Below are 72089 nucleotides of genomic sequence, written 5' to 3' on the forward strand. Positions count from 1 at the left end.
ATCTTTCTATTTTTAAAAAAATTTGGTAGTAGCAAAAGAAACTGAAATTGTCACATTTACATTTTATGGTTCGTAAATACCTTTAGAATAGCAGGAATACAGGGCATGCAATCAATAACTGCAGCAGTAGATACAACTTTCTCAGAATTTCTTTCTGAGCATTTGTTCTTCCAGAGATTCAGTGCAGACATCTGAACTTTTATTTCATAGTTCATTTTATCTGAGCTAATGATTCTTTTATTATATTAGTCAAACAGTGAAGCCATTCTAATTTAGCCTGTAGTGATTTAAAATTCCCAACAGTAGTCTGCACCATTAGTGTTGGGCTCATAGACTGAAGTTCAACCAAGTAGCAACTAACAGCATCCAAGCAAACATTTGTGAAGTATTGCCTATAAAGTAAACAGAATAATAACAAGCTTTTTGTTTCTGTATATTGGAATTCATCTGAAATATAAAGTGTGCATTCTTTGAGTTTTAATAGAATAACATATCAGGAAGACGTCAGCTACTTTTAAGTGTTTAACTGTTTATTAGAAAAATTTATTTTTTTGATAGCTAATGCTTGTGACTGAGACATAATGGGAAAATAAATAAATCATTACTATTTACCTGATATTAAATATAAAAACTAAAACATGATACAGTTAATAGCAAGGTGAAATATTTAGTTAATATTTAGATATTAATTTAGATATGAATATAATGAGTTATTAATTTAGATAGCAATTTAAATATCTAACATGAACATCAAATTACAACAATTTAGATATTAATATCTAAGTAGATATTAAAATTAGACAATATTCACTTAAGTTCTATATAAGTTAAGAGTATTTAAATCAGCTAACCATAAAAGACCAAAAGTGAGAAAAAAAGAGATGTAAACTCTATATACTCTGTATATTTTCAACAGAATCAGAAAAATGTATAGTTAGAAAAGGTCATAGAATCATAGAATGGTTTCAATTGGAAGGGACTTTAACGATCATCTAGCTCCAACCCCCCTGCCACAGGCAGAGACACCTTTCCACTAGACAAGGTTGCTCAAAGCCCCATCCAACCTGGCCTTAAACGCTGCCAGGGAGGGGGCATCCGCAACATTTCTGGGCAACCTGTTGCAGTGTCTCACCACCCTCACAGGAAAGAATTTCTTCCTAATATCTAATCTAAATCTACCCTCTTTCAGTTTAAAACCGTTACTTCTCGTCATATCACTACATGCCCTTGTAAAAAGTCCCTCTCCAGCTTTCCTGTAGGCCCCCTTCAGGTACTGGAAGGCTGCTATAAGGTCTCCCCAGAGTCTTCTCTTCTCCAGGCTGAACAACCCCAACTCTCTAGAGTATCAACCACACCACTCAGCTTGGTGTCATCCACAAACTTGCTGAGGGTGCACTCAATCCCACTGTCCATGTTGCCGACAAAGATGTTAAATAATACTGGTCCCAATACTGACCCCTGTGGAACGCCACTTGTCACTGGTCTCCACTTGGACATCGAGCCCTTGACCACAACTCTTTGAGTGCGACCATCCAGCCAATTCCTTATCCACCGAGTGGTCCATCTGTCAATTCCACGTCTCTCCAATTTAGAGACAAGGGTGTTGTGCAGGACAGTATCAAATGCTTTGCACAAGTCCAGGTACATGACATCAGTTGCTCTTCCCCTATCCACCAACACTGTAACCCCTTCATAGCAGGACACCAAATTTGTCAGGCATGATTTGCCCTTTGTGAAGCCATGTTGGCTGTCACCACGAATCACCTCCTTGATTTCCATGTGCCTTAGTATAGTTTCCAGGAGGAGCTCCTCCATGATCTTGCCAGGCACAGAGGTGAGACTGACTGGCCTGTAGGCAATCAAGAAATTGCCTAGTTCTGCTTGTTGTTTCTGAGACAAGGTAGTTCTGACTGAAGTTTGTATAGTCTATTCACAAATGTTGCCAATGCTAGAGGTTCCATAATATGCAGGCAACTTCTTCAAGTACATAGCTATTCTTTTAGCAAGAAACTTTTTCTAATGTTAAGCCTAAATTCTTTCCTGCTGCAGATTAAGCTGTATTTTAGTCTTGGAGAGTGATACATCACCAACCTCTTAAAAACAATTTGGGAAGATCTACGCCTGTTTAGTCTTCTCTTTTCCAGAACACAAGAACTCAGTGCTTCTAGCCTTTTTTTCATGAAACGTTTCACTGTTTCATTCATAAAACACCTGATTCTCATTTTTCCCCACTTTTCCCAGATTCCCTCAAATTTGTCTATACTGCTCCTTAAAGTACGTTGCCAAAATTTACAAAATAATCCTCTCAGTTCCTCGATAATCTTCAGTGAAGTGGAGAAAATTATCTTTATTGAAGCAGTTTATAGGGAGGACCCTGCAAGTTTCTACCAACTGGTTTATAATGAGGAGTCTCAGTCACCAGTACTTGGAAAGAAATAATAAGTTCACCCAAAAGAAAAGAAGAAAAGCTTTGGGGATTGCGCAAGTGCACTGCTTTAGGATAGTTCATATATTTTACTATTTGTTAGGATATAGTTGCCTCTCTTACCTCAGAAGTACTATCATCTCCTGATAATAATACATGAACACACTTTAAAAGGTGTAAAGGCTTTTTCATTCTATTCCAATATGGGTCCTAAAAAAAGATTCCAAAATATTAAGGAGACAAGAAATACATATATGTATAAAAATGGTATCAATATACCATACCATTTGTATGAGTATACAAATTGCCAGCTGTGGTATTTATTTATTAATTGTAACAAAAATTAAGATAGAATTCCCTTTTCTCTTACATCTATATTAAGTCTATGTTTTGAGTACTATTTTGACTTTTGAATACTAAAACATACTCAGTTTTCCATTGCCTAATAGTCTGTAAAGTAATAGATTTTAGGAAGTTCTGAATTCCTTACACTGTAAGGGATCTGAGTAAGAAGAACCAAGTCAATTCTCTTTGTTTTAATTCAGAAATCCTGTTCTACAAACCAAAAGTTAAAAATATGAATTCTTATTCTTTTTGCCCATTGCATCTAATCTATTATTAGAGAAGATGCAGTAATATAGCAAATTTTAATCATGAATAGGAAACAAATACAATTAATATATTCAAGATATGCTGTTCCTTCTGCAGTGTAACAATTCTAATCCTTCTTAATCCTAAATCAACCTTAGGTGATGTAAAAGGATTAACAAAATCAAAACAGTTTTCCTCATACTTTAGGACTGAAGTTAATAAAATCAACAGTGGAAAAAAAAGCAACATTAAGAACCTTTGAATAAAAAGGAACAAAAACTATGAAGTTGATATTTTGATATATCACATCGTACATTATTTTACATTTCCCGACAAAGTAAGACCTTGATAGTAGTTGAAAATAAAATTATTTTGCGGCTATTTTCCTTACCCGTGCTTTAAACAGCTGGTCATATACTTCAAGCAGCCTTGGCAACGGCACTCCAATTTCTTGCATGGTATATGTTACAAAACCTACATCCCAGTTCAAAGTGCAGACCTGTTGCTCTAGAAACTGCACTAAAAATCTGGAGGAAAAATATAACGGGATGTTTAGATTCCAACTTATTAATGGTAGTCTAGCAAACAAAGGCATTTGAAAGTGATTTACTAGCTCCAAGTTTGATTTTCTGTCTTCCATACAGTTGGTAACTTTCACCTGTGAAGCAGATGTAAGTTTCCCCCAATCTGCTCAGAGGAAAGGATATGCAAAATGTAACTACCTCCAAAGATGGTATTAAGCTATCAGCAATGCATGACAGGGATTACTTACACTAAGCACTTTACTACAGTTCTGCCACGGAACGATGCAGTTAAGAAAACTTCATTAACTTTTGTTTCATCACAAAAGAACATACTATCATTTCATTTGCCAGAACAGCCAGCTCTATCTGAAACACTACTGCATCTTTATCATGTTTAAGTATCAGTAACAATATTTTAGTATTGTAAAAGAACATTTAGTGCTGTAACAAGATATTTTCCAGGTTTTTATATAATACCAAGTCATCAGAACATTTGAGCATCTCAGAAGCAGAAAGAAGCTCCAAAAGGATCCAGAAATCTCCTGAATTGTTTTTAGAATCTGCCCCTGCAGATAGCAGTAGATATTTCAAAAGACAACAAACAAATGTGGTTGCCTAAAATCTTATTATATGTATAAATACACATTTTTACTTTGTACTTTGATTAAAAAAAACCACTTTACTGCTTTCTAGAATGCGATCTGCACAGCCATCCAAAAGTAACTGTTGCTGCCTTCTAAGCTTCATTCAGGGTGAAAACCTGTAAATTCTGGTTAAATCCCTAGATAAATTCTAGGAAAAACTGCACCTGTAAAAACCATAATGGTTTTGTAAACATGCAATTATACTGCATTCACAAGATTAGAGGCAATAGGAATTCTATTTCTATTTTTTGTCTAACCTCCCTCTCCTCAGTCCCTTGTCAAAGTCACTGTAATAATGAGCAAGTATCACAATGCTTTTATTCTTAATTTTGTGGACAAAACTGAAAAGCACCACCCAGCTACCCTCAAGATCAACTCCATCACTACTGATGGTTGAAATAATTTGTTGCTTCAGCTACAGTGAAAAATTTCACAAATAACTACAGTAATTATGTATCACAAGCATCGGAGGAAATAAAATTATCAATATTATTTCCTTTTAGATTTTAAAGAGAGACATTTCCTAGGTTAGAATCTTTTTTTAAGAGGCTAAAAAGAAAGCTGAGACCCATTAATGTAATGCATATATTTATTCACTATGCAGGCTAAACCACTTGCCTAAAGGAAAGTAATGAGGTGTGCCAGCATATATCTTTCCAAGCAATACCATCTTCAGATTAAGTGCTTGCATTCCGTCAGTGGGGCTCAGACACACTATCGCTCAACTCTGAAAGAGAAAAGAAATAATTTAGAGAGAACTTCGGGGGGGGGAGGGGGGGAAGTTCCACATTTATTCACAACTACACTGAAGTACTTAAATTTACTACTAACACATTAAAATCTTATGCTATTGTCAGTGCAAAGTCAGCACATGGGAGTGAAAATACAGCTCCTTCTGGTGTGTATGCACATATATTCAGATTTTTGTTTCCTTGAAGTTCCATGCAAATCTACCAAAAAAAAAAAGCAACCACCAAAACCAACACAAAAACCACTACCACATAGCTTTTTTCCCCAGATCACTGTCAATGCTGTTTGCACAATGGCAACCTCAAGCACAAAATCCATGGGAAAAAAAACCCAAACAGGAAGAGAGAGTGAATTACCCACTTATGGTAAAGGTTGAGGCAGATTATCACAGCTGAGTGGCTAGGCTTGCAGAGCTGTGCCCACTACTCTGCTTCTCTATAAATGGACAAAAACCTTAAGCTTACACTCCTGTCAACATTATAAAAATGCTGAACTCCCTGAGGATTCTTTAATCTTTGTCACAATAGATTTAACATTTTTATTAGAATTTCCTAATACTGAAACCTTCAGACAAAATTTCACAAGCATTCTGAAGTCCATATATAATGGCATCTAAGAACGAGAAGGGATGAAAATGACTTCTTAAATGTTATCTGAAACATGATTATTCAAGCCATACATGCAATATGCTCCAACATATATGTAAAAATATTACTTTTCTGTCCTTTAGGCACACAGACCAAAGGAAATAACATTAATGAATTACTAGTAAACTACGCTTACCAAATATATTACAGAATATTCCAGAAAAGATGCATCTCACCTAGACAGCATATCAGTTGCAGCACATAATCAGTCTTAAAAGCTTTAATCGTACCATTTTCCCATAGTTCTAGATTGTACCATTTCTAGTCCATTAAGAGCTACCTTTCTCAATGACTTCTTGCCAGAGAGTTTGCACCAAGATAGGATCAGAATGACTTGCACAATGTATAATTGCAAGCTTACACTCTGAGAGCTTAAAAGGGTCAGCAAATTCTCCATACAGCTGAAAGAAAAATGATCAGGTTTTACATTTCAAGTAGGATAAAAAGGAAATTTTTAAAATCAGCTTTTCTTTATTTTGTATGGTAGACATTAGACTAGTAAAGGTACAACTTAAGTAACTGTTGTCAAACACTAAATGAAAATTATTTTTATTAACTACATTTAGTTTTACCTCTTAAATACAATCCCCAATTTTATATGAAGTTATAATTAATACCATTAATTTTCTAACATGACACTCCCAATAAATCAAGAAATCTAAGAGGGTTAATAAAGAAGATAGACACATGAAAGAAATTAAAGTACTAAAAATTGAAGGAATATCAAAGTACAGAAAAAGACAGTCTAGGGTAACACAGACATTTTGAGACCAGGAATGTCAAACTGTAGATATATTACTTTTCCTAGTCAACATAAGATCATTCTTTGCAAAGCATTCCCCCCTCTTCCCCCTGCCAATGTGATAAATTGACATTTAATACAGAGAAATTTCTAACCACCTTGGTTATATCCATCAGCTCAGCATCAAGCTGGGAGACTGTCTTGCACTGAAGACTGATGGGAATACTGCCACTGTAATGTCTCTTGTATTTGAAGCTGGATCCTTGCAACCTTGTTAAAAAAAAAAAAATCAAGATTGGATTAATTTAATCAAAGCTTAAGAATACACCCAGAATTAACTTTAACTTATTTAAATGTAGAAATGTTACTGTCTTACACCTCAGTCTCCTATCAACTGAATAACTTCGTCATGTTGTGAAGGAAGTACAGAAAACTGTTTCTACAGAATTGTTAATAAAAATATCATGTGCCAATGAGATAAAGTGAAATAATACATTTACAATGTAGCTTAGATTAATATTTTTTTCTTACTTCCATTTTCTCTTCTAGTTCATGTAGGAATTCACCATCTGCAGCTATAGAGGATATGGCAGTGGAACTTTTGGCACTCAAAACGGCACGTGCAATGTATTCAAGACGCTGCTGAAGAGAAATTTCTGTGCTGCAAAACAACTATTCAGTGTGTAAAAACGGGTATGTAGTTTAATAATTTGAGGGTTAGTTATATTCTTACTAGACCCTGGGTATTAGCATGTGACTTCTCCTGATTTTACTAAGTCATGTAGGAGATTACCCAACCATGTAAACCCCTTCTTTTGTGCAGGCTTGGTTTTAGTGTACTTCTCAATCCACTACTTCACAGTTACACTATCACATTATAAATTTCTGTGTAAGAAATGACCACTTAATATATGGCACTTAAAAGAGGAAATACATTGCAAGCTAATGAATAATACATAAAATAAATATTTATTTTTTCCCAATAATGCCCTGGATTAAAAGCTAACATATTCCATTCATTTAAAAATTTTTTAGCAAATGTCCTTGGGCACTGGCGTTTTCTTGTCCTGGGCCTTTTCATAAAATACCTAAATTAAGTACTTTGAGAAAACCTATTAGGTTTTGATTTTATTTTTCAATTACCTCAATATATACAATAGATCACTGTCCTGGTTTGGCCTAAACCAGACCAATTTTACTTTCAGTGATTTTTACTTCCAGCTAAGTCTCTTCTAAGTAACTGCACTTTCTGAAACTAACTGCACGTTTTGCAGGCAGTGTCTGCTTCTAGGACTGATAACACTCAAAGTTTATAGTTATCACTGAGGCATCGGTAGGGATGTTATGCAGAAAGGCTCTTGCTGTACTTATTCTTAGAGAAACCAAGGTCACTGCTAAATTCCTCACTGATTACGAGTGAAGAGCCGAAGGGGGGTCGCACCTGCAGGGAGGAGTGGACAGGACAGGTGACCCAAAATTGACCAACGAAGGTATTCCATCCCATACACGTCATTCTCAGTATAAAGCAGGGGGATCACGAGGGTCTCGCTCTCTCTTTCCTTCCCCTTCTGGTATGGCCGGTGTCCGAAGAGGACTCTGTCCGTTTTTCTTCTGCCCCTGATCCCGATCCGTGCATCCCTGAATTCAGTTCCTGTCCATCGCTGGGCCCAGCCTGGGCATTCCCAGAGCCTGCCCTGCAGTGCTGGTGGTGATGTGACCAACATTGGGGGAGCTCGATCTTGGTTTTGTATATATATTTGTATATATTTAATTATTTCCATTATTATTATTATTCTCTTTTTCATTATCATAGTTTATTAAAACTGTTTTAACTTTCCAACCCATAAGTCTCTCTCCCTTTTCTCTTTTCCTTCCCCTTCTCAGGGGGGAGGAGGGTTAATAGAGAGTGTCTGCCACCGGTTTAATAGCCGGCCCAGCTTTAAACCATGACAATCACACGTAATCCATACCTATGCAGGTCAGCCAACTTAGCCAAGATTCTGTCTGCATTACTAAAATTTCTGTTCTTTTCAAAGTATCTCCAAAATAAATCCATATAATGGACTTTGTTTTGGTCAATCTTGGTCATCCGCACAAGGTAGGGTTCCAAAAAGGGGGCAGTCACCTGTAAAGCTCATAAAGATAACATTTATATTCTTGCTCTCCCCTCTTTTTTAAAGCATCAGCATTATTACTGATAATACTGATACTTCCAGCCCAGTGGAACCATGCAACAAATTATTTCCTTGAATAGAGATGAGCTCACCTGTAACAGTTTGTCAGCCAAGTCAACTTGTATCAACCAGTTATAAAGTGCAATACTAAAGAGTTCATATGTTGAATGCTGAGCCAGCTTTAGCATTTGTTCAAACTAAGGGAATCACACAGAATCACACAGAATGTTAGGGATTGGAAGGGACCTCGAAAGATCATCTAGTCCAATCCCCCTGCCGGAGCAAGATTGCCTAGACCATATCACACAGGAATGCGTCCAGGCGGGTTTTGAATGTCTCCAGAGAAGGAGACTCCACAACCTCTCTGGGCAGCCTGTTCCAGTGTTCAGTTACCCTCACCGTAAAGAAGTTTTTCCTCATATTTATGTGGAACCTCCTGTGTTCCAGCTTGCACCCATTGCCCCTTGTCCTGTCAAGGGATGTCACTGAGAAGAGCCTGGCTCCATCCTCATGACACTTGCCCTTTACATATTTATAAACATTAATGAGGTCCCCCCTCAGTCTCCTCTTCTCCAAGCTAAAGAGACCCAGCTCCCTCAGCCTCTCCTCATAAGGGAGATGTTCCACTCCCTTAATCATCTTTGTGGCTCTGCGCTGGACTCTCTCTAGCAGTTCCCTGTCCTTCTTGAACTGAGGGGCCCAGAACTGGACACAATATTCCAGATGCGGCCTCACCAGGGCAGAGTAGAGGGGGAGGAGAACCTCTCTCGACCTGCTGACCACACCCCTTCTAATACACCCCAGGATGCCATTGGCCTTCTTGGCCACAAGGGCACACTGCTGGCTCATGGTCATCCTGCTGTCCACTAGGACCCCCAGGTCCCTTTCCCCTACGCTGGTCTCCAACAGCTCTGCCCCCAACTTGTACTGGTACATGGGGTTGTTCTTGCCCAGATGCAGGACTCTACACTTGCCCTTGTTATATTTCATTAAATTTCTCCCTGCCCAACTCTCCAGCCTGTCCAGGTCTCTCTGAATGGCTGCGCAGCCTTCCGGTGTGTCAGCCACTCCTCCCAGTTTTGTGTCATCAGCGAACTTGCTGACAGTGCACTCTATTCCCTCATCCAAGTCATTAATGAATATATTGAATAGTACTGGTCCCAGTACCGACCCTTGAGGGACTCCGCTAGACACAGGGCTCCAACTGGACTCTGTCCCATTGACCACCACTCTCTGGCTTCTTTCCTTCAGCCAGTTCACAATCCACCTCACTACCCGATCATCCAGACCACACTTCCTCAGTTTAGCTGCGAGGATGCTGTGGAAGACCGTGTCAAACGCTTTACTGAAATCGAGATAGACCACATCCACAGCTTTACCATCATCTATCCACCGGGTAACATCCTCATAAAAGGCTATCAAGTTGGTTGAGCATGACTTCCCATTGGTGAAGCCATGTTGAGTGCCCCTAATGATCCCCCTATCCTTGATGTGCCTAGAGACAGCATCAAGAACAAGTTGTTCCATCACCTTTCTGGGGATGGAGGTGAGGCTGAAGAAAGGCCAAAGCTGCTGTTCCAGAAGTGGTTACATTAACATCAAGCACTATGTATGCATGCAACAATATTTAGGTTCATATGTTATTTGCATATCATCATTTTTTATGAACCCTCTGTACATAAAGAAGCCAATTCATGAAAAATCTTGATGTAGATAATTATACTAAACTATTCCATGTTTTTTAAAATAATAAATTCTACAGCCCTTTAAATCATACTATTTCTGGAGTACAGTCATGAGAGGTTTTTTTGCAAGTTTCTTACATGGTGTCCTGCTGCTTTATTGCTTTGTATGTTGGGGTCAGATGGCAGCACTGGAGGACCTGGCTTTTTGGGTACACTGGGAGACTGAGGAGCAGCTTTACTTTGATTCACTAACTTGAAGGGTGTCAGTGATACACTTGTAGCTGTTCAGTCTGTAAGTAGAGCAAAAGAAAAAAGCCTCACAATTTTCATTGCAACTATCATCTATGAAATGCTCTTCTCAAATGTTATTATTGTATGCCTTTGTAAACATAATTACTAAAATGAAAAAAGGTCATAGATTATTGTCAGCTAGTTGCCACAATCTAGTTTGTTCTCAATTATCTAACAAATATTTCTGTAATGTTCAGATCACAATATTTTCTGCATATATCAGTTTACCCTCTGTTCCAAATTAAGTTGGTGCCGTATTAATGATAATCAAGGAAATCATGTTGGGCAAAAACATCTAGATTTTGCCCCTTATTCTAAAATGCTTGTTTGTCATTACCCTCCATACCTTCCCCAAAAGAGCTACTTTTCCAGTCACTTGAAATAAAGCACCCCATATAATGGTAACAAGGTATCCTGAAAACTTGCCTCTCTTGAAAAGCTTGGAGTCCAACATCATCCTCTTCTGGTTCTCCATTTTTATAGAAATGAAGGCCAAGACCTTGGGGATCTTTACAGCAGCTGTAAGAGAGAGTTCTACTACTCCCTCATAGAAATGCACTAGGAAAAAAAAGCCCAAATAGCACCATTCGTTATTGTATTAAATCTATGACAAAATGGTAAGTGACATAAAACACTTCCCATTTTAGCAAGCAAGAAAAAATAAACCTTATTCACTCTGGTCTGTACCTTATAAAGGTTTATGTCTGTAGTTAACCTGTGGGATTACATGCAAATTTGAAGTTACATATTTGTAGAACAGAGGCTGAAGTCTTGACCGTTACAACAGTTATATCTACATTTAAATTACGTACTAGCTTCCACTGCACAAAACAGGTTTCAGAACCATCTTTCAAACAACGTCTGGCATAAAACCTCACCTGCAGAAGTACAGTCATTTACCCTCTGCTTACATACAGCCCAAAAGTTTTGCTAAAAACATTTTTACCACATATATGAATAAAATGGACAGTGCAATGTGAAATAAGTGCATGGGAATATTTTTATACAGAAGTAGTGGGGTTTTTTTTCATTTGTTGGTGAAATCTAGAAAGGCTTTAAACAAGAACAGGTTGACGTATATTAATTCTAAGAGTTATTAAGAAACTGTTTATGGCAAAACATCACTATAAAATGAGTTGGAAGTTAGTAAACAAAAAAAAAAAGATGGCACGAAAGAAACTATTTAGCAGAACATGATCAGTGATTGCCTCTTACCTTGCCTATATTGCTCACAAACATTAGCAAGGTCTACTTGATTGTTGATCTTTTGGTACTCTTTCAGTGAGTCTCTTAGCATCTTCTCTTTTTCCAGTTTGCTTTGAGCTTGTTGAGACAACTAAAGCAGTTCATTTGCCTACAGACAAATGATGGGAAAATGGAAATTATTCATGTGAACACATAATGAGCAGATCATAGATGTTGTTGTGAGTTAATGAGTTATTATGCCAAACTTCAAAGCTGAAACAGTAGAAACATCATCATCATCTCAAAAACACCTTCTCGTCACTCGATAACAGTAAGTTTCCAGCAGAAAGACTGTACAACTGCAGTAGAAAGAAGGGCTTAAGGCTTAACCAATTGGTTCCCCATTCTCCCCTCACCAGTTACTTTTGTCAAATTTATTTGAAGAGCTTCAAAGAGAGAAGTTTTTGAACATAATTATCTTCCTACAAATTCCATGGCAACAGGCAGAAAACAAGAGACTACAGTGAGGAAAGACTGGAGTAAGAACACATTTTATCAACATCAGGAAGAAAGACTTTTATTAGACATCACATTGGAGGTAGAGCCCTTATGAACACTACAAATAACTGCAAATGCTTCAAACCAGGGCTCACATAATTTTCAGCATTAATCAACTACAAGACACAAATATGCAGATGACCTGCCTTCATTAGTTGTTGTGCTCCTGAAACTACTTAAGCATAATGATTTACAAGCTGTCCAAGTTATCTCATTTGAACATGTTGTAAAGTTGTGTTTTGGTGCTGTAAAAATCTGGAAGTGCCCTTACCTTGGAACACACAGCATCATCAGTGCTATAAAGAGGAGGACAGATATCTTGCAAATGGGCACTGATGCCATCCACAGCAGTGTTATCTCTGATATAACAGTTTATGAGAGAAGCAATGAGTGCTCCAGTCAACTCTCTGTCTCTAATTACCAAGTCTTTGAAAGCAGTAATCTTTAGATGTTCTTGAAGTTCCTGAAGATAGACAGAATTTCATTAGTTTACCAAAGTTTTTACTTTATTCTGCTTAGAAATATCAAAATGTTACATCAGCAAAATTAACTGTTTCTAGTAAATAAAAACATACAAAACTCCAATGACTGAAGTGCACAGCATAGAAATACATTGTTTTAAATACATGTTATATAGCAAAATGGAAAATACTAGAGAAGAAAGCCCTGTCAATGAAGATACTAGACCCTTGGATGCCAAAGGACAGTGAGAATCTATACAACTTCCTCTGCTATCTTCACTATGTGTCACTTTTGTTTCAGTTCTCTGTAAGAATGGAATTAGCAGTTCCTCCTTACTTCACAGGGCACTGTCAGAATGCACGCACTATAAAATGAGTATATCACAGTTTTTAATAATGGGAACCATCTGAGTACCGTCATAGATGAAAACAATGATGGACGCAGAAAAAGGGGGAATTTAAAAAGTTTGAGGTCTGTACTCTTTCTGCTTTTTTATATTATGTTGAAAGTTATTAATTTTATTAATTATTAGGAACATTTGCTCACATAGAGTTGCCAGTAGTGTCTATGTAGTGTTTATGGATGACCACTAACAGCATGAAAATACTGTTACAAAAAACTCTAAAACTACCGAAGACAGAGAAAAAGGCTCTATTTGTTAAGCAATTAGTTAACTCCTTGTCCAGCACAAGAGAAAAGCTGCCTGTGTTAGAAATAGTGCTAACTCCCCAAAGCAACGGCGTGAAGAGCTCCAACTTCTGTGCATTTGTAAAGTTTAAAAACTGTTCTTTTTAATGACAAAGAATACAAATTCTCAAATAATCTATTCTCCTATCAAGTGCTAGGACAAAATGCCTAATATTCATATTAATAGCTTCTTCAAGGGCTGGATGCAAATTCAACATTAGAAAATGGTACACATCAGTAGCACCCATAGATCTGTAAGTTTTGTTCCTTACAAACAAGGAGAGGCTGAAAGAACTGGGATTGTTTAGCCTGGAGAAGAGAAGGCTTGGGGGGGCATTGTGTGTGGATCTTACTAATATTCATGGAAGGGTGTAAAGAAGACAGAGCCAGACTTTTCTCAGTAGTACCCAGTGCCAGGACACGACACAACAGCCAAAAGCTGAAACACGGGGAATTACGTTTGAACATAAGAAAAATCCTTTTTACTGTAAAGGTGGTTGAACACTGGAACAGATTGCCCAGAGAAGTTGTGGAGTCTCCATCCCTGGAGATATTAAAAACCTTACTGTACATGGTCCTGGGCAACCTGCTCTAGCTGACCCTGCTTTGAGCAGGTGGACAGATAATCTCCAGAAGTCTCTTCCAACTTCAGTTGTTCTGTGATTATACAATACATTCTAGACCCCTACTTATTCAAAAGTGAAGTTTGAAGTCTCTACAACCCTATTGCTCTCCACTGTTAAACCTTTACCAACAGTAAGACAAAGAGTGAATTCCTCTAGGCTGGACAACATTGGTCCATTCTTTTCAGAATACATTTTGCAGAATGTGATTAAGGTGAAAACATAGTAGTTTATAAAACCAGGCTCATTATTAACTGTCAGTAAAATTAAAATTAAATCTATTGTTAGTGACACTTCCAATTTGCTAAAATTGGGAGATGAGATCAATACTACACATTAGTCAATTAAAAATAAACACTTGCAACCTGAATAAAAAAAATTAAAAATCTATATGGTTTAAAATTCACAATATGCTTCTCAATGAATTAAATATCCATTTGGGAATATCTAAGTAGCAAAAGAAGTTCAGATGTTAAATATGAACAAATTAGAATCATATGATTCTATACGATCGTACCTTCTGAAGCTCACCTACGACAACATTGAATTGGTGCTCACACAGCAATTTCCATAAAACCAATGCCTGGCAGGTTTTGCGAACAAGCTGCTGGATGCCTTGAAGTGAGGTCGTCTCAGTTAGCTGTGCCTCAGATGAAAAAGCAAAGAGATTGTCAATAAGTAACTATGTTCTACATGTTTCGAATTAGTATGTCAATTTTTAAGGTTTTACAATAACAATTTCCTTAAATTTCTTTTTTTTTTTCTCCTCCATTCTTCATTAATGCTGTCTACCTGCCATGTTAACATTTCCCTCAAACAAATACCATCTGTTAACATTTATTTCAAACTATGCAACACAGGAGGAGTCCTTTCTGAAAAAGAAGTATGACTTCATGTGAGTGCACAGAATTTACATAATCAGTCTTAAATTTTAACTTTATTTTTTTCCCCAGAAATAGTTATTATAAATATATTTATCTTTAATATAAAATAAATAAAAATAAATACATACACAATCCCTTCTTGTTTGATTGCCTGTATTTGCTTTTAGAAAGGACAATTATAATTACATCTTTGGTCAACACTGTCTACAATGTCTTTAAAGCTCAGGCTTCAAAGGAACAACAACTACACCGAAAACTTGCAACATTTAAATCTGGTAAGATGTAATATATTCATCGAAAATATAATGGACATACTTATTACCTGGGTGGAACATAATTGCAACAATTTATGTCTTTACTTCTGAGTGCTTACATTTCAGAAATAAAGGCAGCAATAACTACATTGTGTGATTTAGCAATCCAAAAGGATTTATTGGCTTTGGAATGCATGAAAATTAAAAATAAAAGGAATAAATGTCTACCAAATTAAATGTCTACATAACTGAGGAGAAGAAACACGCCTCCACACAATCCAATGTGAATCAAAGTGAAGACGCTTTATTAAGCATAAGCTGTCCCTTTTATACCTTTTGTACTTTCCCTGGCTGTAAGCATGTGCATTGCTATTCGTTAATATTACTAAACATACTCTTCTTTGATGTGTTGATTGGTCACTGCTCTGCCACTGGTCCTTTCTTAATTGGCTCCATCAGTTCTTGTTTCTTCTCCTCCGTGTTTGGCTCCCACCAGCTACTCCCTCAATTCTTGTTTGCTCAGCTGCTGTTTTTCCTCATCTCTTCTCTCCAAGGTCGGCTTGTTGACACTAGCTACATGAATCTTGTCACGCAGCTAGGCCCTCACTCCATGCTCTCATACTTCTGGCTCATTACATGACCATTCTCCTCCAAAAACCCCTCTACAAATAATGACTTTTTTTTTTTTTTTCTTAAATTTACATTCACACTATTGGAAGTGAGCAGTACAGAAAAAGAAGTAGAAATGAAAAAACAGGATTATACCCACATGGACCAAAACCATCTTTAATTCTGTATGCACATCAGCAACACTTCCCAACTTGCCTGCAAGTGCTGGGCAAAAGCTACGCTAAAGGAGGACATGAGTTCAAATGGGCTGTGTGACAGGACTCTAATTTCTAAACAAAGTTTTGTAGGCATTTCAGTGAATGGAACTTTGGCAACTTGCATTACAGTATTTGGACAACATACTAGCTTGTCTCACAAACAAATTGCTTAACAATTGCTATCCTGAAAATATAAATGGGTATGCAGCTACTAAGTATTGTAATGAAGACATAAAACAATCTTCTGAAATATGGAGAACATTAGGATCAAAAAAAGAACTCTAGTTTTGTATTTCAAAATTATTTGAATGTGGAAAATAGGATAAAGAGGACACGTATCTACACAGAATTGTAACTTAATTCTTTGTATGAGAGAGAAGTTTAAAAGTTTTAAAGTTTAAGCACTTATATTTTACCTTAGTAAATTGAGAGAACTTGTGTTTTGCAGCGGCTCAAGACCACTAGATGTTATTGTGCTGAAATCCAGATTCTTTTCTGTCAAGAACCGATAAGGTTCCACCGGAGGGGGGGTTCACCAGCTACAATTGATCAGATCGCAGCCCTCCTCGGTCAGCCCTGCCAGCCGGCACGGGTCAGAGCCCCCTAAAAACTCCACGGTCAGCCCCCACCCGCCCACGGGTCGGAGCCCCCTAAAAACTCCACAGTCGGCCCCACCCGTATGGGTTAGAGCCCCCTAAAAATAATTTTCCGCCCCCTTTCCCTCACGGTGCACTCGGGAGCAGCAAAGGATTCCCCTCCCCTATGAAAGGGTTCTTAGTTGATCCTTGAGACGAAGATAAAGCACAAACGAGGCACGGTATTGATTCACAGTGGGCTATGTTTACTTGGAGAATAAGTAGATAACGATATTTTGTGAAAGAGAAGGAAAGACATGGAAAAGAAACCAAGAGACAGAAGGAAAAATAGGCTGAGATTACAGACAGTATAGCAAGGATAGGATAGTCACCACCAAGGATCCAGCAGCATCCCGCAGGTCCTCTATTTGTCTTCGGTGTTCAGTCTTCTGGTGGTGGTCCGGCACCGTGTGTCGCGGGTGGTCTTCCTTTATACCATGTAGGTAAGGGAGTGGGTTTCGTCATCTTGACAATGGTGTCTTGGCAACGGTGTGGCTACAGTTTTGCATATGCACATACATCTCATGCGCTGTTTACACACCTTAGGCCTCGCTTATCACTCGGAGTAAACAGGATGTTCTTGGCGGGCTGCTTGCTCAGCCCGGACAAAGCAGAAGAGTGGTGTGCTGCATCAACAAGCTTGTGGATTTCACAGTTCCTCGGTCTTATCAGCCCGGCGCACACAAGCAAACTTTGAGACAATCGCTTTGCATTCCAGTCTCTCACATTTTCACAGAGGTGTATTCTCCTTTGTGGACTGCTTTAATTAGTTGCAATATTAAAGCTTACGGTATCAAACTGAAAGGTAACATCAGCAGTGCGTAACAAATGAAGTCTCTTGCCACGGTCAACCTAAAGACTGGAATGTTCCTCTATTTAGATTTGAGTTTTCATTCTGGGTATATACTTCATCTCTAGTATAGTCATATGTAAATGACTTCACATCAATGTCACTGCAGAAGCACTACTCCTGATGTAATGTTATGATATGGTATGAAAGCTAAAGCAAGGTGCTAGCAAAGTTACTTTCCAGACTACAGTGCTCTTTCTGAAAAACTTATTACTGGGTATGGCATATTGATAAATGTCAAATTTGTATGGAAAAAAAGGCATTTTTATTCAAGGTTTTTAACAGGAAAAGTGAGAAATTCAACATCCAGATGCACCATTCCCTGATACTTCCTGTTCAAAAGTAATTGCATACCATGATATTTCCTTTGGAGTTCTTGTTGGACTTGCTGAGAACTTCCACCATCAGTTCACATGAAACCCAGGAGCCTCTGTTGCAGATTAGCTGGTGTGCTGAAACTGCAAATCCAAAATAAAAAGAGATGCTAATATGATTACAAATACCGAACCTTTTAAAGATTAAATTTAACAACTCATTTTTGGCATCTGAATAGTTGAAGTTGGAGACCATACATACACTTCAACTCAATGAACACAGATATGCACCAGATAGTTTTTCAAGAGCTGGACATTAAACACCACTAGTAAATTTAACACAATGAATAATACCATGGGTATCATGGGACTCCTACTGTAGCAAACTGTGCATTTCTATCCAGAAATTCTTGTAAAACTTTTAGTTCTTGTAGTACACATTCCAGCATGTGGGATGGCATGCTGCTTTTGACCTGCAACAGAAAGCAACTTCTTTACAGAAAGCTTAGAGTTTCCAAACATTTTTCCAGAAGTTTACAATTTTAAGCTAAAGCCACTAAAAAGAAAAATGCAAAGAGGGTACAACAAATAAATACCACGGGAGATTTAAACGCGGTGAAACCATAACAAACAGTCAGTCGGCAGCAGTGGCGGCAGCAGCAGCGACAGCGACTGAGGTGAGTGCAGGTGAGGGTGAGATCGGGCTGTACTGGGCGGGTTCCGTACTCAGGGCCACCCGAGCAGCAGCCCCGAGTCCCGTCTGGACCCGGAAGTTCCCGGCAACGAATCAGGAGAGGAGGGGGCGGAGCCGGAGGCACCGCGGGAGATTTGAAGGGCCCCTGGGGAGCTCGAGCGGCCTGGAATGCGCAAACAGGGGCGTGGCAGTTCGCACGGCAGTTCGCGCAGGCAGGGCAAGCAGGGTAGGCGGGCAGGAAGGTATGGTTTCCACTCGGCGGGGCCCTAAGTCCTCTGCGGATGCCAGAAAGGACATGGCAACCCAAACGGACCTGCCGCGGAAGCATGTGGAGGTCCAGGTGGCAGGCTGCAGGGAGTGCCAGAGCCTGGCCCTGGCACTCGAGGGTAACGGAGACCTCGCCTGTGTGAGGTGTGAGCAGGTCAATGACCTGATCTCCTTGGTGGCCCAACTCAAGGAGGAGGTGGAAAGGTTAAGGAGTACAAGAGCATCCCAGGAAGAGGATGGCGGGCAGTGCTGTTCCCTGCCTGTCCTGGGGAAAACGGATGGGCCTAATGCTCCCCGGGTAGTGGAGGATCCTCTTCCTCCTCCACATGGAGCAGGAGGAGACCTAGGGGATGGGGGGGAATGGAGGCAGGTCCCTGCTCGGGGTGGCAGGCGAATCCCATCCTGACCTTCCTCCCCTCCCCACGTCCCCCTGAAAAATAGGTATGAGGTGCTGGAGCCTGAGCGTCTTCCTGAGTGTCAGGAAGACACAAATCTAGGTGAAAGACCCTCTACGGGGCTACGTAAACGGAAGCAACCAACTAGGAGGGTTGCAACCAGCTCCAAAAAGGAGAAAAGAGAAGTAATTGTTATAGGTGACTCCCTGCTAAGGGGAACGGAGGGCCCCATATGCAGGCCAGACCCAACTCACAGGGAAGTCTGCTGTCTACCTGGGGCTCGGGTAAGGGATGTTGCCAGGAGGCTTCCTGAACTGGTGAGGCCCTCTGACTACTACCCTCCATTAGTATTCCAGGTGGGTAGGGATGAGATTGAAGGGAGAAGTCCCAGGGCAATCAAAAGGGACTTCAGGGCCCTGGGGCGTTTGGTGAAGGGGGTAGGTGCACAGGATATATTCTCCTCAATTCCTTCAGTGTTAGGTGAAAATAGGGAAAGGACTATGAAAGTACAACAGATTAATACGTGGCTAAGAGACTGGTGCCGTAGGTGGGATTTTGGGTTCTTTGACCACGGGGTGGCTTTCATGGCACCAGGCCTGCTTATGCCAGATGGGGAACAGCTGAATCAGAAGGGGAAAAGGGTTATGGCCCAGAAGTTGGCAGGGCTGATCAAGAGGTCTTTAAACTAGGTTCGATGGGGGAGGGGGATAAGACCAGGGCAACCACAAATGAACCTAGTGGCGACAGACCTGCGTCGGGGGCAAGACCGCTAGCCCAGCTGAAGTGCATTTACACCAATGCATGCAGTATGGGCAACAAACAGGAAGAGCTAGAAGCCACTGTACAGCAGGAAGGTTATGATGTGGTTGCCATCACAGAAATGTGGTGGGATGACTCTCATGACTGGAGTGCTGCTATGGATGGCTATAAGCTCTTTAAGAGGGACAGGCGAAGCAGGAGAGGCGGTGGGGTGGCGTTGCATGTTAGGGAGTGCTTGGACTGTGTCAAAATTTAGGAAGATGGTGAGGATGACAAGGTTGAATGTCTATGGGTAAAGGTCAGGGGGAAGGTCGGCAGGGCGGACATTACGGTGGGAGTCTGTTATAGACCACCCAACCAGGACGAGCAGGTGGACGAGGCGTTTTACAAGCGGCTGTCAGAAGCTGCCCGGTCGCCGGCCCTTGTACTCGTGGGCAACTTCAACTTGTCGGATGTCTGCTGGAAATACAACATGGCAGAGAGGAAGCAATCTAGGAGATTCCTCGAATGTGTGGAGGACAACTTCCTCATGCAAGTGGTAAATGAGCCCACTAGAGGAGGAGCCCTGCTTGACCTGTTGTTTGTGAACAGAGAAGGACTAGTGGGAGATGTGAGGGTCGGTGGCCGTCTTGGCAATAGCGATCACGAAATGTTAGAGTTTTCGATAGTGGGGGAAGTAAGGAGGGGCAAGAGCAGAACTTCTGCCTTAGATTTCCGGCGGGCTGACTTTAGCCTGTTTAAGAGGTTGGTGGACCGAGTCCCTTGGGAGTCGGTCCTGAAGGGCAAAGGAGTCCAGGACGGCTGGACATGCTTCAAAAGGGAATTGCTAAATATTCAGGAACAGGCTGTCCCGGTGTGTAGGAAGACAAGCCGTCGGGGAAAAAGACCGGCCTGGTTAAACAGGGAACTTAGGCTAGAACTTAAGGAAAAAAAGAGAGCCTACTTGCTCCGGAAGAAGGGTCAGGTAACTTGGGAGGTCTATAGAGACGTTGCCAGGTCATGTAGGGAGAAGATTAGAAGGGCCAAAGCTCAATTAGAGCTTGATTTGGCTGCTACAGTCAAAGATAACAAAAAAAGCTTCTACAAATACATCAACAGCAAAAGGAGGGTCAAGGAGAGCCTCCACCACTTGCTGAATGAGGAGGGTAGTGTAGTGTCAGGGGATGAGGAAAAAGCAGAGGTGCTCAATGCTTTCTTTCCCTCAGTCTTTAATGTCAAGACCGGTTGTCCTCAGGAGACTCGGCCCCCAGAGCCTGAAGTTAGGGACGGGGAGCTGTGTGAACCTCCCGTAATCCTGGAGGAGACAGTGACCTGCTGTGCCAGTTGGACACCCACAAGGCTATGGGCCCGGATGGGATTCACCCCAGAGTAATGAAGGAACTGGCAGATGAACTTGCCAAACCACTCTCTATTATCTACCAGCAGTCCTGGTTAACTGGAGAAGTTCCAGCTGACTGGAAATTAGCAAACGTAACACCCATCTACATGAAGGGCCGGAAGGATGATCCAGGGAACTATAGGCCTGTCAGCCTGACCTCGGTGCCAGGCAAGGTGATGGAACAGATCATCCTGAGTGCCATTACACGGCACATGCAGGACAATCGGGGCATTGGGGCCAGCCAACATGGATTCATGAAAGGCAGGTCCTGCTTGACCGACCTGGTCTCCTTCTATGACAAAGTGACCTGCTTAGTAGATGAGGGCAGGGCTGTGGATGTAGTCTATCTAGACTTCAGTAAGGCATTCGACACTGTCTCCCACAGCATCCTCCTAGACAAACTGGCTGCCCGGGGCTTGGATGGGTGGACTCTTCAATGGGTTAAAAACTGGCTGGATGGCCCAGCCCAGAGAGTGGTGGTGAATGGGGCAAAGTCCAACTGGCGGCCGGTCACTAGCGGTGTTCCCCAGGGCTCAGTTCTGGGGCCGGTGCTGTTCAATATCTTTATAGATGATCTAGACATAGGGATTGAATGCACCCTCAGTAAATTTGCAGATGACACCAAGCTGGGTGGGAGTGTCAATCTGCTGGAGGGTAGGAAGGCCCTACAGAGGGATCTGGACAGGTTAGATAGATGGGCTGAGACCAACGGCATGAGGTTCAACAAGAACAAGTGCCGGGTCTTACACTTCGGCCACAACAAACCCCATGCAGTGCTACAGGCTGGGGGAAGAGTGGTTAGAAAGCGGCCCGGTGGAAAGAGACCTGGGGGTGCTGATCGACAGCCGGCTAAACATGAGCCAGCAGTGTGCCCAGGTGGCCAAGAAGGCCAATGGCATCCTGGCCTCTATTAGGAATAGTGTAGCCAGCCGGTCTAGGGAAGTGATCGTCCCTCTGTACTCGGCACTGGTGAGGCCGCACCTTGAATCCTGTGTCCAGTTCTGGGCCCCGCACTTCAAGAAAGATGTTGAGGTGTTGGAGCGAGTCCAGAGGAGGGCGACCAAGCTGGGGAAGGGTCTGGAGGGTCTGACCTATGAGGAACGGCTGAGGGAGCTGGGGTTCTTTAGCCTGGAGAAGAGGAGGCTCAGAGGTGACCTTATTGCAGTCTACAACTACCTGAAGGGAGGTTGTAGTGAAGTGGGAGTCGGCCTCTTCTCCCGGGCAACTAGCGATAGGACAAGAGGACACAGCCTCAAGCTTCGCCAGGGGAGGTTCAGGTTGGACATTAGGAAGAATTTCTTCTCAGAAAGGGTCATTAGACATTGGAACGGGCTGCCCAGGAGGTGGTGGAGTCACCATCTCTGGATGTGTTTAAGAAAAGACTGGACATGGCACTTAGTGCCATGGTCTAGTTGACAGGGTGTTGTCAGGGCAATGGTTGGACTTGATGATCCCAGAGGTCTCTTCCAACCTGATTGATTCTGTGATTCTGTGAATAGCATAATAGTAATGCTATCGCTAGAACACAGCATCGATTATACCACACTCATTGTGGAGGGGGCACATATGTGAAGAGGCAGTAGTCCTCTGAAGATATACAGTATTATAGATGCTTTGTTTGCCCCTCTGATAACCAAATCAGCCGTGTTTTACTATTTCCAACTCCGAACTAAAACATTGATTGAGCATTGCTAAGACACACTGTTACGACCTGGTCGCAACTAGTTCATAAATCCCTTGGAGTAAATTAAGGTGAAACGACACCAAATAACTGGTATGAAATTAAGAACAATTTATTAATAAAGGGAAAGTGGCATGGTTGTACGTGTCTTGGGTTTCTAAAGGCATTGAGAAAAGAGAGAAAAAGAAAAGGAAAAAGAGAGAGAGGATAGAGACTATGAGAGAGAGGAAAAGAGAGATCACCACCCTTGGATCCAGCGATGTAAGTTGTTTGTAGAGTTGGTAAATTGCTTGCAGAGATGCTCCTCCTGTAAATCGCTTGCAGGATCGGTCCTCAGGTGGCGGGCGGGTGGGCGGGCGGGAGCGCGCACCAGCATCCCAAGCGAGAAGTTCTAAATACGTCATTTTCATGCGAGATAGGAGAGGGTGGTAACATCCCTCTTGTCTCCCCCCTCTGCTCGCTTCTCATGCTAATTGGGACGCCTGCGCATTTGTAGTCTTAGACTGTTCTTGAAATGAGTCGGTGGCCCCCCAAGGGGTGTCTGGTGGTCACGATCCCCCTTAGTTGTGGTGTCCACTGTATGACCCCACTTCTGCACAAGCGTGCTTGATGCCTTGCAAAGTTGTTGCACATGTAGGCTGGCCCCAAGGGAAAGATACCATCCGGCCTCCGAAGGACTTCTCTCTTCCTTCAGCCAGAGCTGTAAATCACAACAATTAAGGCACAGCAAAGGTATTGTTCTGTTCCCAAGGCCCTTATCTCTTGCCAGACTTCCAGGCCTTTGTAGCACCCTTCTCCTTCTCCAGCCAGAGTTGTCAAACAAGTTGTTTAAGGCATACAAACTCTGTCCGTCACATTAAGTTTTCTTTGTTTTTCTTTTTTTGTTTTTAATGAGCATTGAGAAGGGAGGGCATGATGTGAAAAGCTCATGGAACTGGAAGCTGAACACATCAGCTTGCAGTTTTATATTTCCTTGTAAATTATGATACGTTGTGTAGAACTTGGTGCTGAAAACAGGAAGCTAGTGAAAGCAACATGCCATTGTGACTCAGTCTTAATTCAGAGGAATAATCCTACAACTGACAATTGAAATCTGAAATATAGGACTCAGTGCTTCTTTTTATAATGCAGATTTTAGTTACTGTAAACTGATCTAATATATTATGGCATTTCTGTTCTCTGAAAATGGCAACAATTTCCTGAATACTACTTTTTTTCTAAATTCCTCATACTAATTTTTTAATTTTTAAAAGGGGGTTGGTCACTCCAAAACAATGTGAAGAACAGCTACTGATTCTTTTTGTTTTTGAACTACTTTACTACAGAGAAATGTTTCCAATAGCTATGGTACTTACATATTTATGCATAAGTACAATAATAATTACGCTTTGTGAAATGAAAGCATCTGCTAGTATATAAAAAGAAAAAGCCTGAGAAAGTAGTGGATGATGTGAAGACAGTGAACATATAGGGGAGATATGCCCACATACTTGCACAACTCAGAATTTTTTTGTTATTTCCCCTGTGTGCCATCTGTGCTCTAATGCAGCTTTCTTTTTTCCTCTTAAAGCTTGTTTCACTTACTGAGGAGGTAATGAGGGAAAAAAAAAAACACAATTCCTTACACTCTTTGAATCCTGGGAAAGGAGGTGACAAACTGTTTCTTTCTTTACAGCCTCACAGAATCACAGAATCACAGAATGTTAGGGATTGGAAGGGACCTCGAAAGATCATCTAGTCCAATCCCCCTGCCGGAGCAGGATTGCCTAGACCATATCACACAGGAACGTGTCCAGGCGAGTTTTGAATGTCTCCAGAGAAGGAGACTCCACAACCTCTCTGGGCAGCCTGTTCCAGTGTTCGGTCACCCTCACCGTAAAGAAGTTTTTCCTCATATTTATGTGGAACCTCCTGTGTTCCAGCTTGCACCCATTGCCCCTTGTCCTGTCAAGGGATGTCACTGAGAAGAGCCTGGCTCCATCCTCATGACACTTGCCCTTTACATATTTATAAACATTAATGAGGTCACCCCTCAGTCTCCTCTAAGCTAAAGAGACCCAGCTCCCTCAGCCTCTCCTCATAAGGGAGATGTTCCACTCCCTTAATCATCTTCGTGGCTCTGCGCTGGACTCTCTCTAGCAGTTCCCTGTCCTTCTTGAACTGAGGGGCCCAGAACTGGACACAATACTCCAGATGCGGCCTCACCAGGGCAGAGTAGAGGGGGAGGAGAACCTCTCTTGACCTGCTAACCACACCCCTTCTAATACACCCCAGGATGCCATTGGCCTTCTTGGCCACAAGGGCACATTGCTGGCTCATGGACATCCTGCTGTCCACTAGGACCCCCAGGTCCCTTTCCCCTACGCTGGTCTCCAACAGCTCTGCCCCCAACTTGTACTGGTACATGGGGTTGTTCTTGCCCAGATGCAGGACTCTACACTTGCCCTTGTTATATTTCATTAAATTTCTCCCCACCCAACTCTCCAGCCTGTCTAGGTCTCTCTGAATGGCTGCGCAGCCTTCCGGTGTGTCAGCCACTCCTCCCAGTTTTGTGTCATCAGCAAACTTGCTGAGAGTGCACTCTATTCCCTCATCCAAGTCATTAATGAATATATTGAATAGTACTGGTCCCAGTACCGACCCTTGAGGGACTCCGCTAGACACAGGGCTCCAACTGGACTCTGTCCCATTGACCACCACTCTCTGGCTTCTTTCCTTCAGCCAGTTCACAATCCACCTCACTACCCGATCATCCAGACCACACTTCCCCAGTTTAGCTGCAAGGATGCTGTGGAAGACCGTGTCAAACGCTTTACTGAAATCGAGATAGACCACATCCACAGCTTTACCATCATCTATCCACCGGGTTACGTCCTCATAAAAGGCTATCAAGTTGGTTAAGCATGACTTCCCCTCGGTGAAGCCATGCTGAGTGCCCCTAATGATCCCCCTATCCTTGATGTGCCTAGAGACAGCACCAAGGACAAGTTGTTCCATCACCTTTCCAGGGATGGAGGTGAGGCTGACCGGTCTATAGTTCCCCGGGTCCTCCTTCTTGCCCTTTTTGAAGACTGGAGTGACATTCGCTTTCCTCCAGTCCTCAGGCACCTCTCCCGTTGCCCACGAATTAGCAAAGATGATGGAGAGTGGCCTAGCAATGACTTCTGCCAGCTCCCTCAGCACCCGCGGGTGCATCCCATCAGGGCCCATGGATTTATGGATGTCCAGGTTGCTTAATTGGTCCCTGACCCAGCCCTCATCAACCAAGACAGATTACTCCTCTATCCTGACTTCTTCTGAGGCCTCAGGGGTCCGGGGCTCCTCAGGACAGCCTCCAGCAGTATAGACAGAGGCAAAGAAGGCATTCAGTAACTCCGCCTTCTTTTTATCCTCTGTCTCCAGGGCCCCCACCTCATTCATCAGTGGGCCTACATTGCCTCTAGTGTTGGTTTTACCTGCAATGTATTTGAAGAAGCCCTTTCTGTTGTCCTTGACCTCTCTTGCAAGGTTTAATTCCAAGGAGGCCTTAGCTTTCCTAGTTGCCTCCCTACATCCTCTGACAACAGACTTATATTCCTCCTAAGTGGCCAGCCCCTCCTTCCACGATCTGTACACCCTCTTCTTCCACTTGAGTTTGCCCAGCAGTTCCCTGTTTAACCATGCAGGTCTCCTGGTACCCTTCTGTCACGGTTTAAAGCTGGGCCAGTTATTAAACCTGTGGCAGATGCCCTCTGTTACCCCCCACCCCCTCCCCCCAAAGGGAAAGGGAAAGGGAAAAGGGAGAGAGACTTCCGGGTTGGAAAGTTAAAACAGTTTTAATAAACTATAATAATGAAAAAGAGTATAATAATAATAATAGAAATAATCAAATATATACAAATATATATACAAAACCAAGATTGAGCTCCCCCGAAGTCAGCCACGTCACCACCGGCACTGCAGGGCAGGCTCCGGGAAGGCCCAGGCTGGGCCTAGCAACGGTCGAGAGCTGTATTCAGGGATGCACGGATCGGGATCGGGGGCAGCAGGAAAACAGACGGAGTCCTCCTTGGACACCGGCCATAGCAGAAAAAAGAGCGAGACCCTCGTGATCCCCCCGCTTTATACTGAGAATGACGTGTATGGGATGGAATACCCTCGTTGGTCAATTTTGGGTCACCTGCCCTGTCTGCTCCCCGCTGCAGCTGCAACCCCCCTTCGGCTCTTCACTTGTAAGCAGTGAGGAATTCAGCAGTGACCTTGGTTTCTCTAAGAATAAGTACAGCAAGAGCCTTACTGCACAACATCCCTACCGGTACCTCAGCGATAACTACAAACTTCGGGCGTTATCAGTCCTGGAGGCAGACACTGTCTGCAAACATGCAGTTAGTTTCAGAAAGTGCAGTTACTTAGAGGAGACTTAGCTGAAAGCAAAAATCACTGAAAGGAAAATCGGCCTGGTTTAGGCCAAACCAGGACATTCCACCCCTTATTCCATACCATTCACGTCATACTCAGATCACCACTAACTTTTCATTTTAAAATATATACAGATAACATTAGTTTATGATTCATCTCTATACAGAAAAAAAAGTTCATCAAGTTCATTTAGTTCAGGATTGTGGGTTTCCATCTGGCTAGGAGTCTCCCAGGGTAGGAGAGATGGTATGAGCTTTGTCACAGTTCGTGCCCACGGGTTGCAGGTTAAAGATGTCAGTCTCGAGGAGGTTACTGGACGCCACTTGCAGCTAGCTCCAGTCTCATCACCACTGCTTCAACCTGAAAGACGCTTATGAACACTGTTAGTATTATGCAGCAATTAACATCATGCAGTTCAGAATTAAGTATTCTCACCCAAGATCAGATCACCTTCAGGGACACATCGGACTCCACCATCCTGCAGCATCACCCACCAAGTACATCCAGGTCCTTGAGCAAAAGCAATCCCATGAATGGGTTTACCTTTGCCCGTAGCAGGAAGAACCCAGACAGTTTTTCCCAACAGATTCCTTTCATGCACCACAGGGACTTTATCCCCTTCTACTGTATGTAAAAGGTCTGACTGAGCAGGGCCAGCTCGGTTGATAGATCCTCTGGTGTTGACTAGCCAGGTAGCTTGTGCCAAATGCTTATCCCAATTTTTAAAGGTTCCACCCCCCATTGCTTTTAGGGTAGTTTTTAACAGCCCATTATACCGTTCAACTTTCCCAGATGCTGGTGCATGATAGGGGATGTGATATACCCATTCGATGCCATGCTCTTTGGCCCAGTTATCTATGAGACTGTTTTTGAAATGAGTACCATTGTCCGACTCAATTCTCTCTGGTGTGCCATGTCGCCACAAGATTTGCTTTTCAAGGCCCAGAATAGTGTTCCGGGCAGTGGCATGGGGCACAGAGTATGTTTCCAACCATCCGGTGGTCGCCTCCAACATGGTAAGCACATAATGTTTACCCTGGCGGGTTTGAGGGAGTGTGATATAGTCAATTTGCCAGGCCTCCCCATATTTATATTTCAACCACCTCCCCCCATACCACAAAGGTTTTAACCGTTTGGCTTGCTTAATTGCGGCGCATGTTTCACAATCATGGATAACCTGTGCAATAGAGTCCATAGTTAAGTCCACCCCTCGGTCACGAGCCCATCTGTATGTTGCATCTCTCCCTTGATGACCTGAAGTGTCATGAGCCCACCGAGCTAAAAATAGTTCACCTTTATGTTCCCAGTCCAAATCTATTTGGAACACTTTAGCAGCCTGATCCGCTTGTTGGTTGTTTCGATGTTCCTCAGTTGCCCGACTTTTAGGTACGTGAGCATCTACATGACGTACCTTCACGACTAGTTTCTCTAGCCGAGCAGCAATATCTTGCCACAGTTCAACAGCCCAAATAGGTTTACCTTTACGCTGCCAGTTGCTTTGCTTCCACTGCTTTAACCACCCCCACAAGGCATTTGCCACCATCCATGAGTCAGTATAAAGATACAGCCTTGGCCACTTTTCTCGTTCAGCAATATCTAAAGCCAGCTGGATGGCTTTTACCTCTGCGAATTGACTTGATTCACCTTGTCCTTCTGTGGCTTCTGTGACTCGTCGTATGGGACTCCATACAGCAGCTTTCCACTTCCGATGCTTTCCTACAAGACGGCAGGATCCATCGGTGAACAGGACATACTGCTTTTCATCCTCTGGTAGTTCATTATATGGTGGGGCTTCTTCAGCACGTGTCACCTCCTTTTCTGGTGGCATTACGAAGTCTTTGCCTTCTGGCCAGTCCATAATCACTTCTAAGATTCCTGGGCGATTAGGGTTTCCTATTCGAGCCCTCTGTGTAATTAATGCAATCCATTTACTCCATGTAGCATCAGTTGCATGATGAGTAGTAGGAACCTTACCCTTGAACATCCAGCCTAGTACTGGTAATCGGGGTGCCAGGAGAAGCTGTGCTTCAGTACCGATTACCTCTGAGGCAGCTCTAACTCCTTCATATGCTGCCAGTATCTCTTTTTCAGTTGGGGTGTAATTGGCCTTGGAGCCCTTGTATCCTCGACTCCAAAATCCTAGGGGTCGACCTCGAGTCTCTCCTGGTACTTTCTGCCAGAGACTCCAGGTAGGACCATTGTCCCCAGCTGCGGTGTAGAGCACATTTTTAACATCTTGTCCCATACGGACTGGTCCAAGGGCTACTGCATGCACAATTTCTTGTTTAATCTGTTCAAAAGCCTGTCGTTGTTCAGGGCCCCACTGAAAATCATTCTTCTTTCTGGTCACTTGATAAAGTGGGCATATGATCTGGCTGTAATCTGGAATATGCATTCTCCAGAAACCCACAACGCCTAAGAAGGCTTGTGTTTCCTTTTTGTTAGTTGGTGGGGACATAGCTGTTATTTTGTTGATCACCTCTATCGGGATCTGGCGACGCCCATCTTGCCATTTAATCCCTAAAAACTGTATCTCCCGGGCAGGCCCCTTGACCTTGCCTCTTTTTATGGCAAAACCAGCTTTCAGAAGAATTTGAATTATTTTCTCCCCTTTGTCAAAAACTTCTGCTGCTGTATCACCCCATACAATGATGTCATCAATATATTGCAAATGTTCTGGAGCTCCGCCCTCTTCTAGTGCAGTCTGGATCAGTCCGTGGCAAATAGTAGGACTGTGTTTCCACCCCTGGGGCAGTCGATTCCAGGTGTACTGGATACCTCTCCAGGTAAAAGCAAACTGTGGCCTGCACTTTGGTGCCAAAGGAATAGAGAAAAATGCATTAGCAATGTCTATGGTGGCGTACCACTTGGCTGCCTTTGACTCCAGTTCGTATTGAAGTTCTAGCATGTCTGGCACAGCAGCACTCAGAGGTGGTGTAACTTCATTTAGGCCACGATAGTCCACAGTTAATCTCCATTCTCCATTAGACTTTTGCACTGGCCATATAGGGCTATTAAAGGGTGAGCGAGTCTTGCTAATCACTCCTTGATTTTCTAATTGTCTAATCAGTTTATGAATGGGGATCAGGGAGTCTCGATTGGTGCGATATTGTCGTCAGTGCACCATGGCAGTAGCAATTGGCACCTGTTGTTCTTCAACCTTCAGCAACCCCACAACAGAAGGATCCTCTGAGAGGCCAGGCAAGGTAGACAGCTGTTTAATGTCCTCAGTCTCTACAGCTGCTACACCAAAGGCCCATCTATATCCTTTTGGGTCCTTAAAATACCCTTTCTTAAGGTAGTCTATGCCAAGGATGCATGGAGCATCTGGACCAGTCACAATGGGGTGCTTTTTCCATTCGTTTTCAGTTAGGCTCACTTTGGCCTCCAATACAGATAACACTTGAGATCCCCCTGTTATTCCCGAAATGCTGACAGATTCTGTCCCTTTATGATTCGATGGCATGAGGGTGCACTGTGCACCAGTGTCTACCAGGGCTCGATACTTTTGTGGTTCTAATGTGCCAGGCCATCGAATCCACACAGTCCAATAAACTCGGTTGTCCCTCTCCTCCACCTGGCTGGAGGCAGGGCCCCTCTAATTAAAGATTGGATTCGTGCAGCTCACGGGGATTGGACCTTCATTTCCCCTATTCACTCTTGGAAAAAAGGGATTTGAGGCCCATCTACCGTGACTGGAGTCCTGCTCATTGGTAACTGGAGCAGCCATCCTCCTAGGAAAATTCTCTCTGGTATTTCTGTTAGCTTGCAACTCACGTACTCGTGCCTGTAGGGTACTGGTAGGTTGTCCATGCCATCTGTTCATGTCCTCCCCATAATCACGCAGGATAAACCACAGGATACCTCGTGACGTGTCCCGTTTCCTTTGAGCCGGTCCAGTAGGAGGGCGTTTCCTCCTAAAGGCTGCAACACGGGCCTGTGTAGGTAGAGAGTCAAGTTTATTCTCGATCCTGGACAGTTTGTCTGACAGTTGTTTAAATGAGTCCTTGTTCTCCTTAGTCAGTTTTTCCACAGCCGAGACACGGGCCTGCAGTGGGGAAGAAATACTATCTTCATACTGTCACATATAGTTAGCCATTTCGCCCACACTAGGTCGTGCCATAGCATCTTCTCCCCAGACTAATATTGACAACGTATGGGTATGTGTTGGTGGAGCACTCTTCACAACCTTCCGGAACATGGATCGGTTGCATTCCACTTCATCAGGATCTACAGGATCTACAATTTCCCGTGGGTGTCTATAAATGATCTCTTGCACAGCTAGTTCTCTAAGGTAGTTAATACCTTTTTCTATAGTGGTCCATTTGCTTAGGTGGCTCATAACATCATCTTTATAGGGATACCTGCTCTTTACAGCTGACAAGAGTCGCCTCCAGAGACTGATCGTGTTCGACCTTCTTGGAAGCATCTTATCAATACCACCATCTCTGGACAGGGATCCCAACTGTCTGGCTTCTCTACCATCCAATTCTATGCTATCTGCCCCATTATCCCAGCATCGGAGCAACCAGGTAATAATTGGCTCACCATCATAACGACTAAAATCTTTCCTTATTCTTCGTAGTTCTTTCAGGGATAAGGAGTGGTAGGTTATTTCTACTTCCGAGTCCGAGTCCTCCTGTGATTGTTCTGCTTTAGAAGGACCTTTCTTGTCCTTCTTGTGTAATGGGTCTGCTTTAAAAAGACGATCAAGGAAACCCCCCTCTGTGTCAGGCCCTGACTCTGACTGAGAAGGGCCCTCACCTGGGTCCTGTGCTGGCTCTGCCTTAGAAGGCTCTGAGTCATCATCCTTCACTTTACTAGCTGATTTCTTTCGGTGTTTTCTCCTGGTTACAGGGGCAGCATGATACCTACCGCTGTTGCTGCACTGACATCTAATCACATACCACACCAGAAACACATTCAGGACAAACGAAAATAAAACTATGCCACCTAGACAGCACCATCCTAATTTCGCAAAATCTAGTGGAATCACCTTGGCAGAAAAGGAGAAGGTACTATTTCCCAAAGTAAAATTGGAAGTATAATCATTAACAGAATCAGCTAAAGGACTCCCAGAGTGCGCAGATAAAATCTCTGCTACCGAGGTCAGAGCAGTAACAACCCAGTTTATCACGACATAAATCCGTACGAAACGCCATAACAAAACAATGCATGTTGACCAGTACCCAGCAATGATAAACTGCACATAAACACTAACAAACAACGGCAAGTAAGGTATTATTACACTTAACTCTGTAAAAGGCTTAATAAAGAGACGAGATAGCACAGCGATCAAAAATGACATTACCATCTTCGCTATCTGTTTTAATTTCCAACCCCTCGTAAATCTCAAAGGAAGAACTCCGATACTCTCTCAGCTGAGCTCTCCGGGTCTCCTCCCACTGGAGCTGGGATTCGACTTATCAGAGCAACCTGTCGGAGCTTCTTTCGAGCCCCACGTTGGGCGCCAATAAATCTGTCACGGTTTAAAGCTGGGCCAGTTATTAAACCTGTGGCAGATGCCCTCTGTTATCCCCCCCCCTCCCCCCAGAGGGAAAGGGAAAGGGAAAAGGGAAAGAGACTTCTGGGTTGGAAAGTTAAAACAGTTTTAATAAACTATAATAATGAAAAAGAGTATAATAATAATAATAGAAATAATCAAATATATACAAATATATATACAAAACCAAGATTGAGCTCCCCTGAAGTCAGCCACGTCACCACCGGCACTGCAGGGCAGGCTCCGGGAAGGCCCAGGCTGGGCCTAGCAACGGTCGAGAGCTGTATTCAGGAATGCACGGATCGGGATCGGGGGCAGCAGGAAAACAGACGGAGTCCTCCTTGGACACCGGCCATAGCAGAAAAAAGAGCGAGACCCTCGTGATCCCCCCGCTTTATACTGAGAATGACGTGTATGGGATGGAATACCCTCGTTGGTCAATTTTGGGTCACCTGCCCTGTCTGCTCCCCGCTGCAGCTGCGACCCCCCTTCGGCTCCTCACTTGTAAGCAGTGAGGAATTCAGCAGTGACCTTGGTTTCTCTAAGAATAAGTACAGCAAGAGCCTTACTGCACAACATCCCTACCGGTGCCTCAACGATAACTACAAACTTCGGGCATTATCAGTCCTGGAAGCAGACACTGTCTGCAAACATGCAGTTAGTTTCAGAAAGTGCAGTTACTTAGAGGAGACTTAGCTGAAAGCAAAAATCACTGAAAGGAAAATCGGCCTGGTTTAGGCCAAACCAGGACACCTTCCTTGCCTTCCTACCTGCTGGGATGCTCTGATCTTGAGCTCGGAAGAAGCAGTCCTTGAATGCTAACCAACTATCTTGGGCCCCCTTACCTTCTAGTACCCTGTCCCATGGGATTTCCCCTAGCAATTGCTTGAAAAGGCCAAAGTTGGCCCTCCTGAAGTCCAGGGTTGTGATTCTGCTAGCTATTCTGTTCCTGCCACATGAGATCCTGAACTCTACCATCTCATGGTCACTACAACCAAGGCTGCCCTCAACCTTCACCTCTTCAACCAGACCCTCCTTGTTAGTGAGGATAAGATCCAGCAGCGCTCCTCTCCTAGTTGGCTCATCCACCATTTGCATCAGAAAGTTATCATCAATGCACTGGAGGAACCTCCTGGACTGAGGATGGCTGGCTGAGTAGGCCTCCCAGCAAATATCAGGGTAGTTGAAATCCCCCATGACAACCAGGCCCTGTAATTGCGAGACTGCTCTCAGCTGCCTGTAGAAGGCCTCATCACCCTCCTCATCCTGATCCGGTGGCCTGTAATAGACACCCACAACAGTATCACCCCTGCCAGCCTGCCCCTTAATTCGCACCCACAAACTCTCAACTCGCTCCTGATCCGCCCCTGGACAGAACTCAATACGTTCTAGCTGCTCACTCACATAAAGAGCAACTCCACCACCTCTCCTTAGTGGCCTGTCTTTCCTGAACAGGACATAGCCATCCATGACCACATTCCAGTCATGCGAGGTGTCCCACCAAGTCTCTGTAATTGCCACTAGATCATAGCCCCCCGACCGAACGCGGATTTCTAACTCCTCCTGTTTATTCCCCATGCTGCGCGCATTGGTGTACAGGCATTTCAGGGAGCGAGCTGAGCACACCGATTTCACCCTAGGGGGATGGGAGGCCTCCTGGTCTACCTCAACACTAGAGCGTTGCCCCAGTGGTGCAAGCCCAGCTACTACCCCATCCCCCTTCGAATCTAGTTTAAAGCTCTCCGAATGAGCCCTGCTAATTCCTGTCCCAGAACCCTTTTGCCCCTACGACATAAACCTTTCCCATGTATTACGGTCACGCCTGGTGTCTTATAAAACCAGCCATTATCAAATGTCCTGGTTTGGCCTAAACCAGGCCGATTTTCCTTTCAGTGATTTTTACTTTCAGCTAAGTCTCCTCTAAGTAACTGCACTTTCTGAAACGAACTGTATGTTTTGCAGGCACTGTCTGCTTCCAGGACTGATAACGCTCGAAGTTTGTAGTTATCACTGAGGCACTGGTAGGGATGTTGTGCAGTAAGGTTCTTGAGAGAAACCAAGGTCATTGCTGAATTCCTCACTGCTTACGAGTGAAGAGCCGAAGGGGGGTCGCAACTGCAGGGGGGAGCGGACAGGGCAGGTGACCCAAAATTGACCAACGAGGGTATTCCATCCCATACACGTCATTCTCAGTATAAAGCGGGGGGATCACGAGGGTCTTGCTCTTTCTGCTATGGCCGGTGTCCAAGGAGGACTCCGTCTGTTTTCCTGCTGCCCCCGATCCCGATCCGTGCATTCCTGAATCCAGCTCTCGACCGTCGCTAGGCCCAGCCTGGGCCTTCCCGGAGCCTGCCCTGCAGTGCCGGTGGTGACGTGGCTGACTTCAGGGGAGCTCAATCTTGGTTTTGTATATATATTTGTATATATTTGATTATTTCTATTATTGTTATTATACTCTTTTCCATTATTATAGTTTATTAAAACTGTTTTAACTTTCCAACCCAGAAGTCTCTTTCCCTTTTCCCTTTCCCTTTCCCTCTGGGGGGAGGGGGGGGGATAACAGAGAGCATCTGCCGCAGGTTTAATAGCCGGCCCAGCTTTAAACCGTGACATCAAAGAACCCAAAGCCCTGCCTGTAGCACCAGTCTCGTAGCCAGGCATTAATAGAGAGAATCCTACTATTCCATCCCACGTCATCACCTGAAAATGGAAGGAGGGAGGAGAAAACAACTTGTGCCCCAGACTCTTTCACCAACCGTCCTAGGGCCTTGTAGTCTTTCTTCATCCCCCTCAGACTACGGGATGCAGCTTCTTCCCCACCTGTCTGGAAGATCAGCAGGGGGTAGTAGTCTGTGGCCTTCACCAGGTTGGGGAGTTGCCTGGTGATATCCCTGATTCGGGCTCCAGGCAGGCTGCAGACCTCCCTGTGATGGGGGTCAGCTCTGCATATTGGGCCCTCAGATCCCTTTAGGAAGGAGTCTCCAACCACTAAAACTCTTCTCTTCTTCCTTGTGGAGGAGGTAGCTATACGCCTGTCAGGTTTTTCTGACTGTGGTGGGACCTCTGATATAGGTTGCCTCTCCACCACATCCCCATTGGACCGGCTGTATTCCACTAGGGCTTCATATCTATTGCTCAGAGGCACCTGTGGAGGCAAGGTAGGCAAGGAGGGCACTCGCCTTTTGCCACGGCCATAGACTTGCCTCCACTCACTCCTCTCCTCTAGGTTATTGTTTTCCACCTGAGAAGGGCAGAGTACAGGGGTCCCTCGATCCTGGGAGCTCTCCGGCAGGTGCTCCCATTTTTGTTGCAGGGAAAGCAGAGCCTGGCTCCACCAGTCTATCTCCATTTCAGCCTCCCGAATGCTCCTAAGCCTTTCTACTTCGGCTTGAAGCCTTTCAACCTGGCTTTGCAGCTGTGCCGCTCGGTCGAGCAGATCATCTACTTGCTCACAGTGCACACAGCCCCCTGACACCACAAAGACAGTGTAGCATTCCCTGCAGCCTGCGACCTGCACCATTGCCTCCTTCCGTGGGAGCTCTGTCTGGGTTCCCACATCCATTTTGGTCTTCTTCCGCCGGGTAGATACCATTGTTCTTCCACTGAGCTGGGAAATACCTGTTGGTGACACCCCTGGATCACAGCTCCTTGGCACCTTCCTCGCCTTGTGCACTGGGAGGGAGTCAGCGCCCTCCCCAACGAGCTGTAAACGGCTGCGGCCTCTCCTGCCCTGGGACACACACAGTCACTGCTGACTCACACAGTCACTGCTGAGTCTCCCTCTCCCTTCTGGACAGGGACTAGTCCCTACCCTCCAGGAGGCTTTTTATCACCCAATCAACAGGGGGTGGTGCGTTTAAATCGCCCGCGGTGCCTCCGGCTACGCCCCCTCCTCTCCTGATTCGTTGCCGGGAACCTCCAGGTCCGGGGTGGGGGGGGAAGCAGCTCGGGGCTGCTGCTCGGGGGGGCTCGGGGGGGGGCCCAGAGTACGAAAACCGCCCGGTTACAGCCCGATGTCGCCCTCGCCCCCGCACTAACCTCAAGTCGGTGCCGCCGCTGTCGCTGCTGCCGCCGCTGTCAGCGATCTGATAGAGGCGCTGTCAGCCTCTGAAATAGGAAAACTGTAATGCTGAAAGTTGAAGGAAATGCCACTATATGTCTGCTCTCTTGTTTTGTCCTTTCTGTCAGCAACGTTCCTGGTCACTGTCAGAAGGGTATTACTCAGCTAGATGGGCTTTTGGTCTGGCTGTGTTGGGATGTTCTTATGTTTGAATTTCTTCCAGTCAGGACAGAGGATACCAGTAGCTGTAGCACTTGGCTGTCTCTGCCAAGCTTGGAGTGTGGTGAAAAATAGCACTGCAGTTCTGGCAATTTCACATGCAGAATGATTACATTGCCTCTCAAAATACTGAAATGTTTGAGTCGATTGATTTATTCTCCCCAGCAAATGAGGGAATGATAAGGATACATAATTAGGAAGGAAGCTAGATATTGTTCTTGGGTGTCTATAGAAAGATCTGAAAAATCTGGGACTCCAGGACTGGAAGAGCCTCCTTGAATCATTATGTTATATACACTCTTCTCACTGGCAGCTACAGTTTGGTTCCATTCCAAAACTATTAAATTATTTGGCTTTTAGGGAAAAGGTATGTGGTTTGCTAGTCTGGGAATACATATTGACTCTTAAAACACAACTCTCTTGCATATAGTACTGTAAAATTGTTAGTTTTGGGGATACCTACCATGAAGAACTTTGAAGGTCCCAACCCATCCCTCACATGCTGGAAAAGCTTCCTTTTGGTAAAAGGATATTGATTGCCCCATTGTTGTAGAGTAAGAGAAGCTCTTTTTATTTGAGTTAGATGTATTAGATAATCATATCCTCATCTAGGTCTTTAAATGTCTCTCATCACTATGCAAAACAAAGTTTGTATGTAGAGGTAATATCTTTTATTAGGCTAGTAAATATAGTTAGAAAAATTAGACAAGTTTTCAGGCATGCAAGCCCTTCTCATCACTGTAACATCTGAGGACCTAATTCATGTTGTTTTTAGTTTGGTTTGATTTCTTCCTGTCCTGGTTTGGACTAAAACAGAACCAATTTTCCTTTCAGTGATTTTTCCCTTCAGTTACGCTTCTTCTAAGTAACTGTACTTTCTGAAACTAACTGCATGTTTTGCAGACAGTGTCTGCTTCTAGGACTGATAACACTCAAAGTTTGTAATTATTACTGAGGTACCAGTAGGAATGGTATGCAGAAAGGCTCTTGCTTACACTTATTCCTATAGAAACCAAGGTCACTGCTAAATTCCTCACTAACTACAAGTGAAGAGCCATAGAAGAATTGCACCTCCAGGGAGGAGTGGACAGGACAGGTGACCCAAAAATTGACCAACGAGGTATTCCATCCCATACATGTCATTCTCAGTATAAAGCTAGGGGATCATGAGGGTCTCGCTCTCTTCTTCTATGGCCGGTGTCCGAAGAGGGCTCTGTCCGTTTTTCTCCTGCCCTCAATCCCAATCCGTGCATCCCTGAATCCAGTTCCCATCGGCCACTGAGTCCAGTCCGGGACTTCCCGGTGCCTGCCCTGCAGTGCCAGGGGTGACATCATGGGGGGGCTTAATCTTGCTTTTCTATATATTTGTATATATATGTGGATGTGGATAAGGGGAATGAAGGTCTAATCCACATGAGCCGCACGAATCCATTCCTTGATTAGAGGGGCCCTGTCCCCAGCCAGGAGGAGGAGAGGGACGAATGAGTTTATTGGACTGTGTGGGCACGTTAAGACCACAAAGGTATAGAGCCCCGGTAGACACTGGTGCATGGTGCACCCTAATGCCATCGAGTCACAAAGGGACAGAATCCATCAGTATTTCTGATGTGACTGGACCAGATGCTCTGTGAATCTTTGGCATAGACTACCCCAAGAGAGGATATTTTAAGGATCAAAAAGGGTATCAATGGGACTTTGGTATAGCAGCTATAGACACTGAGGACATTGAACAGCTGTCTACCTTGCCTGGCCTCTCAGAGGACCCTTCTGTTGTGGGGCTGCTGAAGGTTGAAGGACAACAGGTGTCAATTCTTACTACCGCGGTGCACTGACGACAATATCGCACCAGTCGAGACTCCCTGATCCACATTCATAAACTGATTAGACAATTAGAAAATCAAGGAGTGATCAGTAGGACTCGCTCACCCTTTAATAATCCTATACGGCCAGTGCAAAAGTCTAATGGAGAATGGAGACTAACTGTAGACTACTGTGACCTAAATTAAGTTACGCCACCACTGAGTGCTGCCGTGCCAGACATGCTAGAACTTCAATATGAAATGGAGTCAAAGGCAGCCAAGTGGTACGCCACCATAGACATTGCTAATGTGTTTTTCTCTATTCCCTTGGTGCCAATGTGCAGGCCACAATTTGCTTTTACCTGGAGGGGTATCCAGTACACCTGGAATCGATTGCCCCAGGGGCAGAAACACAGCCTTACTATATGCCATGGACTGATCCAGACAACACTGGAAAAGGGTGGAGCTCCAGAGCACTTGCAGTACATTGATGTCATTGTATTGGGGGATACAGCAGCAGAAGTTTTTGAGAAAGGGGAGAAAATAATCCAAATTCTTCTGAAAGACAGTTTTGCCATAAAAATAGGTAAGGTCAAGGAACCCGCAGAAGAGATCTAGTTTTTAGGGATTAAAAGGCAAGATGGGCGTTGCCAGATTCTGATAGAGGTGATCAACAAAATAACAGCTATGTCCCCACCAACTAGCAAAAAGGAAACACAAGCCTTCTTAGGCGTCATGGGTTTCTGGAGAATGCATATTCCAGATTACAGCCAGATTGTACGCCCTCTTTATCAAGTGACCAGAAAGAAAAATGATTTTCAGTGGGGCCCTGAACAATGACAGGCTTTTGAACAGATTAAACAAGAGATTGTGAATGTAGTAGCCCTTGGGCCAGTCCGGACAGGACAAGATGTTAAAAATGTGCTCTATACTGCAGATGGGGACAATGGTCCTACCTGGAGCCTCTGGCAGAAAGTACCAGAGGAGACTCAAGGTCAACCCCTAGGATTTTGAAGTCAAGAATACAAAGGCTCCGAGGCCAACTATACACCAACTGAAAAAGAGATACTGGCAGCATATGAAGGAGTTATTGCTGCTTCAGAAGTAATCGGTACTGAAGCAGAGCTCCTCCTGGTGCCCTGATTACCAGTACTGGACTGGATGTTTAAGGGTAAGGTTGCAACTACTCATCATGCAACTGATGCTACATGGAGTAAATGGATTGCATTAATCACATACCAGGCTTGAATAGGAAATCCCAGTTGCCCAGGAATCTTAGAAGTGACCATGGACTGGCCAGAAGGCAAAGAATTCAGAATGCAACCTGTTGAGAGGGCACGGAGTAAATGCACGCAGACCAATATGATCGTTAAGCAGATATCGTTTATTTTCGTATCTGAGGGTACATTTATACTATTCTATTGAGGGTACATTTATACTATTCTATTTTTGTACACACTCTGTGTACATGTCATTTCTATTATGATTGGTTAGTATGCTTTGTTCACACGCCTCTATATTAGTTCTGATTGGCTTATGCTAAAAAGTTATATCTTGCAGGTGCAGCATTCTTTCTTATTTTTCAACATCCCTACATCTTATTTTTCTCATAGCCAAGGTCCTCAACTTCCCCCATAGCTTGTTGGTCTCATAGCCAAGGCCCTTGTTCTGTATTATGATTGGCTACTTCATCACCACCCCATTACCACCCCCTGGACATGCCTGGACATAGCTCGTTCAGTACCTCGTTCCCACCATTGTCTCGTGGGAACCCCACAAATCCCCCTTTTTGTTTTTGAATGAGCTATGTCCTGTCCTGTCCTTTTTGTCTTTGTTTCTTACTTAAACCTGGTTCCCTGCGTCTCGCAGAGCCCGGTCAGAGAATCCCAGCCTTGGTTACCCATAAATCCTGCTCTCTGTTGTTGAGCCAAAAAGGCTGTATTGACCATTCGTTGCACAGTTTTCTGCAAACATCCAAGCAAACAGGGTAACACAAGTAGGATAATGCCTATTATAAACATTCCCATAAGTAAACTCTATCTACAAAACATGCAGTTTGCTTCAGAACATACTGTTATTCTCTATTATTCTAGCTGAAAGGAAAATTACTGACAGGAAAGCTGATTCTGTATAAAGGTAACACAGAGCAGGCCTTTTAGAGCCTACTCTGAGGCCTGCTCTTGCTAAACCATCCGGTATCAATTTCCCCCTCTGGAAGTAGTTAGATTTATTATCTCACTACTTCCATATACTCTTCTCAATGATTGTCTTAACACAACCCACGAAGATCCCTATGATAACTATAATCACAACTACATAAACTATTCCCTCTAACATTGCGGCTAACTATCCTTTTAGAGACAATCCACCTAATTCTTGTAGGATTTTGTTGAGCCAATTATTTTCTGCTGCATCCCTGATTGCCCTGCTGTCTTCTGCTACTCTCTGTCGAACTGCCTCCCAATGTATTACAATTGGGGGTCGCTCCTTATCTCCTGCTAAAGTTAAATGGTTAAGTACATAAACAGCTTTTGCAAGTCTCTCAGAAGGTTCAGTCACCTCTCCCCCTTTTTGTTTTTGCAGAAGCTGTTTCAATGTACTATGAGCACGTTCCACAATCGCCTGACCTGTAGGCGAATGAGGAATCCCAGTGACATGTGTAATACCCCATAGTTGACAAAATTGACGGAAAAATCTGTGAACAGTATGCTGGTCCATTATCAGTCTTAAGTTGTTGTGGAACCCCAAGACTTGCAAAGCAAGCAAGTAAATGTCATTTGACATGACGACCTGTTTCCCCAGTTTGTGCTGTTGCCCATATTACATGTGAAAACGTGTCAACAGATACATGAACATATTTGAGCCTTCCAAATTCTGCAATGTGAGTAACGTCCATTTGCCACAGTTGCAACGCACACAACCCTCGAGGATTTACCCCTATTCCAATTCCCATGCCAATTTTCTGACAACTAGGACAAGCACTGACCAATTCGCATGCTTGTGCCATGGTGAGGTGAAATTGTTTCTCTAGCATTTTCGCTGATTGATGAAAGAATTGATGGGATAGGCGAGCTTGTTCAAATAAATTTGGTGATATTTGCGTATAGGACACAAGTGTGTCTGCTTTATTATTTCCAATGCTCAAACCTTGATCAAATTGATGACTACGAATGTGAGTAACAAAATAAGGTACCTCTCTGAGGTTTATTGCCTGATGCAACTGTAGCAAAATGGTGTAACGTCGTATATTCTTCACTGGTCGTATAAAAGCTCTTTCAATTCGATTTACAATGCCTGGTGCATAAAGAGAGTCTGTTACAATATTTACAGGTAAGTCCTTCCATTTTATAAAGACCTGGTATATTGCAAAAAGTTCAGGTGTCTGCAATGAGTCCTCAGTTTGTCCTGAGAATTTGCAATGTTTCCATTGTCCATCCTCTTGCCAGGTAATAACTGCTGAGTGTGATCGCTTTCCTGCATCAGTAAAAACAGTTAGTCCAGTCACAGGTATCTCTGATCTGATAGGTTTTTCTTCCCAATCCTGTTTGCAAATAAACTGTAGCTTTTTATCTTTTGGCAAATGTGTTAACAATTGTCCAGTAAAGTCCTGTAAGGCCATTTGAAAAATAGTTGACTGATTTGTTAACCACTGTAGATATTCCTTCTTGATAGGTAAATAGATAACATCTGAGTCTAATCCAGTAATGTCTGTAATTCTTTTATGCACTTTGACAAGCAATTGTGCTATTGCTTCCACTCTGGTACAAATTGTTGTTTTAGGATGAAAAGGTGGAAAAACCCATTCAATAATTCTGAGAGTTGGTTTTAATTGAACTATTAATGCTTTCAAATGCTTATTTTCCATTGATGTATTTGCAATAATTGCTGAAAGTGGCTCATTCGCAGTAATGCGAGCCACGTCCTGTGTAGCCACCTTGTGTGCAATTTTGTTTATAGCTGCTTGTTGGTCTGCAGTGAGTGTACAGCTCACAGTGACATCAGGGTTTTGTCCAAGCAATGGCATTAACGGTGCAATATCATCATTTGTAATGCCACAAGTATTACGAACCCACTGCAATTCTCCTAACAATTTCTGAGCATCAGCCAATGTGGATATATCAACTTTCAGCGTGATTTTTTGAGGTCGAATGGTTTGCTTAGTTACCTCCTAGCCTAAGTATCTCCAAGGCTCTGATCTTTGTATTTTTTCAGGGGCAATTTTCAGTCCTCGCTGTTTTAGCATTTTTTCTAACAATGGTAACACAAATTCCACCTTTAAATCCTGTCCAGCAATCAGAATATCATCCATATAATGATAAATCAAAAGATTAGGAAACTTTTGACGAAAAGGTTGTAAGGCCCATGCAACATATAATTGACATAATGTAGGAGAATTTTTCATACCCTGAGGCAAGACTATCCACTCATACCTTTTAGTAGGTTCCTGCTTGTTAATACTCGGAACTGTGAACGCAAATTTGGCACAATCTCTGTCATGTAAAAATATCGTGAAAAAACAATCTTTTAGATCAATTACTAAAATTTGCCACCCTTCTGGAATCATGGTAGGAGTGGGTAGTCCAGGCTGTAATGCTCCCATATCTTCCATAACATCATTTATGGCCCGCAAATAATGAAGCAATCGCCATTTGCCTGATTTTTTCGGAATCGTGAAAATTGGAGTATTGTAGGGGCTTGTGGACGGTCTGATATGACCTGCTTCTAGCTGTTCTTGGACTAACAATTCAATCTGTTCCAGCCTGTCTGATCTAAGCGGCCACTGATCCACCCATACCGGTGTTTCTGATTTCCATTTTAAAGGTCAGACAGGCCCTTTTTCAGTGACCGCTCCTAAAAAGGCGTTATCAATCGTGCACCTAATTGTGTTAAGACATCTCGTCCCACAAGCGATACTGGCACTTTCATGACATAGGTTCTAACATTTACACAGGCTCCGTCTGCAAATTGCAGCTGTATCGGTTGTTGACTCATCATTGGCAAAGTACAGCCTCCAACTCCTGCTATCGTTACTGGAGCCACTTGCACAGGCCAAGCAGAGGGCCAGTGTTGCTTTGCAATTGTCACGGTATAAAGCTGGGCCGGCTATTAAACCTGCGGCAGATGCTCTCTGTTATCCCCCCCCCTCCCCCCAGAGGGAAAGGGAAAGGGAAAAGGGAGAGAGACTTCTGGGTTGGAAAGTTAAAACAGTTTTAATAAACTATAATAATGAAAAAGAGTATAATAACAATAATAGAAATAATCAAATATATACAAATATATATACAAAACCAAGATTGAGCTCCCCTGAAGTCAGCCACGTCACCACCGGCACTGCAGGGCAGGCTCCGGGAAGGCCCAGGCTGGGCCTAGCAACGGTCGAGAGCTGGATTCAGGGATGCACGGATCGGGATCGGGGGCAGCAGGAAAACAGACGGAGTCCTCCTTGGACACCGGCCATAGCAGAAAGAGAGCGAGACCCTCGTGATCCCCCAGCTTTATACTGAGAATTACGTGTATGGGATGGAATACCCTCGTTGGTCAATTTTGGGTCACCTGCCCTGTCTGCTCCCCGCTGCAGCTGCGACGCCCCTTCGGCTCTTCACTTGTAAGAGTGAGGAATTCAGCAGTGACCTTGGTTTCTCTAAGAATAAGTACAGCAAGAGCCTTACTGCACAACATCCCTACCGGTACCTCAGCGATAACTACAAACTTCGAGCGTTATCAGTCCTGGAAGCAGACACTGTCTGCAAACATGCAGTTAGTTTCAGAAAGTGCAGTTACTTAGAGGAGACTTAGCTGGAAGTAAAAATCACTGAAAGGAAAATCGGCCTGGTTTAGGCCAAACCAGGACATTCCACCCCTTATTCCATACCATTCATGTCATACTCAGATCACCACTAACTTTTCATTTTAAAATATATACAGATAACATTAGTTTATGATTCATCTCTATACAGAAAAAAAAGTTCATCAAGTTCATTTATTTCAGGATTGTGGGTTTCCATCTGGCTAGGAGTCTCCCAGGGTAGGAGAGATGGTATGAGCTTTGTCACAGTTCGTGCCTATGGGTTGCAGGTTAAAGATGTCAGTCTCGAGGAGGTTACTGGATGCCACTTGCAGCTAGCTCCGGTCTCGTCACCACTGCTTCAACCTGAAAGACACTTATGAACACTGTTAGTATTATGCAGCAATTAACATCACGCAGTTCAGAATTAAGTATTCTCACCCAAGATCAGATCACCTTCAGGGACACATCGGACTCCACCATCCTGCAGCATCACCCACCAAGTACATCCAGGTCCTTGAGCAAAAGCAATCCCATGAATGGGTTTACCTTTGCCTGTAGCAGGAAGAACCCAGACAGTTTTTCCCAACAGATTCCTTTCATGCACCACAGGGACTTTATCCCCTTCTACTGTATGTAAAAGGTCTGACTGAGCAGGGCCAGCTCGGTTGATAGATCCTCTGGTGTTAACTAGCCAGGTGGCTTGTGCCAAATGCTTATCCCAGTTTTTAAAGGTTCCACCTCCCATTGCTTTTAGGGTAGTTTTTAACAGCCCATTATACCGTTCAACTTTCCCAGAGGCTGGTGCATGATAGGGGATGTGATATACCCATTCGATGCCATGCTCTTTGGCCCAGTTATCTATGAGACTGTTTTTGAAATGAGTCCCATTGTCCGACTCAATTCTCTCTGGTGTGCCATGTCGCCACAAGATTTGCTTTTCGAGGCCCAGGATAGTGTTCCGGGCAGTGGCATGGGGCACAGAGTATGGTTCCAGCCATCCGGTGGTCGCCTCCAACATGGTAAGCACATAGCGTTTACTCTGGTGGGTCTGAGGGAGTGTGATGTAGTCAATTTGCCACAGTTCAGCAGCCCAAATAGGTTTACCTTTACGCTGCCGGTTGCTTCGCTTCCACTGCTTTAACCACCCCCACAAAGCATTTGCCACCATCCATGAATCAGTATAAAGATACAGCCTTGGCCACTTTTCTCGTTCAGCAATGTCTAAAGCCAGCTGGGTGGCTTTTACCTCTGCAAATTGACTTGATTCACCTTGTCCTTCTGTGGCTTCTGTGACTCGTCGTATAGGACTCCATACAGCAGCTTTCCACTTCCGATGCTTTCCTACAAGACGGCAGGATCCATCGGTGAACAGGACATACTGCTTTTCATCCTCTGGTAGTTCATTATACGGTGGGGCTTCTTCAGCACGTGTCACCTCCTTTTCTGGTGGCATTCCGAAGTCTTTGCCTTCTGGCCAGTCCTGGGCGATTAGGGTTTCCTATTCGAGCCCTCTGTGTAATTAATGCAATCCATTTACTCCATGTAGCATCAGTTGCATGATGAGTAGTAGGAACCTTACCTTTGAACATCCAGCCTAGTACTGGTAATCGGGGTGCCAGGAGAAGCTGTGCTTCAGTACCGATTACCTCTGAGGCAGCTCTAACTCCTTCATATGCTGCCAGTATCTCTTTTTCAGTTGGGGTGTAATTGGCCTTGGAGCCCTTGTATCCTCGACTCCAAAATCCTAGGGGTCGACCTCGAGTCTCCCCTTGCACTTTCTGCCAGAGACTCCAGGTAGGACCATTGTCCCCAGCTGCGGTGTAGAGCACATTTTTAACATCTTGTCCCATACGGACTGGTCCAAGGGCTACTGCATGCACAATTTCTTGTTTAATCTGTTCAAAAGCCTGTCGTTGTTCAGGGCCCCACTGAAAATCATTCTTCTTTCTGGTCACTTGATAAAGTGGGCATATGATCTGGCTGTAATCTGGAATATGCATTCTCCAGAAACCCACAACGCCTAAGAAGGCTTGTGTTTCCTTTTTGTTAGTTGGTGGGGACATAGCTGTTATTTTGTTGATTACCTCTATCGGGATCTGGCGACGCCCATCTTGCCATTTAATCCCTAAAAACTGTATCTCCCGGGCAGGCCCCTTGACCTTGCCTCTTTTTATGGCAAAACCAGCTTTCAGAAGAATTTGAATTATTTTCTCCCCTTTGTCAAAAACTTCTGCTGCTGTATCACCCCATACAATGATGTCATCAATATATTGCAAATGTTCTGGAGCTCCGCCCTCTTCTAGTGCAGTCTGGATCAGTCCGTGGCAAATAGTAGGACTGTGTTTCCACCCCTGGGGCAGTCGATTCCAGGTGTACTGGATACCTCTCCAGGTAAAAGCAAACTGTGGCCTGCACTTTGGTGCCAAAGGAATAGAGAAAAATGCATTAGCAATGTCTATGGTGGCGTACCACTTGGCTGCCTTTGACTCCAGTTCGTATTGAAGTTCTAGCATGTCTGGCACAGCAGCACTCAGAGGTGGTGTAACTTCATTTAGGCCACGATAGTCCACAGTTAATCTCCATTCTCCATTAGACTTTTGCACTGGCCATATAGGGCTATTAAAGGGTGAGCGAGTCTTGCTAATCACTCCTTGATTTTCTAATTGTCTAATCAGTTTATGAATGGGGATCAGGGAGTCTCGATTGGTGCGATATTGTCGTCGGTGCACCATGGCAGTAGCAATTGGCACCTGTTGTTCTTCAACCTTCAGCAACCCCACAACAGAAGGATCCTCTGAGAGGCCAGGCAAGGTAGACAGCTGTTTAATGTCCTCAGTCTCTACAGCTGCTACACCAAAGGCCCATCTATATCCTTTTGGGTCCTTAAAATACCCTTTCTTAAGGTAGTCTATGCCAAGGATGCATGGAGCATCTGGACCAGTCACAATGGGGTGCTTTTTCCATTCGTTTTCAGTTAGGCTCACTTTGGCCTCCAATACAGATAACACTTGAGATCCCCCTGTTATTCCCGAAATGCTGACAGATTCTGTCCCTTTATGATTCGATGGCATGAGGGTGCACTGTGCACCAGTGTCTACCAGGGCTCGATACTTTTGTGGTTCTAATGTGCCAGGCCATCGAATCCACACAGTCCAATAAATCCGGTTATCCCTCTCCTCCTCCTGGCTGGAGGCAGGGCCCCTCTAATTAAAGATTGGATTCGTGCAGCTCACGGGGATTGGACCTTCATTTCCCCTATTCACTCTTGGAAAAAAGGGATTTGAGGCCCATCTACCGTGACTGGAGTCCTGCTCATTGGTAACTGGAGCAGCCATCCTCCTAGGAAAATTCTCTCTGGTATTTCTGTTAGCTTGCAACTCACGTACTCGTGCCTGTAGGGTACTGGTAGGTTGTCCATGCCATCTGTTCATGTCCTCCCCATAATCACGCAGGGTAAACCACAGGATACCTCGTGACGTGTCCCGTTTCCTTTGAGCCGGTCCAGTAGGAGGGCGTTTCCTCCTAAAGGCTGCAACACGGGCCTGTGTAGGTAGAGAGTCAAGTTTATTCTCGATCCTGGACAGTTTGTCTGACAGTTGTTTAAATGAGTCCTTGTTTTCCTTAGTCAGTTTTTCCACAGCCGAGACACGGGCCTGCAGTGGGGAAGAAATACTATCTTCATACTGTCGCATATAGTTAGCCATTTCGCCCACACTAGGTCGTGCCATAGCATCTTCTCCCCAGACTAATATTGACAACGTATGGGTATGTGTTGGTGGAGCACTCTTCACAACCTTCCGGAACATGGATCGGTTGCATTCCACTTCATCAGGATTTACAGGATCTACAATGTCCTGAGGGTGTTTATAAATGATCTCTTGCACAGCTAGTTCTCTAAGGTAGTTAATACCTTTTTCTATAGTGGTCCATTTGCTTAGGTGGCTCATAACATCATCTTTATAGGGATACCTGCTCTTTACAGCTGACAAGAGTCGCCTCCAGAGACTGATCGTGTTCGACCTTCTTAGAAGCATCTTATCAATACCACCATCTCTGGACAGGGATCCCAACTGTCTGGCTTCTCTACCATCCAATTCTATGCTATCTGCCCCATTATCCCAGCATCGGAGCAACCAGGTAATAATTGGCTCACCGTCATAACGACTAAAGTCTTTTCTTATATTTCGCAGTTCTTTCAGGGATAAGGAGTGGTAGGTTATCTCTACTTCCGAGTCCGAGTCCTCCTGTGATTGTTCTGCTTTAGAAGGACCTTTCTTGTCCTTCTTGTGTAATGGGCCTTCTTTAAAAAGACGATCAAGGAAACCCCCCTCTGTGTCAGGCCCTGACTCTGACTGAGAAGGGCCCTCACCTGGGTCCTGTGCTGGCTCTGCCTTAGAAGGCTCTGAGTCATCATCCTTCACTTTACTAGCTGATTTCTTTCGGTGTTTTCTCCTGGTTACAGGGGCAGCATGATACCTCCCGCTGTTGCTGCACTGACATCTAATCACATAGCACACCAGTAACACATTCAGGACACACGAAAATAACGACATGCCCTGTTCGAATTTTGCAGGAATCAGCTTGGCAAAAAAGGAGCAGATACTATCAAAATCAGTTAAAAGACGCCCGGTGTGCGCAGCTACGGATTCGCGATTAAAGCTGCCCATCATTGTATCATAGAGATAAGAGATCGGAATAATAACTGCCCAATTTATCACGACATAAATCAGTATCACAACCCATACCGAAACGACACATTTTGACCAGCACGCCCTGTTAAACCACATGTAAACACTAACACACAGCGCATACGGCAAGTAAGGTATGATTACACTTAACTCTAAAACAAGCTTTATAAAGAAAAGAGGTAACACAAGGTTCACAAATGACATTACCATCTTCGCTATCTGTTTTAATTTCCAACCCCTGGTAAATCTCAAAGGAAGAAATCTGATACTCTCTTGGCTGAGCTCTCCGGATCTCCTCCCACTGGAGCTGGGGTTCGACTTATCAGAGCAACCTGTCGGAGCTTCTCTCGAGCCCCACGTTGGGCGCCAATAAATCTGTCACGGTTTAAAGCTGGGCCGGCTATTAAACCTGTGGCAGATGCTCTCTGTTATCCCCCCCCCTCCCCCCAGAGGGAAAGGGAAAGGGAAAAGGGAGAGAGACTTCTGGGTTGGAAAGTTAAAACAGTTTTAATAAACTATAATAATGAAAAAGAGTATAATAACAATAATAGAAATAATCAAATATATACAAATATATATACAAAACCAAGATTGAGCTCCCCTGAAGTCAGCCACGTCACCACCGGCACTGCAGGGCAGGCTCCGGGAAGGCCCAGGCTGGGCCTAGCGACGGTTGAGAGCTGGATTCAGGAATGCACGGATCGGGATCGGGGGCAGCAGGAAAACAGACGGAGTCCTCCTTGGACACCGGCCATAGCAGAAAGAGAGCGAGACCCTCGTGATCCCCCCGCTTTATACTGAGAATTACGTGTATGGGATGGAATACCTTCGTTGGTCAATTTTGGGTCACCTGCCCTGTCTGCTCCCCGCTGCAGCTGCGACCCCCCCTTCGGCTCCTCACTTGTAAGCAGTGAGGAATTCAGCAGTGACCTTGGTTTCTCTAAGAATAAGTACAGCAAGAGCCTTACTGCACTACATCCCTACCGGTACCTCAGCGATAACTACAAACTTTGAGCGTTATCAGTCCTGGAAGCAGACACTGTCTGCAAACATGCAGTTAGTTTCAGAAAGTGCAGTTACTTAGAGGAGACTTAGCTGGAAGTAAAAATCACTGAAAGGAAAATCGGCCTGGTTTAGGCCAAACCAGGACAGCAATGATCGTAACATCAGCTCCTGTATCGATTAGCATAGAGATCTGTCTTTCTTCCCCATTCTGATTCCGCAATGTTACTCTTTCACGCGGTTGGTTTCTAGTGATGTCAATAGCAAGATTAACCAATGCTTGTCCCGTCGATCCGAAACAACCCTCCCCCCGTCTTTGTTTTCTGCGTTCGGAACACAGCCCTTAAAGGGAACTAACTGAGCAATCTTTTGGCCCTTCGGAATAAATACAGGCGGGGATAGGGTGTATACCATAGCACATATTTGACCTGTATAATCTGCATCAATAACCCCTGGCAGTACAATTATTCCCTGCTTGGAAATAGATGATCGCCCAAGAAGTAACGCACTCAAACCATGTCCTAAAGGTCCTTTCATGTTAGTTTCAACTACAGTTACTTGTTTGTCTGTTAAGTATATGTCTAATTTTGTTTCCACATCCACTCCGGCACTTCCTCTTGTGGCTGCGGAGTGGCGGTCCAAGCACCCTGACTTGTTTTCTGCGCGCGCGGGTGCAGCGCGCTCAGCAGGGAGTTTCCCTGTAATCGTTTACACTCTGCTGTATAGTGATTTGATCGTCAGCAGTGAACACACCACCTCCTTAATTCTTTTTTGCAATCTTTTCTAAAATGCCCTGTCTGTCCGCAGTTGAAACATTTTTTATCTCTATCCTTCACTCGCAGCAAAGGTCTCACTGCTGCTCCGACTGCAGCTGCCATAACTTGAGCCTGTTCCATTCCTAACATTCTTTCTACTGCTTCCAGCATAGCCGCCACCCCCGCACCTCTCGGTAAATGTGCCAATGCTTTTCTAGTTGTCTCATTAGCATTATCAAAAGCAAGAACATCCAGTAACTTGTCTCTAGTACTTTCATCTAAATCAGGCGTGCTTCGCAAAGCTGCATACAGACGATCTATAAATTTACCATATGGTTCTCCTATCTGTTGAAAAACTCTGGTATACGCTTGTTGAACACCTTCACTAGGGACTGATATTAATGCTTGAAATGCACTGTCCTGAGCTGCTGCTAATGCCTCAACACGAAACTGCGCTTGCCACTGTACAGTTGAAAAAGGACCCTCTCCTAACAGCATTTGTGCCGTGATGTTAAAGAGAGGATCATCCCGACCCCTAGGTGTATTAGCTATTCTATGACAAGCGCTATTCCAGGCATTAAGAAAATGTAGAACTTGAGAAGGAGACAGCAGCACGGATGTTAGTTGTCGAATGCCATTTGCCGTGAAAAGGTTAGTTGCAAAAATATGTTTAAGCAAAGCCTGCGTATACTGAGAGCCCAAGCCATTTGTCTGTATAGACTGGCATGTTTCTTTTATAATTTTCCAATCTAACGGTTGCCAAAGATTTTTTCCCTCAGGACCCGCACCCAAAATCACAGGATATGCTTGCGGAATTATAACTCCTTCTAATAACGCATCTCGAATGATCCCTTTCCATTTCACTCCTCCCCCCTTCCCCTGTATACGCGGGCAGACACTGACCCTCTCCGCCACCTCCCACATTACCAGACGGACGCAAACCTCCCCCCCCGCCCTGATCTAAAGGTGGAGTAGGTATTTGCAAAGGAGGTTGAGGTGGCCCTAATACTTGTCCCGAACACAGAGGGGGGTTTTGGGGAGACATAGTCACGTGTCCCGAGGCGTTGGCTGTACGATGCTGCTTCAATTCCGTCTTTAATTCTTCCAGTCGTCTACCAAGCTCTGTCATGTCAAGTTCGTGTCCATTTCGTGATGGTAACGGTCCTTTAAGTCCTTGTGACTCTGGTACTGCTGACTCCGTAACTGGAGACTTTAACGGTGGTCGTTTAGCGCCGGAATGTAAACTTTGTTCAACAGACTCAGGAAACGGCGAATCCGGTAAAGGTGGGTACAAAGCATGTTTACCCTCCTTCTTGTCCTCCTGCTCAGCCTCATCCGTAGAGAGATCAATGAGAGGAGGAGGGGGTTTTGGCCAAGTCTCCTGTTCAGCGTCTGAATCAATTAGTCCAAATCGAGTTCGTGTTTTAGGGCGCACTACCGGTTCTGATGGATCTGTAGGGCGCACTACCGTTTTTGATGGATCTCTATCTATTTTACTCGCTCCCCGCTCCTCAGCTTTTTTCAGAGCCGTCCGTACCGACGGCGATAAAGGAGCTGCCACCGGTACAGCCACCGGGGCCGTGGGAGGTGTTGGTCCCGCAAACAGTGAGGGGGTAGTAGGCGTCTGCTGTCCTAAAGCCATAAAAGCTGAATGTGTGACTTCTCTCTCTGCTTTTATTCCCTTTAACGCTTCACTAACCAGCTTCCATGTAGCAGACAATTTAAAGGCTTCCTTATCACCACTTGACACCACATCCCAGAGAGAGTCACCAATCTTCTCCCATAAAGGCACTTCAAAGACATCATTAAAGGTTGTAAAATGTCCTTTGTCTTTTGCCCAAAGCAGTAACTGCTTTAACGCAGCTTCGTCATATTTAATTCCTCTCTCAGAGAGTATATGTTGGAGGAGTTTCACCACTGCCACTTCTGTCTTGGTCAGGGTAGACCCCATTCCTCCCCCAGCTGCCTGGGAAGCCCTACCCAGGTTTTCCTTTGCTAGCAAAACTCGGGCTTGCCGCATCCGTTCCTGCCGGTGCAAAAATCCAGTTCCGGGGCAGCACTCTACAGCTGGCTTCCTCTCATCCCCCTTTCGGTCCGCTGTCCGCTGCTTCTCCGCAGTCTCCGGGCGAAGGCCCCTGGTCCGGGGGAAAGTCCCTGTCCCGGGCGCCACTTGTTGAGAGGGCACGGAGTAAATGCACGCAGACCAATATGATCGTTAAGCAGATATCGTTTATTTTCGTATCTGAGGGTACATTTATACTATTCTATTGAGGGTACATTTATACTATTCTATTTTTGTACACGCTCTGTGTACATGTCATTTCTATTATGATTGGTTAGTATGCTTTGTTCACACGCCTCTATATTAGTTCTGATTGGCTTATGCTAAAAAGTTATATCTTGCAGGTGCAGCATTCTTTCTTATTTTTCAACATCCCTACATCTTATTTTTCTCATAGCCAAGGTCCTCAACTTCCCCCATAGCTTGTTGGTCTCATAGCCAAGGCCCTTGTTCTGTATTATGATTGGCTAGTTCATCACCACCCCATTACCACCCCCTGGACATGCCTGGACATAGCTCGTTCAGTACCTCGTTCCCACCATTGTCTCGTGGGAACCCCACAGCCACCAGAAGAGGAGGTGACACGTGCTGAAGAAGTCCCACTGTATAATGAACTACCAGAGGATGACAAGCACTGATGGATCCTGCTGTCTTGTAGGAAAACACTGGAAGTGGAAAGCTGCTGTATGGAGTCCTGTACGACAAGTCACAGAAGCCACAGAAGGACAAGGTGAATCAAGTCAATTCACAGAGGTGAAAGCCATCCAGCTGGCTTTGGACGTTGCCGAACGAGAAAAGTGGCCAAGGCTGTATCTCTATATTGACTCATGGATGGTAGCAAATGCGTTGTAGGGGTGGTTAAAGCAGTGGAAACAGAGCAACTGGCAGCACAGAGGCAAACCTATTTGGGCTGGCAAATTGTGGCAAGATATTGCTGTCTGGGTAGAGAAACTACTTGTAAAGATACGTCACATAGATGCTCACGTGCCTAAAAGTCGGGCCACTGAGGAACATCGAAACAACCAATAAGCAGATCAGGCTGCTAAAGTGTTCCAAATAGATTTGGACTGGGAACATAAAGGTGAATTATTTCTAGCTCGGTGAGCCCATGACACTTCAGGTCATCAAGGGAGAGATGCAACGTATAGATGGGCTCATGACCGAGGGGTGGACTTAACCACGGACTCTATTGCACAGGTTATCCATGACTGTGAAACATGCGCCGCAATTAAGCAAGCTAAACAGTTAAAACCTTTGTGGTATGGGGGGCAGTGGCTGAAATATAAATATGGGGAGGCCTGGCAGATTGACTGTATTACACTCTCTCAAACTCGCCAGGGTAAACGCTATGTGCTTACTGTGGTGGAGGCAACCACAGGATGGCTGGAAACATACTCTGTGCCCCATGCCACTGACCGAAACACTATTCTGGGCCTTGAAAATCAGATCTTGTTGCGACATGGCATGCCAGAGAGAACTGAGTCAGACAATGGGACTCATTTCAAAAACAGTCTCATAGACAACTGGGCCAAAGAGCATGGCATCGAATGGGTATATCATATCCCCTATCATGCACCAGCCTCAAGTAAAATTGAATGGTATAATGGGCTGTTAAAAACTACCCTGAAAGCAATGGGGGGTGGATCCTTTAAAAATTGGGATAAGCATTTGGCACAAGCCACCTGGTTAGTTAACACCAGGGGATCTGTCAACCGAGCTGGCCCTGCTCAGTCAGACCTTTTACATACAGTAGAAGGGGTTAAAGGTCCTGTGGTGCATGAAAGGAATTTATTGGGGAAAACTGTTTGGGTTCTTCCTGCTACGGGCAAAGGCAAACCCATTTGTGGTATTGCTTTTGCTCGAGGGCCTGGATGTACTTGGTGGGTGACGCTGGAGGATGGTGAAGTCCGATGTTTACCCCAAGGTGATCTAATTCTGGGTGAGAATACTCAATTTTGAACTCTATGATGTTAATCACTGCATAATAAATAACAGTGTTCAGTAAGTGTGGGGTTCCCACAAGACAATGGTCACGTACTGAACGAGCTATGTCCAGGCATGTCCAGGGGGTGGTAATGGGGTGGTGATGAAGTAGCCAATCATAATACAGAACAAGGGCCTTGGCTATGAGACCAACAAGATATGGGGGAAGTTGAGGACCTTGGCTATGAGAAAAATAAGATGTAGGGAAGTTGAAAAATAAGAAAGAATGCTGCACCTGCAAGATATAACTTTTTAGCATAAGCGAATCAGAACTAATATAGAGGCATGTGAACAAAGCATACTAACCAATCATAATAGAAATGACATGTACACAGAGCGTGTACAAAAATAGAATAGTATAAATGTACCCTCAATATAATAGTATAAATGTACCCTCAGATATGCGAATAAACGAGATCTGCTTAACGATCATATTGGTCTGCGTGCATTTACTCCGTGCCCTCTCGCGAACACCGACAAGTGGCGCCCGGGACAGGGACTCTTCGGCCCGGAGACTGCGGAGAAGCAGCGGACAACGGACCGAAAGGGGGATGAGAGGAAGCCAGCTGTAGAGTGCTGCCCCGGCACTGGATTTTCGCACCGGGAAAAAGAAACGGATGCGATTCGCATCGGGAAACGGATGCGGTAAGCCCGAGTTTTGCTAGCAAAGGAAAACCTGGGTAGGGCTTCCCAGGCAGCTGGGGGAGGAATGGGGTCTACCCTGACCAAGACAGAAGTGGCAGTGGTGAAACTCCTCCAACATATACTCTCTGAGAGAGGAATTAAATATGACGAAGCTGCGTTAAAGCAGTTACTGTCTTGGGCAAAAGATAAAGGACATTTTACAACCTTGCTTGGGGCTTACGTCGTCACACTTGCAGTCTCTATTCCAATTGTTAGCAGGGGACACAACTTTAACAGCACCACGACAGACTACTGCAGAGGTACAGCAACTGATTACAGAAGTAGAAAGCAGGCTACATTCCAAATTTGTATATCGTATTGATTTGAATCAGGAAATACAATTTATCACTTTGTTTGATAGGCAAATTCCGTATGCAATAATTGGTCAATGGAATTCAGAATGATCAAACTTGTTACATATATTGGAATGGTTGTTTCTACCTTTAAGAACAAAGAAAACTGTCCCCATGATTGCAGAGCTGTTGGCACAGATTATCATCAAAGGTCGGATGTGATGTCGGGAGCTTGTGGCCAGAGATCCTGCATCACTAACCATTCCTATTGCAGCTCAAGACTTTGAGTGGTGTATGGCTAATAGCTTTGCTTTGCAAACAGCCATGGAGAATTTCTCAGGACAGGCTGTTTACCACTTGCCCTCCCATCCTGTAGTAAAACTGAGTATGGAGCTTCCAATTGCCACAGGAGTGTTGTGCGCAGACACTCCTGTGGAGGGAATTACCATTTTTACGGATGGATCTGGGAACACAGGCAAGGCGGGCCTTGTCTGGTATTCTGATGGCAAGTGGGAATCTATGGTAGTACAACAAAAGGGTTCACCTCAGGTGATAGAATTACGAGCTGTATTAGAAGTATTTCAGAATTTTCCCATTCCCTTTAATTTGGTTACTAATTCAGCATATGTAGCTGGCATTGTAAAGCAATTGGATAGATCTGTTATAGAGCATACACGTAATCAGTGTGTTTTTGAATTGCTGCGAGCTCTGTGGCAAGAAATTCAAATCCGAACTACATTGGTTTATGTTTTATATGTAAGAAATCATACTAATTTGCCTGGGTTTATTGCAGAAGGCAACACCCAAGTGGACTCTTTGATTTCTGATCCTACAAATTCTACTACAATGACTATACAGGTGCCGGACATTAAACAACAGGCACGTATGTCACATGAGTTTTTTCATCAAGGACATCGGGCACTGCGATGACAATTTCATTTGTCACACAGTGATGCTCGGAATATTGTGGTTAAAGTGGAAGCAATAGCACAATTGCTTGTCAAAGTGCGTAAAAGAATTACAGACATTACCGGACTAGACATTACTGGACTAGACATTACCGGACTAGACTCAGATGCTATCTATTTACCTATCAAGAAGGAATATCTACAGTGGTTAACAAATCAGTCAACTATTTTTCAAATGGCCTTACAGGACTTTACTGGACAATTGTTAACACATTTGCCAAAAGATAAAAAGCTACAGTTTATTTGCAAACAGGATTGGGAAGAACAACCCGTCAGATCAGAGATACCTGTGACTGGACTGTTTTTACTGATGTAGGAAAGCGATCACATTCAGCAGTTATTACCTGACAAGAGGATGGACAATGGAAACATTGTAAATTCTCAGGACAAACTGAGGACTCATTGCAGACACTTGAACTTTTTGCAATATACCAGGTCTTTATAAAATGGAAGGACTTACCTGTAAGTATTGTAACAGACTCTCTTTATGCAGCAGGCATTGTAAATCGAATTGAAAGAGCTTTTAAACGACCAGTGAAGTATATGCGACTTTACACCATTTTGCTACAGTTGCATCAGGCAATAAACCTCAGAGAGGTACCTTATTTTGTCACTCACATTCGTAGTCATCAATTTGATCAAGGTTTGAGCATTGGAAATAATAAAGCAGATACACTTGTGTCCTATACGCAAATATCACCAAATTTATTTGAACAAGCTCGCCTATCCCATCAATTCTTTCATCAATCAGCGAAAATGCTAGAGAAACAATTTCACCTCACCATGGCACAAGCATGCGAATTGGTCAGTGCTTGTCCTAGTTGTCAGAAAATTGGCATGGGAATTGGAATAGGGGTAAATCCTCGAGGGTTGTGTGCGTTGCAACTGTGGCAAATGGACGTTACTCACATTGCAGAATTTGGAAGGCTCAAATATGTTCATGTATCTGTTGACACGTTTTCACATGTAATATGGGCAACAGCACAAACTGGGGAAACAGGTCGTCATGTCAAACGACATTTACTTGCTTGCTTTGTGAGTCTTGGGGTTCCACAACAACTTAAGACTGATAATAGACCAGCATACTGTTCACAGATTTTTCGTCAATTTTGTCAACTATGGGGTATTACACATGTCACTGGGATTCCTCATTCGCCTACAGGTCAGGCGATTGTGGAACGTGCTCATAGTACATTGAAACAGCTTCTGCAAAAACAAAAAGGGGGAGAGGTGACTGAACCTTCTGAGAGACTTGCAAAAGCTGTTTATGTACTTAAAGTTCCATTTAACTTTAACAGGAGATAAGGAGCGACACCCAATTGTAATACATTGGGAGGCAGTTCGACAGGGATGTAGCAGAAAATAGTTGGCTCAACAAAATCCTGCAAGAATTAGGTGGATTGTCTCTAAAAGGATGGTTAGCCACATTATTAGAGGGAATAGTTTATGTACTTGTGATTATAGTTATCATAGGGATCTGCGTGGGTTGTGCTGAGACAATCATTGAGAAGAGTATATGGAAGTAGTGAGATAATAAATCTAACTACTTCCAAAGGGGGAAATTGATACCAGATGGTTTAGCAACGGTTTAGCAAGAGTAGGCCTCAGAGTAGGCTCTAAGAGGCCTGCTCTGTGTTACCTTTACACAGAATCAGCTTTCCTGTCAGTACTTTTCCTTTCAGCTAGAATAACAGAGAATAACAGTATGTTCTGAAGCAAACTGCATGTTTTGTAGATAGAGTTTACTTATGGGAATGTTTATAATAGGCATTATCCTACTTGTGTTACCCTGTTTGTTTGCATGTTTGCAGAAAACTGTGCAACGAATGGTCAATACAGCCTTTTTGGCACAACAACAGAGAGCAGGATTTATGGGTAACCAAGGCTGGGATTCTCTGACTGGGCTCTGCAAGACACAGGGAACCGGGTTTGAGTAAGAAACAAAGACAAAAAGGATGAGATAGGACATAGCTCGTTCAAAAACAAAAAGGGGGATTTGTGGGGTTCCCACGGGACAATGGTGGGAACGAGCTACTGAACGAGCTATGTCCAGGCATGTCCAGGGGGTGGTAATGGGGTGGTGATGAACTAGCCAATCATAATACAGAACAAGGGCCTTGGCTATGAGACCAACAAGATATGGGGGAAGTTGAGGACCTTGGCTATGAGAAAAATAAGATGTAGGGAAGCTGAAAAATAAGAAAGAATGCTGCACCTGCAAGATATAACTTTTTAGCATAAGCCAATCAGAACTAATATAGAGGCGTGTGAATAAAGCATACTAACCAATCATAATAGAAATGACATGTACACAGAGCGTGTACAAAAATAGAATAGTATAAATGTACCCTCAATGGAATAGTATAAACGTACCCTCAGATATGCGAATAAACGATATCTGCTTAATGATCATATTGGTCTGCGTGCATTTACTCCGTGCCCTCTCACGAACACCGACAAATGTCTTTCAGGTTAATGCAGTGGTGATGAGACCGGAGCTAGCTTCATCAAGTGGCATCCAGTAACCTCCTTGAGACTGACATCTTTAACCCGCAACCCATGGGCACGAAGCATGACAAATCTCATACCAACTCTCCTGCCCTAAAAGACTTCTATGCCAGACATAAACTTGCAATCATGAACTAAATGAACTTAATGAACCTATTTTGCATAGAGAATCATAAACTAGTGATGTCTGTATATATTTGAAAATGAAAAAGCAGTAGTGATCTGAGCATGATGTAAATGGTATGGAATAAGGGGTGGAATGTCCTCGTTTGGCCTAAAACAGACCAATTTTCCTTTCAGTGATTTTTCCTATCAGCTAAGTCTCTTCTGAGTAACTGCACTTTCTGAAACTAGCTGCATGTTTTGCAGACAGTGTCTGCTTCTAGGACTGATAACGCTCAAAGTTTGTAGTTATTACTGAAGTACCTGTAGGAATGGTATGCAGAAAGGCTCTTGCTTATACATGTTCCTATAGAAACCAAGGTCACTCCTAAATTCCTCACTAATTACAAGTGAAGAGCCCTAGAAGGGTCGGACCTCCAGGGAGGAGCAGACAGGGCAGGTGACCCAAAAATTGACCAATGAGGAATTCCGTCCCACACACGTCATTCTCAGTATAAAGCTAGGGGATCACGAGGGTCTCGCTCTCTTCTTCTATGGTTAGTGTCTGAAGAGGGCTCTGTCCATTTTTCTCCTGCCCTCAATCCCAATCTGTGCATTCCTGTATCCAGTTCCCGTCTGTCGCTGAGTCCAGTCTGGGCTTTCCTGGACCCTGCCCTGCAGTGCCAGGGGTGATGTGACCATCATCGGGGGAGCTCGATCTTGGTTTTGTATATATTTAATGATTTTAATTATTATTATTTTTATACTCTTTTTCATTATTATAGTTTATTAAAACTGTTTTAACTTTCCAACCCATAAGTCTCTCTCCCTCTCTTTTCCTTTCCCTTCTGGGGGGATGAATGGGTTAATAGAGAGCATCTGCCATCGGTTTAATAGCCAGCCCAGCTTTAAACCATGAGACTTCCTAAAACAGAATTCCACTTGCTCATCCAAGACAAATATTTGCTGTGTAACATATTACAGAATCACAGAATCACAGAATCAACCAGGTTGGAAGAGACCTCTGGGATCATCGAGTCCAACCGTTGCCCTGACACCACCCTGCCAACTAGACCATGGCACTAAGTGTACCTGCTTGGTGTACAGCTGTTTTGGGGAGGGCTGCATTCTCTGTCACAATTACACAGTTTAGAACCTCTTTTCTTAATGCTTTATTATGTTCTTGAACTTGTGTGTTTTTATTATCGTTAAGTCAGAACTGAAAATTAAAAAAAAAAACAATACCTCTGTAGTCGTCTTTTTTTCTTTTGCAGTCTGCTCACTTGTAAACTCACATACATGCTCTTAAAATATAAGCTCCAAAAGCAAGTCTTGCAACTTGAGCTTATCTCACTGAATCTGAAAGGAAAAGCTGATTTCCACTGCAAGGTATCACTGTAATGATACTATGTAACCTAGTCAAAAGGCAAAGTTTTCTTCTTACCACTTTTAGACCTTTTGCCATTTAGAATGCCACCTACTTGATAACTAACAGCAGAGGGAGCACATTATTTTGAATAAACTAAATGAGTGTGGATTAAATAGTTCTACTTACTTTCCAGAAATTTTCCGGTGCCAAAAATAATGTGTTCACACAACTGATTTGGACAACAGTGAAATGATAATTTAATGTAACTTTTAGTATCTAGATGTGTGATAATTTACTGAATATTAAATATTTTATCAAGTGCCTGATTCCCTGTACTTCTTTACTGGCATTATAAGGCAAGTGCCATGCTTTGTGTTCTCACTCTGGTTGTGAGCCTGGACCATTACTCTTTGAGTTCCACCCAGCCAACAGAGGTGCAGAGCGTCTGCATAAGCTGCAACCTGAAGCAGCATCTTGAAAATGCTCTATAACAACGTTTTCTGTTGGCTTCTAAGCAGTATTGAAACCCATATTAGTGACGTGGTACTGTTGTTTTTACAATTCATCTAACTTTTTCTTTGTTTTATTCTGTCCATTTTTTTTGAACCGTCTGTCGCTATGATATTCCTTTTTTTAAAGCTTTGTTTTTGCTTTCAAGGTGATGGTGGGCCTACACTCTGTTAATAAAAATTACTTTATGTTTTGCTGCTAATTTCAGTGTTTACAAATTTATATCAGTGCTCAACATCTTTTACCTGAAAATTCCTGTGGAAGTACTGATGTTCTTTAAACAGTAATTTTTAAAATTTTTCCATGCATAGAGACAGCCTATAGGGAAAGTGAAGGTAGCTCGATGAAGAGTTAACTGGTCCTTCCATGCAATCCCAGACTTCTGCTCAAGGCCTGGCAGAGGATACTGATAATGATGATGAATTCATTGGGCCACAACTTCTGCCTGGGTTCAAGGATAGTGATGACAATAATGATAATGACGATACAGAGGAGGAAGATAATGTAAGCATTTTGTTCCTCTTTAATGTTTTAACACTTTGAGTAGACTAATTTGTAAGTATGCTCTTTCCTTTATGATTGAATTCACAGATGAAGTATGACTGTTGTTTGAAATGCAGGGAGTTTATATTTTTTCTGATGATTATTCAACAGATGCAAATAATTTTCATTTAAAAATACCCATTTTTTTTTTTAAAACATACATGTGAATCTCAAGGGAAATTCATAATCAATTAGTATACATTGTTTACTCTTTTTCTTTTTTGTTTCTGCATTTTGAAATAACTATATAAATAAATATATAGTTTGTTTCCCAATGCATGTGTAGAATTTTTTTCAAGAAAGGGGAGGTAGAGGTGGGCTTGAATCTAGGGAGAATAAATGTGCCAAAACTGTTCTGAGAAAATGTACTGCTGTAACTGAGAGGGGTGTTTTGTTTGTCTTGGTTTGTTTTTTTCTAAATCTAAATAAGTGCCAGACTGGTTTGTTAGAGTGAATATAGGTTGTATATGTGTATGTTAAAAGCAAGGAGAAAACCCCAGCCTAACTTGGGTATCACTGATACTCAGTTGACAAATCTCTCTCTATTTAGTTAAAAGTTTAATGGTTTGATGTTCTTTCTTCAAAGCTTCCTGGATTGAATATTTTGTGACAGTGGATTTTGTATGATGGTTTCCATGTTGTTTTGTAGCAACAATGGTAAAAGTCCTGTAAAAACAGCCTTACTTATGCTGTTTTGAACTATTAGGTAGCAAAACCTGTATGTCCTGTTACACAAATATAAACCTAATCCTAAAAATCAAATTCTAAGGTGTCTCAGGGGTTTCTTGTCAATTTCTCTTCAGTTTTGACTAGATGTTTAGTTTGTTCTTTTCCTGTAAAATCTCTTACCTTGCATCTTGTGAACTATAAAACATAAGTTTAGACTACTTGCTTAAAATGAGCGAGAGCAACTTCTTGAAGAATGACATAACTGATTTTTAGAGTGAGCCTAACCTTGTATGATCACAGATTCTGGGGGATTTTTTGTTGGGGGATAAGTGATGGGAAATTCTGACGCTTTAAGGCTTTTTATTACTTTATCTGATCTGCTTGATTTACTGTTACTTACTGATTTCTTTAATTATCAAACTGTTTTTTGCGCCGTATCTCCTGTGATCTCATCTCTACCCCAGATATTACTTGTTTTGTCTTAAGGAACCAACTGCTGATAAATCCCAAACTTACTTTGAGAATGTTGTAAGTCATAAGTGCCTTAAGTTAACTTATGAATTAATATTGATCTGTATCAGGAATTCCCTTAACATTGAGCTGTAATGGCCCTGTGGAGTAAGTCCATATTCCTGAGGATGTCGTAGACTCAGCAGATTTCAGTTGCTGTAGATCATGTCATATTGAAGTCACTACTTTTCTGCCAATTTTTGTCTTTTCTCCCATCTCAGGTCTGCTTGTTTATACATTTTCAGCTCATAGTAAAATCTGAAAATACAGTACTTTATCCAGAAATTTAATCAAACATGAATCTCTCCAACAAATAATCAGAATAATAGTTCCTGTCTTGAAAAGTACTTACATTTATTGATGCTGAAGGAAATGTTTGGTCTTGTTCAGTTTTGGCTCTAAATAGTTTTCAACCTTTTTCATTATCCAGAGTGTTAGTGTGTACACAGATTGTGGTGAACCCAGATGCTTGTCATTTTGGAAAAAACCCACAATGTATTGGATTTATACAAAGAAGAACAACTTCTGAAAGTATCTATTAATAACTGCTAACTTTGTTCATGTATGTACTAGGAAGTGGTAAAATCTCAAAAAATATATGCTTATTCTGCACAGGTGTTTTGTTCTTTCTTTGGGGTCTTACCAGAATGGCCTTCTAAATCACAGCTCTCCCTAGCTGTCCCCATTTCTCTTCCCAGAAAAAAACAATCATCTTTTGCTCTGCTGTCAGCACTTCTGAAGCTTGTAGCTGCCTTATAGCACTGAATAATTAAAGCCACACAGAAAGAAACAATCAGGCTTGGGAATCAAGTCCTGCCAGGTATCTTTGGGAGAGTAAAAGTTCTCCAAGATGCTCAAAGGATTTCAGTGTATACGACACTAAAATAAAACAGTGTGAACTTGAAATCATGTTATATCCTGGCAACTAAACCCAAGGTTAAGCCTCATGTCAGCTAATATTTAATTGAAGTATTGCACAAAACTTTGCATCAGAAATCTCTTGTAGCTATTCATCCTGATCTTTTCTACACAGACTTTATTGTTCATTGCTTTGTTACCATGTTACGCCCTTACTTATTTTCTTAAACAACAATGGAGATTTGAAAACACTAGAACTATAAGCAGCAGTTGTCTTGAGGGGGGGAAGTATATTTCTGTGGAATGCCTTCTTGTCAGGGTCTTAAGGAATTAAATTGATTTCTAAACTGAGGATCTCTAGATTGCTCTTCCTAATAATTAATGGACTTTTGCATGTGTTGGAAAATCATAGAGAATTTTGTTTAAAAAACACATTTAGATTAGCTAAATAGTGGTAGTTCATCTTATATACCTAAATTTTTCTTGTAACTCATGCCAAAATTTATTAGGATTTTCTTTTGCAAGTGAGAATTGATACAAATAGCTTGTGGTTTGACCATAATTTTGTTATAAGACTGGATTAAAATTTGGGAAAGTGTTTCCCCTGTGTAGGGGCCTGGACCGCGGGAAAGTTATAGAGAGAACATACCAGTACACTGTTATGTAACAGCATGAGATAGCAAGAAAGCATAGGGATGTGGCTTGCTTAAGTTTATAGTAAGTATCCAATTAGAACAGTAGAGGTGGCACGCAGCCAGATTATGGACAATACTTGTAGCCAATAGCTTAGTGTGTGACCGTTACATAAGAGAGTGTGTAGGTTATAAAGGTGTGTGTTAACCAAAATAAAGAAGCTACTAGAGCACCATATTGGTGTGCTGTAGTTCCTTCCTCGCACGGACCCCAACATTATGGTGACCCCGACGTGATCGTTGCATCGGAGAAGGGGGACCAGACGAAAGACGCGAGGGTGACTGCTGTGCCAGCGGAGGTAAGCCGGGACGTCTGAGAGAGGCGGGGAAGCTGTCCGAGAGAGGCAGGAGGCCGTCCGAGAGAGACGGGGAAGCCGTCCGAGAGAGACGGGGAAGCTGTCCGAGAGAGGCAGGAGGCCATCCGAGAGAGACGGGGAAGCCGTCCGAGAGAGGCGGGGAAGCTGTCCGAGAGAGACAGGAGGCCGTCCGAGAGAGATGGGGAAGCTGTCCGAGAGAGACAGGAGGCCGTCCGAGAGAGACAAGGAAGCCGTCCGAGAGAGGCAGGGAAGCTGTCCGAGAGAGACGGGGAGTCGTCCGAGAGAGACGGGAATCCGTTCGAGAGAGATGGGGAATTGTAGGTCTACGTGATTAACGGCAGGATGGAGGGTGCAGTATCTGCACTGGAAAAGGCGGAGGTGGAATGTATTCTGCAGAGAGCAGCGCAAACTGAGATTAAGATAAAAAGAAAAGAAGTAGAAACTTTGCTGGAATGGGGCCAGCAAAGAGGTTTCCTAAAAACCACCGATCAGTTGTTTTCTGCAGCTTGCTGGGACGATCTAGGACAAGAACTTTTGAAATTAGTCACAGTGGGAGATAAAAAGGCTAGAAAGCTAATTAAATCTTGGAAGAAAGTGAGGGATATGCTGGAGGCTATGTCCTCTGAGGTGAAAGTGCGATCCGCTCTCAAAAAAGCACTAATACCAGAAGAAAAAGAGCAGTTACCTGCATACCCTGTAGAGGCAGCCCCTCCCTATGAGAACTTTCTGATACGCCCCCCCCCCCTCCCCCCGCCGGTTCGGCGCCCTCCACTGCCCCCCCTTCCCCCCCCGCTGGCTCGGTGCCAGCTGTTTACCCTGCGATTGAGGAAGAGTTTTGGGGTGGAGAATCAACAGCCCCGTTAGCCCCATTAATGCCTTATGCAGTGGGGCCGGAGGTGACATCTGGGGTCTCGGTACCCCCTCGGGAGGCTGACGGGGGCAAACAGCCACCGGTGAATCCTGAAACTGTACCCCTCCCCATGGAAGTAGAAACAAATGAGTCAGACGCCGCTCCTGAAGCGGACAGGAACGCGCCTTTGCGAGAGTTGCTGCAGCGACAAGAACAGCAAATGCAGGAACTATTGAAAAGAATGGAGAGGCTAGATGGAGGAGCTAGTGAAACATCGCGGCAACTCGCTTACAATGAAGCCTCGCAGGCAATATCTGGCGGGTTAGAGGCTCTCGGACAGGCTATCGAGAAGCAGACAGCTCCGCCAGCAGAACCGGAACTTACTCCGGCTTGCTTAAGTTTATAGTAAGTATCCAATCAGAACAGTAGAGGTGGCACGCAGCCAGATTATGGACAATACTTGTAGCCAATAGCTTAGTGTGTGACCGTTACATAAGAGAGTGTGTAGGTTATAAAGGTGTGTGTTAACCAAAATAAAGAACCTACTAGAGCACCATATTGGTGTGCTGTAGTTCCTTCCTCGTGCGGACCCCAACACCCCTGGTTTCATGGTCTGTTAGAAATGTCACTTTCTGCGGTTAGCAAAAAGCATTATATATTTAGCTTGCTGTAATTCCTTTCTGAAATAAAATATATATACCTTTCAATTAAGCGTGTTGGCAATAGTCTTGCCTATATATACTGAAGTGGCAAAATTATTTGGTTGCATCAAAGAAAGTTTCACCACGTTGGTCAAGTAAACTATAATGGAAATACACTAAATATTCAACATCTGTTTTATTGCATCATCAGTGGAAGGCTGGCATCCTTTGACATCTCTTTTGTCGAGTAATTTTAGTTGAGTAATTTTATTAGGTTCACATGAATCAAGAGTCCTATATATACTACTGTTTCAGTTTATGGTATAATCATCTCTTTTGTCTCAGTAGTGAGTGCTCTATGGATTCCTAAATGTTATCATGTTCAAATGCCAAGTTGTAGCAGACTCCTTCATTTATTCATATTTATGGAATAAATGGGGTCTTGTAGGAGAAAGTAACTAAATGCTGAGTACTCATTTAGGTAGTCATAGCAGTGTAGGAGAACAATACTATTTAATAATTGAAAAATGGCAGGAAGATGCATAACATCTCTTAAGTGGTAAAACTCTGTATATTTTTGGAGGTAATATGTATGTTCCACAGAAAAGAGTAAGGCTTTCAGTAGTAGAGACAGCTTATGAAGTGAAGAGGGGGTTATCAGCAATGAAATAGAAAATATGTGTTTCTTTTTAATCCTTCTGTGTTATAGTGTGCTGTGTACCTGTTTTCTGTTGTTCTCCATCAAAGATGGCTGCACCTTAGTAGGGCTTTGTGCACTGAAATCTCTAAAATGCAGTCTATTATACATATAAATCACTTTGGAAAAGATGACTGGATTTTTACTTTAACTTGATGTCTGTCATGTGCCAAGGAGATATGGATTTTTAAAAATGTTTATATAATTGCTTGTATGCATGTCAGATTTATGGATTATGTGCACTGAATATAACTTATTTTCATTATCTCTCTCCAAAGGGCAGTGGGCATCTTGTTTAGTGAAACTCTTGCTTTAGTTCTATAAATATCTCTAGAATGTCAAAGGGAAAACAATGTGCAGAAACAGCTGATTTTACTTCAGCCTGTCTTTCTTAGTGTTCCTCAGTAGTCACTTAGTTTGCTGGTTGACTGTTTTAATTTCTAGCAACATAATGGTATTATTTTTTTTGTGTGTGTGTGTATATATAGAGAGAGTTGAATAATGCTACAACTGGCTCAATAAAGTGTAGTTACTGGAAACCAGAGTTAAAAGACCCCAATGAAAAGCTTCAGACAGAAAGGTAACTTGCAGACTGGTGTGATTTAAGTTTGTCTGAACTTAAGACAACAGTTACAAAACAGCCTAGAATAGATTTGGTTGAGAATAAGCAGAGTGGTGGAAATATGAGACTTGTGGGTTTTCAGTCTAAGCAGTTAATTTATAACTGGGAAGATTTTGTGTCAGCATGGATGCCTTTGGGGTCTAGAGTCTTCCCTTACTGCTGCTCATGAACTCAGTTATTTTCTTTCCTGTGAAGGGAATCAAGACACAGTTGTGCTTTCCTGATTTCCTGTTGATCGATTGGTGATCACAGTATGATCCTGTGAGCCCCAAGGAAGGCAGGTGTTGCTGTTGTGAGAACTCTGTGATTCCTTTTTCTTGCTTGTACATCAGGCTGTGGTTGGTACACATGGGGGCAGAACTGGGAGAGGAGAAATGGAAAACTCCATTGAATAATTATTTTGTTTTGTTTCCAGATGGATTGTGAGACTCTCTCTCTTTTGTTACCATATTTTGCTGCTGAGGTAACTTATTTAAAACACAAGCATCTGTATTTTTGACCATGAAGGAAACAAATTTTTCTTTAATAGTTATATGAGGTGCAGTTCTGTACTCTGAAGTCTTGTGAACTATGTATAACAGATAAAATGCATCAAAATACTGGCTTTGTCCTAGTAGCTTGCCACTGTCTCTCAAGCCTGACTTTACATGTGTTTTTTACTACAGGAACATCATTTTTCCACCATTGCTTGTTCAGTTGTTGCTTTTGCTTTCTTATGAGAGACTGTCAATAGAGACATTTGTCAAAATTGGTTGCTATGAGATTAGCATCTCTTGAGTCTACGGTTGGCCCAGGACTGCCCAGCTCACATCGTGTATTCTACTGAATAATCGTTAGATGGAAGGAGTAGCTGGTGGTTATTATCTTTGAAGGGAATTTTTCATACCTTATTGGTGTTTTTATAGGAAAATTAATAACAGCAGTTAATTGCTGAACATTTTGCCTTGTAATGTTTTGAATCAGCACTGTTAGTTTTTGAATATTATACACTTCTGTAATTTACATTTACATGCGATACAAACTAAACATAAATTTTTGACGTGAGCCATAGATATTGTATTACATAACATATTTGAACATGGCAAAACTGAAAGCAGCACTCAGTTGGCAAGGCACACAGCTGTGGCAACGGTAAGTTCTGTGGCTGAGTGCTAGATTGAGGTGTACAGAGGGGTTTCTGGAGCCAGGGAAACCCAAGGAAGAGCAGAGAGCCCCACCAGGAGCCGGCAACTCTCACGAGAGAGGCTGATGGGGCTTGAGCGTTGCCAGGAGCAACCGTGGGAGATTTAAATGGCCCTAGGGAGCACTAGTGACCAGGAGCACTGCGAACAGGGCGAACAGGGCGTGCAAACAGGGATTGAGAGGGCGCACAGAGAGGTCACTGCAGTTTGCGCTGCAGGAGGGTGCGTGAGAAGGGCTGTGCACCCTGCTTGTAGGCCCACAGCCCAGGGAAGTGCTCTAGGTCTCTGCCAGGATGGTGGGCACTTGCCTCAGAGTTAAAACCAGTGTTTCTAGAGAGAAAGCCCCTGAGATGTCTGGCACTTCCACCCAGATGGAACTGGTAAGGAAGGAGACTTCAGTACAGACAGTAGGTTGCAACGAGTGCCCAGACCCTTCTCCTGGAGAAAAGGTAAGTACCTGCAAAAGATGTGCACAGGTTGATGATCTGATGCGTCAGGTGGCCGAGGTGCAGGAAACAGTTAAAAGGCTGCGCAGTATTAGAGGGGCCAAGATGGAGATAGATAAGTAGTTTCTTGCTCCTGCGGCGGGCGCCACTGAGAATGAGGCACCTTGGACCCTGGTGACCCACAAAAGCAAGACTCTGCTTCAGTCCCCACTCTCCAGCATTACAACCAAAAACAGATATGAAGCTTTAACAGCTGTAGGCACCCATGAGCAAGGTCTGCAAGGAGAAACTGTACCAGCAGCACATAGTGGATACCGCAAAAAGAAATGATGAGTGCTCGTAGCGAGTGACTCTCTGTTGAGGGGCACTGAGGTGCCCATCTGCCAGCCTGACAGGGAGTCATGAAAAGTATGCTGCCTTCTGGGAGCTAAGGTCTGTGATGTTGCTGAGAGGGTGCCACAACTTGTCAAGAGCACAGACTACTGTCCATTGTTACTCTTTCATGTGGGCATGAATGACACCACAAGCCAGAACCTGGGCAGAATCAAGGAAGACTACAAAGCCTTGGGGATGCAAGCAAAAAGTATTAGTGCCCAAGTTATCTTTTCTTCCATTTCACCAGTTAGAGGAAAGGGGGCAGCCAGAAATAGACGTATAATGCAAATCAACTTCTGGCTTCATGGCTGGTGCCATCGTGAGGGTTTTGACTTTTATGACAACGGGACGTTCTTTGATGACTATAGCCTGTTAGGGAGGGATGGGATCCACCTGTCTAGAAGAGGCAAGGGAATCTTTGGCAGCAGGCTGGCCAACTTGGTGAGGTGGGCTTTAAACTGAAGAACTCAGGGGGTGGGGTCCAAAGTGGCAATGCTCATGCCATCGCTTCCAATAGGGGAATAAGCCAGGACAACCAGAGCAGTGACAAATGTTCCTTAGCTGCCTCCCAAGATGAGAACCAGAAGACCAACCACCTCAAGTATATGTATACCAACACACGCAGCTTGGGGAACAAACAGGAGGAACTGGAGCTCTGCGCCCAGTCAGGAAGTTATGATATCATAAGAATAACTGAAACATGGTGGGACAACTCACATGACTGGAGGATTGTGATGAATGGCTATAGGCTGTTTGGTAAAGATGGGCAGGGAAGAAGAGGAGGAGGAGTCGCACTCTATGTTAAGGAGAACCTTGAATGTATAGAAGTCAACTATGGCAATTGTGGAAGCCCTATCGAATGCCTCTGGGTCAAGATCAGAGGGGTCATCTCCAAGGGGGATCTTACAGTAGGCATCTGCTACTGACCTCCAAACCAAGATGATAAGGCCAACAAAGCAATATTTGGGTCACTTAAGCAAGCTTCAGGTCAACAGAACCTGGTTCTCATGGGTGACTTTAACTACCCAGACATTTGTTGGAAGAACAATACAGCATCTCACACGTCATCCATCAAGTTCCTGGAATATGTAGAGGACTGCTTCCTCATACAAATGTTAGATGTGCCAACCAGGAATGAGTCACTGCTGGATTTGCTACTCACAAACCAAAAAAACCTGCTTTGTAATATCTTGGTTAGTGATAGCCTTGGCTGCAGCGATCACAATATTGTGGAGATTGGGACCCTGCTGAGCATGCTGAAGGTTAGTACTAAGACAAAGGTTTTAGATTTTAGAAGAGCAAACTTCAGCTCGCTCAGAGCTCAATTGGGAGGGATTCTGTGGGAAGCTTCCATGGAGGATAAAGGAGCTAGCAAGTGCTGGGAGTTTTTCAAGAATGCTCTCCTGGAAGCACAAAACCAGTTCATCCCCTCTAAAGGTAAGTGAAGTAGGCAGAGCAAGAGACCCCCTTGGCTTAACTGTGAGCTTCTGAGTCTGCTCAAAACCAGAAGAGAAGCCTACCAGAGATGGAAAAGTGAATGAATGCCCATTGAGAACTACAAGGGCATTGCCAGGGTGTGCAGAGATGCAGTTAGAAAAGCAAAAGCTCATCTCAAATTGAAATTGGCCAGCGATGTCAAAAACTACAAGAAAGGGTTCTTCACATTTGTAATGTATATAATGAGCAAGCTTTTGTTCCTAGGTGTGCATGCTAGGAGGAGACATCCCCCATGCACCCAGCACTGCAATAAACCAATGTCGTCTTTCTAAACTAACATTTGGTTTAGAGAGTTTTCTTGAATTTGGCGACCCAGATGGGACCAGCTCTCCGGAATCTCCACAGACCAGAGGAATCATGAGGACTCCAGCGCGCACCGGAGTATTTTCGGGGAAGCCTCCGATTCCCTGGTCATGTGAGTTTCTGAGACAGCTAACAGCTATGTGGGATATTAACAACATTGTGAGTATTGATACCGGTATTTTAACTTGGTTGCTTACAAATAAGTCGTACCTGAATTAAGTGCGCGTTGTTAAGCTATTGGTATCAGTGTGCACAATTGTGATAATCCGTA

The 72089-nt window shown here is 43.6% G+C and overlaps 1 pseudogene; it reads right to left on the minus strand.

Annotated features, from left to right (window-relative positions):
* Positions 1 to 211: 211 nt before the first annotated feature.
* LOC137675658 (nuclear pore complex protein Nup155-like) lies at positions 212 to 52780 on the minus strand (annotated as a pseudogene).
* Positions 52781 to 72089: the final 19309 nt, after the last annotated feature.

Source organism: Nyctibius grandis, chromosome W, assembly GCF_013368605.1.
Source record: "Nyctibius grandis isolate bNycGra1 chromosome W, bNycGra1.pri, whole genome shotgun sequence".
Taxonomy (NCBI): Eukaryota; Metazoa; Chordata; class Aves; order Nyctibiiformes; family Nyctibiidae; genus Nyctibius; species Nyctibius grandis.